Source organism: Malurus melanocephalus, unplaced genomic scaffold (assembly GCF_030028575.1).
Source record: "Malurus melanocephalus ecotype Western Australia unplaced genomic scaffold, MMel_1.1 scaffold_71, whole genome shotgun sequence".
NCBI classification, from domain to species: domain Eukaryota; kingdom Metazoa; phylum Chordata; class Aves; order Passeriformes; family Maluridae; genus Malurus; species Malurus melanocephalus.
This window is the reverse complement of record NW_026623303.1, coordinates 2311444-2383532: the sequence shown is the minus strand read 5'-3', so window position 1 is coordinate 2383532 and position 72089 is coordinate 2311444. Positions and strand designations below refer to the sequence as shown.

Genomic DNA, 72089 nt, shown 5'->3' with positions numbered 1-72089 from the left:
GAGGTATGGGCCATTAAGTAAATCTAAGCAGCTTATATTACCTTTCATTATTTAGGCATGGTTGGGATTAGCTTCAGGCTGAATTAAGGAGTCTACAGAGAAGGAGGCAATGGGGGATAGTGTGGAGTAGAGGAGGAGGTGCTGCAGATGTAGTCGTGCTGCAGGAGAGCTGAGCAACACGTTGCTGTGGCAAAAGGCTTGTACATTAATAATCTGCACTGTTGTGTGGAAACCTGGAGGTGGGGCCTCTAGGGTTTGGGAAYTGGAGATGAGAGGCTCTTCCATGCGGCACAGAGACACCCAGGCTCACCTAGTGCATGAGCCAGCTGTGCCTTGGGGAGCAATCTGGGATTCCTTGATATTCCCTAAACAGTGTGAGTGCTAGGGCCAGCAAAACAGCCTGTGAAGGCAGCAAAAAGCTGGAGAATTGGTGGCCTGTAGCTGCCCCACTTTAAAATAACTCACAGGCAGTGTATCCCTAAAAAAACAGATGTAGAGGTGTTACTCAGATTTCTTCTATGTAACTGGCTCCCAAGGCTTTCCTTGGAAGACCATCCTCCCACAGTGTAGGCATTTTCATAGGGCCRTGTTTTTGCCCAATAACCATCTCTAGTTGTTATCATGGAAATCAGATACCCTGAAACAAAGAGCACACGACTGCTCTTGTGGAGTTACAGCTTTTGTTACAACTCAGGAAAGAGCCTTCTCTGCATCCAGAGAGGCAGCTCCACTGCAGTATGAGGGCAAGGTTTGATTAAGGTATGTCATTCAGCCTGTTCAGAAGCAGCTTCCTACCTTTCTCATCTGCAGAGCCTGAGCAGGAATAGCCTCACTTCTGCTGGACCAAACTGGGAATCACCCGGGAAATTTGGGTGGAGTGCATTGCCAATCAAGCCAAATAAAATTACTGAGGAGAGAAAAAAGCAAGAAACTTTGTTTCTGAGCTGACGAGAAAGAAAGGCTGGCTTTGAATGGAGATTTTAAATGAAATTTTACAAGTACTTCCTGGAAAATCCTTACAGTGGGTTCATTCTTGAAAACACTGTCATGTTGTTTAAATAAAACTGTTTCATCTCAGCACTATTCAAAATGCTCAGACTGAAGTACTGGAAGCAAGGTGCCGTGGTTTTCTTTTTACAGAGTTGTAAATTCATTTTGTCCTTTAGGAAATATAGTTGAAACATGTCAGACTTGAGAAATATGACTGGCATCTGAGCTGTAGCACATTTTCTGGGAGCTCTGTTGGTCACCTGTGAGCCAGAGCACGTGAGCAGAGGGCAACTGTCAGCAGTTTCAGAAAGGAGATCTTTGGAAGGGCCCAAAGATAACCTTTCCTCTTGCGATTTCTTCARGTTCTTCTTTCTGCAGGCTGGCCTTTGTTAGGGAAGTTAAAGGGAGGTAATATTGGCTTGGAAGCTTTTGTTCTATCTGGAAATCCAGAGGCATTTTYGTTTTGGGTGCCACACCATGGTGCATTTCTGAGGAGCTTCAAAACCTTGTCCTCCTGCCCAGCACTTTTGGAGCAGTGGGTTTCTGATGCTGATCCTGGTAAATCTTCAGGTGGAAATTCAGATCCCTTAACAAGCCAAGCATGCCCAATAGAGTGTGTTCCTTTGCCAGCTCATCTTGCAAGTATTTTACCAATACGCAGCAGTTCACAGATGCAAACAAGACCCTCTGCTACAGAAAAACCTCCTCGACACAGAAACGCCAATGGTTCTGGCCATGCTCATCTGTATGCGAGCACTCACCGCCATTCACCGTCCACGCTGAGAAATGCTTTCTTCWCGAGGAAATGGAACACCAAATAGGGACACTTGCAGGGCAAGGTGGGTTTCAGGGAGTAATCTGTTTCCCAAACACTAGATGGAGCTGGATAATTGAGGTTCATTTCCAGCCTCCCGGCTGGCAGTGCCTTCTGGAGGCGGTGGGGTTGGCAGTCATTCACCCCGCCACCTTCTAGAAGCTGATTCCCGGGCTCCGTAATRGGGTTTGTTTTTTTTTAAACGTGCCACAATAGCCTTATAGAGGAAGACCAGCCTCATCCTGACATTACATGAAATAGGTCAGTATTTGGACAGACAGATTTATTGTGCAGTTTGCGTTTAGGCTTAACAGTTAAAATAAATAGTTCTTTTCTTCCCTTAGGAGCTGATGAGCCAGACTCACTTCCAAACAACTGAAGACTTCTGTACTTTTTGACAAACACAGTTCTCCAATTAAGAACTGTAAATAGGATTATACAGTCTGAAAAGGCTCTTTATTGCYGGAAAGTTTGTATGTGGGAAGTGGGGGTCTCTTTAGCATTCATTGTAATTCTTTTAAAATACTAATGATTTTGTCAGATCCAGAATTCAGGGCTTTCAAATGGAAAAGCTGCTTAAAGGCAGCCAGCCTTTTGATGGAAGAGATCTGCATCCATATGATTAATTCTGAATAATATATGCAGAATTAATATATATATTTTTAATCAAAGTGTCTAAGATGCAATCTTTGCTTTAAGCCGCGTGAARAAATAAGACATATTTATTTTCCCTTCAGGAGGGATTTTTATTATGTGAGGTTGATATATATATACACATATTTGCCTTTAATTCAAAGTGGAATAAATGACCTAAAGGTCAGAAAAGGCCAAAGAGTTTAGCACATCAGGAACCCAGTGTGACAGCTCTTGCCAGTTGCTTTAAGTATAATGCAAGCAGATAGGAARTAACCTGTTAGTAAGAGAAGTTTGATCCCAAACTCCATCAATGAGTACCTGGGCAATATTGTACAACACCAGGGCTCCCATCCTATATCACATGGCTGCAGATGTTCATATTATGTATACAATCATCTAATCTCTCTTGACTCTAGAACATCTGTGACATAGATTAATTATGCATTGTGTAAAGACAAAGAGTGGTGATTTAATTAGTTTTCTGATTACTGATTTCCAGTTCCATTGGCTCCCTCTCTTGTCCTTGTAATATGAAACAGGATTTACCAGTTTATTTTCCCTTTTTTTTTTTTTTTTTTTCCTTCCTCTACAATCCATGTCTCTCACCAGGGCGGTTTTCCCTTTACTCTTCTCTCTTTTTTTTTCACTTTCCTATATCCCTTCCATTTCTGCTGTTTCTTGGAGATTAAGTGTCTAGAAATGTAAATATTAATCTAGGTGGAGGGAATGCCATCTGTTTCCAGTTTGGTATCCTTGGGTTTTTGCATTCCAGATGCAGAATGATGAAATGAACTGCAATATGCAGAGAATACAGTTATGATGATATTGTAAGCCAGGCAAGTGATGCCCTGGACTTGCTACAGTGTAATTTATAATGATGTAGATTACATTTATGTCCTTTCTATTGGTATCAGATACATCCTTTTTTCTCTTTTTGTTTCCTTAGACACTCCTTAAAAGCTCAAGTAGTAGATGCAATTTTGTCACTTAGCCAAAATTTTGCAAGATTTCTTTTGTCCTCGAGTTCTGTTTTTCTCCAGGGACAGGTACACCTCTTAGAACCTGTTAGTAGCTGATTTTGCAGCCTCCCACACTTCTAATTTACAGGCAAATTTGAACTGCTTTCTTCTGCTTGTGATGTGCCTCAGGTCTGCTGGGCATTGAGATGGCACAGTAATTCCTATCTTTTCCTTACAGCTTGATGCTGAGCTGGCTCATCTGCCCTCCTGCTCCCAATTTCTCCTCTCAAATGATTTTGGGAACTGTCACACCAGTCAAATGATGAGAAATAAAAAGTGAAAAATAGCGTTTAAAATAAAAAAAATTAAATCACATCACTGTTTAATTTTTGGTKTCTATGTGCTGCTCTCTGCCTTCTCTGCACTTTTGCACAAACAGGGAGGGATCTGATGAAGGTTGCTCGGGTCCAAGCAATTTCATAGCCCATTTCATGTGTGGGAATGTGTAGATTAAAAGCACCAAAGAAACAATTTGCACATGCTTTAAAGGARGTTGTCTTTTCATTACTGCAATTCCCCAACTAGCTTGCACTTGAAACATGCCCTCTTTCTTAGATAAAGCGGAAGCCAACCAGCCAGGCTCGGAGAGTGGAGCTCACAGTGAGGCACACTGCAGCTGCAGTTGTTGGAAATAGTCTTTTAACGTCCTGGCTTGATGCCCCTGCTTTCTTGGTGCCCAAGGCAGTTTCACACATTCCCTAGCAATCCATCTGTGAACGACAGAAATGCAGCAACAATGATCAATGCAAAAGCATCGCARAGACAGAGGAAGAGCCTTTGCTCTCAGTGGCTGAGCCCAGTAAGACACTGAGAAATTCATTCAGTKCAGTTGACACATGCTGCAGAGCAAAAGGGTGTTTAGGGAAAAAAATCTTTACAACACACTACAAAACACACATCTGCAAGTGACTGTAATTCCTAAGGTACCTCTTCACCAACACACATGTACAGAATATTAAGATTTTGTCTTCAGGACAGGTTTTTATTAATAGGTAACTATTGGGATTATAAAATTACAAAATTGCATTCTGACACCATGAAAAGCCACTGATACTCTTTTGCAAGGTGAATTTTCAATAAAATGTCCTCGGTGACTTTCAATTAGAGTATTTCAATGTTATCTGACGTCTGTGTGGTAAATGATAAAATATTATCATTCTCAGGAGCACAGGATCTTGCTATTTAAAATAAATAAAAAATATAGCCTTTTTGTTTAGCATTCAATACTATACATATCCTTTGCATCTCTAATTAATTCCTTTAATGCCTTTCATTTTTGAGAGGCGTTTTCTGTAGACCTGGATGTTTAGTTAAGCAGGGTGATTTTCATGGAAGCAAGAGTTAGACTTTAAAATGGTTTGAAACTACATGTGTAGGCTGTCTATATATGATGGCCAGCCTTTGYTTTTTTTCTGTATAAGTTTGGCCTTCTCAAGCTCTGCCTCAAAAGCCACTTGAGGCTCTGCAAGGACCTGGTGTGTTTCCTACACAGGGCGCAGGAGGGAGGCTGTGATTGAGCAGTGGGGCAGCTCTCTGCAGAGATGTGGGCACTGCCAGCCCTTCTTGGGTCACACTGACCACACCGAGTTAACAGAACCTGCTTTGGAAAGAGCAGAGAAGGCAGAGAAGCAGCCCAGCAACCTCTGAGTGTGTTTGCCAAGGAGTAACAGGAGTGTTTGCTATAAATCACATTGCTAGTTTCTGAAACTAAAAAACAAACAAACAAACAAACAAACAAACAAACAAAAAACCAAACTACAACAAAAAAAATTTTTTTTTTTAAATGCAAAACAAAACACCTTTTTTGGCTGAAATAAGCCTGCTGCAATATACTTCTAGGCTAAATGAACACAAAGTGCTCCAAGGGTGAGCTCTCACCCTTGCTACTTTTTCAAATCTGAGCAATGTGATCAAATAGGTGTATCAGAGGACTGGCATTGTCAGGACAAGCATTTAAAATTCACAAATGCTTCATTTGCTTTAATTAACCCAAAAGCTGATTCTGTAAAGAACWCATTCTAACAAGCCAGAAGCTTTGTGCTGAAAGAGTGCAGCAGTTCAGCCATTGTGGACAAAGGCTCTTATTGCAGTGTCCAGTGTGAAAAACGTGACCGAGACTTGGGATCRTAAGTGAGAGGTGGTATTATTATTATTATTGGTGCATAGAATGCATTTTAATGTTGCTTCACATCAAAGGGCCTTGGTTAGAAATTTGCTACTTGACCATGAAGATTCAGGAATGAGCAGAGCATTCAAGATTATTAACTCCAGTGAACCCTGAAATTAGAAGATATTACCTAGTTTACGATCTCTCTCAGAGATGGTAGCATGGCTTTGCCTTACAACACTTTCCTTTTGAATTGCCTTTTCTTTTTCCTTTGTGTCCCCTCATTTTAGTAATATCATTGTGCCAGTAATAAACACTGTACTTGACAAAGGTATTTCCTTATCAATGTGGCATTATTGATTTTAAATCTGTCTGYGTTTATAGTTTTATACTTGCTATGATAGGATGCTTTGGAGCAGAAATGATAAAGCCATTCACATTAACACCTGGACTTCCTGAAATATCTCTTTGTCTCCCAGTTCAAAAACCTTCTGTCTTCTGGGGAGGCGAAAAAAAGGGAGGAACTTTTTTTCTCATTTGTGTTTTTAATGGACTAGAAAACCCAATGGATTTATTGTAATTACAGTGCATTTAATTTTGCAGAATTAATGCTAATTCTGCAAAGGATAAAGTTGATTTAAATTAGAGCTGTATGACTGGGCTTTTTATATATTTCAGACCAGGAGTGTATGCAGGTACAGAGCCCCACCAGAACTGCTAAAACACTTTAAATTCTAAGTTAATTTGACTGTGAGGAGAAATATTGGACTAAGATATATTGTACAGATTCCCTGAGCCTGTCTATGTGTACCTGAGTGTGTTGGTGGATATCTTTACCAAAAGATTTGACAAAGAATTCAGAGAAGGATGCCAAACTGGCAGCTAACACTGTGATTAACTTGTGCATTTGCTGTGATTTCTTCATTGACAAACATGTTTGTTAGAGCACAGATCAGGCAGCGTCATCCAAGGAAGGAAGCAAGAACAAGGAAATTCAGACAGTTTGCTTGACATGCAAATTATCATCTCAACTTTAACCAGATTGTGAAAAAGATACACTTTACAAGAATGACACACACTAGAGAATACACATCAGCCTCATTTTATTTTCAGGAAACTGCTGTTCCATTTTTTCAYGGTATTTAAGGTAAACCCCATCCTTTCCAAAGTATATTATTCTGGATTCTCTTTAAAGAGAGAAGCGTTTCACTCCGGCTGCAAGTTTCCATCTTATTCACCTTTCTTCTYTCAGGCTGTAATTGAATCTGTAAGGCATGGGATTTATGGTTCCGTAATCTGGTGTCATGGAAACTTTGGAGTCAGCCAAAAAGAAAGTGATTCAGAGGCTGGCAATCATTAAATAGTGCAAAGGATTTTTCTTAAAAGAAAGGCTTCAAAATTTTAGGCTTTCATGAAGATATAGAAAAAAGTCTCTATTGAGGAACACCCAGCACATACACAAGCTCATATCCTGACATCTTTCCTTGGAGTATTGCAATGATGGAGATCTGGACCAAAGCTACCAGCACTGCTAAAAAGGTTCTCATCAACTGAATTTTTCTAATAGCTAACAATTAAGCAACTGAAGAACTATTYAGGCCTAACTAGAATGGTCTGAAAAAATATTTGTTTGGGGCTAAAATCTTCTTTACTAAAAAATAAAAATTAAAAATAAAAACAAAACCAAAACCAAACATAAACAAAAGAAGCCTTAACTGCATTTCTAAGGTAAATCTACACCTTTTATGAACTGGCACTGTAATAAAAACACTGTGCACACACATAAAAGCTATTGTTTCACAAAGAAAACGATTTGATTTGCATTAATGCAATAGATGAGACTACGGCAGAAGAAAAGAGTCACAAATCAATGGCTRTGCTTCTCAACAAATTGAATCTTCCATAGCAGCACTTTTCATACATACATATTAGGTACAGAGACTTCAAGAAGTGAAACTGAACACAGAGAGGGAAAAATCCTACACCTTTGTCCTAAAATCTTAGTATTACATTGCTACTACTGAACTGCACAAAAAAAAGCAGCAAACTCGTCCCTTCAAGRGTAAGAATAAACAAACCAATTGCAAGTATGATATTATTACAAAAGAAATGTATTTTGTCATGAAAAATGGACACTGACAGTTAGGATGTCAAAGATGGACTGATCCACAGTGAATAAAATGTCTATTAAAAGCCTCTTCCAGCTATCAAAAAGCATTCCCAGTTATCTTTTCTGGAGACAGCTGGACCCAACAGCACAGTTCAGAAATACATCTTAATGCAACATTTCAGCGGCTGGACCTAGAGCAGGTTAGTGAAAAGCCTTTCACCAATCTCACAATGAGGTAGCTACGTATGAWGAATTCAGATTTACTCTGGAAATGGCCTTATCTTCACCTATTTCCAGCATGCTGGACCTCTGAAATGGCACCATAGCCTAATAGCTGAGGAACAAAGGGGCAAAAGCAAATTTTTGTTTTTCTCACTTTCCCTTAARCAAAGATTTTGCATTTAATAACTAGAAGGACAATGCAAAGCGATGGGAAGCAAATATGAATCATTTGATAGTGCTAATACAGACTACTGGAAAGCCAGTACATCTACTCTCGTGGCTGTTTTTTTTTTTTTAAAGCCTCATTTTGTTTGTGAGTAAAATGAAAAGGCCAGTTATTCAAACTGGACCATGAGTCTGCAACACATGAAAATAGGGCTAACCCAGCAGATGAGCAAAAGCTTCCCTGATAATCAGAGCCAGCCCTTCTGAACAAGGGCAACATTCCCAGCAGGGAGTGAGGGGCACTTTGAGGATTTGGASAGCATCCCTAGATCTAAGAGCTCAYTCTTCACAGCATTCGAATTACCATCACTACCTATGGCCACATTTTTTGGATCTGATCCTTCCCTCAGTGATCTCGGTGTGAGTGTGAGTTTTAACCACATCAGAGAGGAAGTGTCAGGCTTTATGTGATGTTTTTGGCAGTAGACACCACTTTAAAACTCCAGCTCACATTTGAGTTTTTGCATTTATAGTGTTTACTCTTCTTGGTATTGATTTGACCCAAGTCCACTACAAGCAAAAAATACTGGCTTGTTTCTTGATGGGGTTTTTCTCACTTGTGATTCTTTGAAAGAAATTAGGCATGCTGTTTGGGCTGTCCTGATGTTTTGTTTTTTATTTTGATGATCTGTTTTGCTTTTGGGATTTTAAGCACTGAGGTATAATTTTCACAGCCAGTTTTTATGACCAGGTGTGATTGATATAAGTAACCATCAATCATCTTGTGGTACCCACGTATCAAGCACTGAAGGATCTAAATGGAATTAACTCCCCTAATGCTTAATTGTGGACATAGCATTTTTGGCTGCAACTTGTTTACCTGCAAATTCAGGTAAAACAAGATATACAGGAGGTATATCCTAGGAGCTAAAGATCTGTCATTCAAGTTTTTGTCTTTTTTTTTTTTTTTTTTTTTTTTTTTTTTTTTAATTCTCTCAGCTTGGATTTTTGCCTTTTCCTGTTCAAGTTCAGGAGTGTTTTCATAAGAGCAAAACTGACTTTTCAATCTTGGCTCAAGTTAGTAATTTGCATGCAATGTCCCATTTATTTATTTATTACTCACAGTGGAACACCTTGCTGGTTTGGACTCCTTTTCAACAGAAGAGCAGGTACCGGACAGCAATAATCTATTTCCAGCACATGGCAAACACCAAACACTGTCAGGAAGAATGTGTTTACTTTGGAATATGAAAAACAACTAAATGAAATGAATAGGCATGAGGCATCCATGAGACAACAGCAGATRAATGTTGTTTTCTTCTCCCCTCTTTCAAAACAAAAATACAATGTCCAGGAGAAACAAAATCATGATGCCAAAGGGTGTCTCAGGAAGTTGTACTTGCATGATGCTGTGATCAGYACAAAGGATGATTTGCTATAGCGATGGCCTGTTTCTCCCACTGATGGTTTATTATAAGCAGTCAGATAAAAAAAGAAAAATACCTGTAGCAAGTTTTTTTTTTTTTGTAAAATAAGGGTTTCTGTCTCTTATTTACATTATTCAACTATGTTTTTCTATGAAAGACACACTACCATGCTTTATATTTTTGACATGTATAAAATATAAATATTTTAACCAAATTGACACAGCTGCATGGCAGAGATATGCTTGGTGTGGTTGCCTTGCTTGTCAGTGGATTCACAGCTTCTTTTTAATTTGTTTTCTGTTGTGGCACCATGCACATCCTCTCTCATTTCCCTGGCAAGCAAAACAGAGCCTTAGGGCTCTCAGGATGGTCCCAGCTCCATGGAACCTGGGCTGACTGTCTTGTCCGTGTGTGCTGGCTGAAAGTTGTTCTGATAACACGKCTGTGGAGAGTTTCTGACAGACCAATGTCACCCTATCTCTGCATTGAAAGTAATTACATCTGCCAAGGGAAGCCTCTGCAACATGCAAGCTAAAGCATACTTTATTTAATATATTTTCTTTAATTACTCTGCATGGTCAAAACTGAGTTACACTTGCTGAAAAGTCTTGGTTCATGCCTTCACTCTGTCCACAAACAAAACTATTGTTCACTGRTGAGGATGGAATTATTCAGTGCAAATAAATTTAGTGTGTGCAGCAAATTCCCGYCTAAATGAATTAATAGCTTGCAAGCTGATTCCCTGCTTTTCTTGAAGACATCCTGCCACATAAGGGTTTGCTRGGCACAGCATCTTGGCAGACCCCTTCCAACAGCCACCAGCTCTGCCAAGCCACCAGCACCTCAGCTCCTGGTGCCTGSAGTGTGAGAGTTTCAAGTGGCAAACTGCACTCATAACCATGAACCTTCAGCACTTGCCAGTGCAAAGCATTTGGGGCTACAGGCATGTCCCATGCCCAAGGTCAAACTGAAGGCACTGTCCTCTGTACAGCTCACTCTCCCARTTTTCACCTCTGCCTATGGAAAATATTCACAAATTGCCTCATCTTCTACTTGATTAGCTGATCTCCTTTGCCTGTGCATGTGTGGGGAGGCAGAGAGGGAAGAGATGGCAGGCAGAGCACTAAGGAGGTGAAATTACTGAAAGCAAATTTGTCCCTGTAACGCGCTTGCAGCCCATAGCCATGTACTGCAGGCCACTGACCAGCCCAGCACTAATCTGTCTTCTAGGTAATTAGAAACACTCACTGTCCTCTTTTTGATTAAGTTGTCRGTCCTCAGTATAACACTAAAAGAAGCAGCTTTCTACTGCTTTAAGAAGAGAGATTTTTTTCACTGCTGAATAAGGAATCTCTGACACATTGGTATTTGCTTTTAAACCAGTAACTCATCCCAAAGGATGAGTAGCTGCCTACTTTCCTTGGACTTCTTCTTGTCGGTGGCAATTCTGTATGCTACAGGACAATGACTTCAGGTTGATTGTGTTGGAGGAAGAGGTGTTGCTGGGGACACTGGTGCCCCCAGAATGTTTGTGTTTTGAGTATGCTTGGAGCATACACAGAAATGAAAAATTTTTGTAAAATTTTTCACAAAAAAATAAGTGAAAAATAAGTGATGAGTAACAAACCATCTACTCAAGCCAGCCTCTCTAGACATACATAACTAACTTTTAAAAGTGCAATGTGGAAAAAARGTTAAACACCAAATACAGTTTCCAAGTGAGTGTCTCTGGTATATCTGGCTTTTTGCATACAATAAATCATTTGGGGTTTGTTAGGCAGTATTATTTTTACTAAAATGATACTTTGCATTCCACAGCTTCCCATTTCCTGTRAAGGAAAACAGTCTTAAAATACATGGCTAAACCTCAGGAAGACAGGAACAARCTAATGCATAGATTGGCTACACCTGTATGCCAGAACTTTTTTAAAAAAGCAAAAATAAAAAAAAAAAAACAAACCAGCAAAGAAATGAAAAGTTACACAGGTGAAGTTAAAGCAGACAGGCTTCCTTCTTAAACTCTGCGATTGTATTCAGTTCCAAGTATCGAGAAGGACTGTAGGCTGTGCAGGCTTTCGAGCTCACACCTTACTAGAGGTAGCCTTTTATTCCTTCCACACGCTTCCTGACTCTGAAATAACCTCTCCTGGAYGAGTGGTGTCTCTCACAAGGGTGCAGGACTGAAGGAAACTGCAAATTGCAGTTTACCAGGCAGCTGCTCCAGGGAAGCCACATGCAGGGAGGTAGAGCKGGCCTGRTCTGGGCAGCTTTGAATAAACACTRCAAGTSGCCTTGCTTCACCYCAKYTTTCACAAYGAGGTGCCTTTACCTCTTCCCCTGCTGACACACATTTGTTAGCTCCTCCATGCATCACAGACTTTGTGTGGGCACGAGCAGATAAGAAGGCAGAGAAAAACCTTTCCCAAGAGTCTGTAGTCACGAGATGAGGGACAACAGTTTTAAACTAAAAGAGGGTACATTTTGATAGGGTGTAAGAAATAAAATTTTACAATGAGGGTGGTGAGATGCTGGAGTGAATTACCCAGAGAAATTGTGGATGCCCGATCCCTGTAAGTGTTCAAGGCCAGGCTGAATGGGGTTTTGAACAACCTGGCCTTGTGAAAGGGGTTCCTGTCCATTGCAGGGAGCTGGACTAGACGATTTAAGGTCCCTTCCAAACTAAACTATTCYATGATTCTGTGTAGGATGAAGGACAGAGGCCACCCCAACAATGAAACCAGTGCAGATGGCTCTCAATATTTTGGCTGTGCTTGGGGGCTCCTACTTCCCAGATGGGTAGATACTCAGTGCAAAAGAGTTAAGAATCCTGCCTAAAATTAAAGAAAATACTGCCGTTGCAATGCAATCTCTAATTCCCTGAAAAAAAACTCTGGACAAGGCCACACCAACACATGGAGRGACTAGGCTAGTGAAGAGGCAGTGCCTTGAAGCTCCCTCATCCCTGGGAGCCAAACTGTGCTCCAACACACTTGGCAGAATCTGGAGGATGTGCATCAGGTGATGCGGGCTGCTCCGAGCCTTTCCCTGCTGTGCTGGGAGCAGCCTTGCAGTGACAGTGTCACACTTGTCACCTTGGCTGCTGCACATATCCAGTTACTGCTGCACATGAACGGCATCTGAGAAAATGCTTCTGACTTCTGCTGCTGCTTGGCTTGATTAGTCTTGAATTGAAAGTCCTTCCAAGGCTGGAGCTGGAGTGTGTCAGACATCTCCTTCCCATCTGTGACACCTGCRCTCGTCAATGCCGTGACACACACCAGTCACCAGGAGAATGGTATTTGCAGTGCTAGAGGGTAGGGAAGGAGAAATCCTAGTAGGGAACCTGAGAGGMTAGAAGAAAAAAAATAAAAACTCAGGAACTGGCAAATCCCAGAGCACAGGGGTCTGGTTTTGTCTCGTGCCTTCACCTTTTCTGTGTCTTTTGCCTTCGTTGATTATGGAATCGGCCTCCTGATTTTTCTGACATTTAGTTGTTACTTTCCTTGTTTGAGGCATCTTACACATAGTTTCCAGTTCTGAATTTGTCAAGCAAAGCATCTCAAAAATCTTTTTTAATGTCAGCTGCAATTCCTTCCTTGTTGACCATTCTCTTCCAGGTTTCCTTACTCACTGCTTTTGCCTGTGCCCCAGGATGACAAGAATCTGCACTATTCCCATTTCCCTTCTCTCAGATATTCATTTATGACGGATCTATCTAGTTGGTAACATATTTCTCATAAAAGCAAAATAAAAATGTAGCATTATGTTTTCAGAAAGCAGTGAATGCAACAAAAAGGCTTCCATTTCAATTGAACATCCAAATCAGTGGATTTTGTGAGGTCTCCAAGCCTTTGACTGTGAGGGCAGTTTCCTCTGCAACTGCTGTGTGGGCACTGCAGSTTGTGGGGAGGGGTGAGGACAACGACTGGAATCCCCAGAAACACAAAACCCAGAAAGTGAGCGGCCCTACAACTCTGTCTAACCCAGTGTCCTCCAAAGCCGATGCGGAATATGAAAMATCAGCTGGATTTGGATGAAGCCCCTGGTGCCTTCCTGTCGGTTTGCAAGAAACAAGGAGGGCCAAGTGACAACATGAAACYCATCATGCCTGGTGGGGATCTACCCACAAGAAGCAGAGCTGCACACAGGTATGTGTGTGTGWGAGACTGTGTTTGAAAGTACCGTTCTGCCATGGGAAGTTAGCTTGAACTGTTGGGATTTTTTAACAGAATTAAAACCAGAAGGTTTTTTAAACTTCAAATATTTACATGAACAGGAGTACTGTGCTGTATCAATCAAACTTTTGTGGACTGAAGACACACTGAAACCTATGTACCTGCTCTCTCAGAGACCGCTGTGAGCTGCTTRGAACTAGTTTATGTTAAAAAAAAGAAATCCCTAGCCCAAATGACAATACCAGAGCTTGTTAGTTCTCTGTTTACACTGTGTGAACTTAAGTTACCAGCACGACAGGAGAGGATGTATATTTTAGATAACACAATCTGGTTTCTATCTTTTGTATTTTTAGGTTTTAATCCTATCAGTCTCTTAGCTAAGCAACTGAATATCAGATTTAACTATTGTTGTACAGAGGGAAAAATCCCAGCTTATCTTAAAAAAACAATAGGTTTGAATATATATATTTTAAAAAGTTAAATCTAATAATTCCCCTTGGAAACTGAGTCAAATTGCTCAGACTTCTCTTCTAGTTCATGAACTTMGCAGTGATAAAACAAAAGGAAATGGATTTGCAGAATTTTTGATTCTGGTGCACGCCTTCCATGAACAGAAATAGACTCTGAGAACTGCCTTCTGCAGGCATTATTTCTTGACGATTTCCATAACATTTCAAGTAAAACATCCATTTTTCCTCTGCCTGCCTTGTAAACAGCAATCTGAGAGTCAAGCCAGATACTCTGCTCTTTCCATGCGGTTGCAGAGTCCAACCCCACGCCCAGAGCAGTTCCAGGAGCCACTGAACCTYCTGGGAGCTCTGTGCTGCATGAACGGGCCACCTTCATTTTCTACCTCAGTTACTACTGCCTCACCTCACCTCTCCTGCTCTCTGAAATAACATTTCAAGCTAATAAGTCTACTTCTGCTCTYGTAGACTTATTTGGGCCTTAGAAGATTTCATTAGCACCAGAAAAGGTAGCTGGACAATGCTGCTGGAGTTGAGGGGGAATATTTTGCAAAGACCTGACTGCTGTCCCAGAAGAATGGACTTCATGATGACCTTACCCAGCTGTGCCTGAGGTTCAGGAACAGGCTSTGTCCAGGTGGTTTGTCTAAGCCCTCCCTCACTGTTGTGATCATATCTCTTGTGATAACCATTGCCTGCACAGGATGAGCACAGATACATTGGTCAAAGAAGGTTAGTGTCAAGCTGTGTGTGTAGGTCAGGACATCATGCAAGTTGATTTCTGCTAAAGCAAGAAAAGCCAGGACATGACAGGAGCCAAAGGCTTGGTTAAAGTAAAAGAGAGTTTTGCCTGAGTACGGTTTTATAGCTCAGGCCTTTAATTCAAACCAAGTCAAGAAAAATATGYTTGACTCAGCACTAGGCTAGCTGTTTTAAAAGCTTTGAACAACACCTCTGATGTGAGTGACCTTGAAGAAATTTTGAATTCCTACCGAGGCTTTGCWGGGTGGTTTCCTAGGAAATTTATAGCAGTGGCAGTGAAAACAGCAAAAGCAATTCAGATAAGCAAATAAGTAGATACAGACCTGCATTTTTCAGAGGGACTAAAGTGTAGAGCCAGAGAAAGAAGAATTCTGTTTTATCTGAATTATAGTACTTATTAATAGATAAGGCATCATTAACACATTATTAATTCCTGAGGAACAACAGATAGTTCATAACTGTAGTGTATAACAACCATAGCAGCTTTTATGGATGGGCTTCAACTTGTCAGGAGGACACACGGGGTAATCAGCTGCTGTGTATTCTCTGCCTCTGTCAGCACATTCTTGTGGGCTTTCTCCCCTCCCTGCAGTGATGCAGGCTGCTGCCCTCCCTCATGGCCACTGCAGCYACCCACTGTCCCCAGCAGCCACACCACCCCTGCCACTGCAGGGCTCGGGCTTCTCTGCTCACTGCTCACCTCTCAGCTTGGTTAATAAAGTCCCCAATATATCACCTTGCAGCCACTTCATAACCTTTTCAAAATGGGGTCATAAACATACCTTTGTACAAAGAAGAGCAAAGAACTATTCAGGGTTGGTTCCACATCCAAAGAAATTTTGGAAAAAGTATCTGCAAACACTGGCAATGCCCCCTTCATGGGTTTCCTTATGGACTCATTGCCATCAATGTATTTGTTCCAGTTACTCCTGCATGAGTGTGTCAAATTTTGGTAATGCCTTAGAAACTACAGGTATATTTCTGAAGGTTTGCTTTGCCCCTGTCTTCATTCTCTTCCTCCTGCAGCCACCCCAGGCATCCTGGGAACCCGGGCACCTGTGGCCCCAGTGCCTGATGGACTGATAGGGAGCGCATGAAGCCCTAAGGGAGGCTGAGTTCATTCTGATTCTGGGGCTTCTGGGCACCTGAGATAACCTCACCACAAGCTTGACTTTTGCTTTGCTGGTGGTGGTGCTCAGCAGTCCCCATTGCTCAGCTGTTTGCTTGATTTGCAGGGTGATTTACCCCCTTTGTTCTATTCAGYATGAGGAGCACAACTGATAAAAGGACACGGCTAAGGGTCTTTTAAAGGGACAGATKATTATAGCCCTATGACAAAAGTCGGAAGACTTTTAAGACCCTGAGKTATCAGATGTCATCCTAGGAACATATTGACCCACTCATTTCAAGATATGCTGTCAAAGCAAATGAACTACCTAATGCTTTTCCTTGTCCAGCTCTGTACATATTTCATATTTTCATATATATGTGGTCATTTCCAGTGACCACATATAGTTATACTTCCTTAGCGATAAAAACTGGCACTTGTATCCACAGATATAGGGCCTCAAATCTTTATCCAAGGTGGATATTTCGATTGATCTTCAAAATCCTCTACGTACATGATGTGTCTGTGGCATCCTTTAGTTTAATACAACAAATGTGAGGTAAGAGGCAAAGGCACTGACTGGAAGCTAGAAACACAAATAATCTGGGTGTCCCAATTCCCTTTTTAAAGAGGTTTCAACATCTTTTGTTTTCTGCAGAGGTTTAGGGATGGCATCAGCTCTCTGCAAAAGCTGAATGTGGCAGCATGCCACATGGTGTAGGGGATGGTGGGCCATCWTCTGGGGGAGCTCAGCTTGTCCCCTACAGCAGGGGACCAAAGGGGCTCCTCTTCAGTGTCCTTAACATTTTTATGCTTTCACTGCACCCCAAGGGTGCCATGGCGTCTCCCCTCACTGCAGCAGGGCCTGAGAGCCAGCACATCCCTGACACCATGCTCAGGACAGTGACCAAATCAGCCTGGACATCTCTGAGTGCAGGTATGCCCAAAACATGGGATGGAGAAAGCCAGGAGAAATGTCTGAGACACAGATAGATTGAAATTCAGAGAGGGGTTTAGAAGAGGAGGAAASCAAGGCAGATGAATTGTTAAATGAACAGCAGCACACTGGCTCTTTTTTCATACCCCACTTACAAAACAATGTGATTTTCTGATGAGAGATCATGGGACAGACCAGAGGCAAGCCAACAAATGACTTTCATAATAAGTTTACATTAAAGGATGAGATGCCAAAACACCCTGTAGCAAGGATACTAGAGAACAGTTTTAGTAACGTATTCCAAACTTCCTGAGGTTGTTTATACCTCACTTCAGACTGATGAAATACTTTTTTTTTGGATGTGGACTGGTGTGAAACACCTTTCAACTACTGCTAAAAGATCTGGTGTAGAACACAGCACWTACTTTCTCATCTAAGGACAAAAAACTGCTTATGTACCTCAAGAAAAAAACCCAGTCACTTAATTACAAGATTCAGGGTATATTCGAAAGCATTTCCTTTTATAAATTAGCATCTCAACCAGGAGATTAACTGTTATTTTCAGAGTAATTTTATGGCATATTTGTTCTTCTGCAACTTTTTCTTTCTCAGACATTAGAAGTGCTCTGGGGATCAATGAGGAGCTGTGAAAAGTCATATGAAAATAATTAGTCTGACCAGAAAGGGGGATGGATCCCATTCTGTACCCGGATGTTTGCTCACACAAACCCCACTGACAGTGGCACAAAGTTCAAGASGTACAACCAACAATCAGACCCAAAGTCATTACAAATTGAAACTACGTGCTAATGAATTACTTGTTTGGTGAGCCATATGAAAAAAAGATGGTGTTTTCAGTACAGATCMTAGAAGACAGATGTCCACATTTCAGAAATTACTTCCAAACTGGTGCTACTTGGCACTCTCAGAAAGGAGAAAAAAAGATTTGAAAGAACACTCTTCATCTAAAAACATATTTGTGTCTGAACTATATTTACCTACTATGGCCTGTGAAATTTTGAAGGAAAGAATCAGTTTTCRGCAGTTATGTTGTTGATTGGGGCAATCTTTAGACCTCAGAAATACTTGAATGCATCTCATCTGAACTGATAAAAGCCAAGAGAGAATGCAGCTACTCTTAATTTTAATTCATCTACAGAGCATTGCAGCCCTTTACCCAGGCATCTCTCCACTTGTTTCCAGCTCTTCTAATTTACTGAATTTCCCCAAAGCTGCCAGGTGAGGATTCYAGTACAAAGTATTTAAAATAAAGTATTAAAGGCCCTGCAGGCTCAGGCTTCCTCAGCACTTTTCATGGTCCTTTGCACAGCTCTGAGATTGAGGAAGTTTCCAAAGGGGAAACACCCAAAGGGGAACTCCACAGAGCCTCGGRCTTGGCACATGCTCAGAGTGGAGGAAACCCCAGATGTGCCCTGCTTTCCTCTGTTCAGGAGATTCATAACTGCATCCCTTCCCCAGGAGACTGCCTTAGCTTTGCAAACTGTTCTGCAGCATTGCAAGGCTTCAGCAGCCTCTCCCCTCGGTGCGTCTCACTTTGCACGTTCCTCTGAACATGAATTGTTCCAAAGGGAGCATTGTACTGCCGCGATTGGGGCACCCCTGTGGGAGCTGGAACACAGAGGACCATCAGCACTAATAAATATTTAATCTTTGCASGCAAAGTGTAACAGCTTCATTGAGAGACACCCTGCACCTGCCAGCTCTGTTCAGCCCAGAGCCTGCTCAGCAGGGCTGCAGGAAGATGAGGCTTGGAGCAGATGGTGGAGTTGAACTTGGATCACCCAAACCACCAGCATGTGTTTTAGTCAATCTGTATGTTCAGCCCAATTAGTGAGTGGTGCCAGATCCGCCAAAGCCACGTTTTTCTCACGCTAAACGATTGATCAAAACAAAAGAAAACATCTCAGCCAGGCTCACCAGTCAGTCTTGCTGCTGATCTCGGCCCCACAGGCAGTGCCAGTGTTTCACAACAGTCRCTTTCTTCAGCTGTCAGCGTGCATCCTTTAGACACCAGCAGGAAATAAAGCACAAAGCTGGAGACAGGAAATTGTTCAATGATAGAAATTGGCAAAGACAGGTGTAATCCTCAAGCTACTTTGAGCTCATTTTAGGAAATACGCAGGTATCATTTTGACAGCATGCTTTTAACAAAAAAAAAGGTAGAGATTTCCATGGTAAGATATGTTCTTAGAGAACCCAGCCCTCATTCTGTTGGTAAATTGAGTGCCAGTCATAGCTGGGATGTGAGTTTTTGTGAAATCAGTCCAGTAAAGGACATTTTAAATTCAGCATTCAGTGCCTTTTAATGCTCTTGTTGAATGACAGCTATGGTGTGATACAAATTGAGGGAAGACTATTAGTACCTGCCCTTGATTTCCCAGCCTCTGTACAAACACCACCTTTGCCTCTGATATTGGCCTTTCCTAATCTGCAGCTGCTCCTTTGCTGCAGACTTTGAGCCAAGTTTGACTCTGGTTCATTTAATCTCTAGCACCTTCTCTAACTGTGGACTTGTTCTGCTCTTTTCCTGCCTCTTCTCATTAGCCCAAGACACTCAGCTTTTCTTTTCAGTTCCCCATTTCTCATTAATTTATTTTCCAAGAAGCAGAAATTGAAAATAATTATACATTGAAAACCCCAGGAAGTACCAAATTAAAACCAGGGAGCTGATTTGTGTCCTGAGAAGACTCCAAGGTCACARTCCTCTGCCGCTCCTCGTTGCTACCAAGAAGCCTCCTTGACAGCTTCAATGCACACAGACAGAGCAGCTGTAGGAAAAAAAGAGGACAAACATCACCCCTCTCCAGCTGTGCCTTCTCATACACAGACAAATCCTGCTAGGAAATTACAAGGAGCAGCTAAAGGAAATGGACTTCAGAGATACAAAACGCTCATCGCTGCGTCACTTGGAATGGATGAGATGAAAGAGGAAGTGTCAAATCCACGCCAGACCCTGCACGTACACCTGTGACTGTGTACACACAGCCATCTGAACCTGCATAAGATGGAAAGCAGACAAACAACTCAATTTGATAAGGAAATATAGGTATTTATGTTATTGTGTGCTAATGACTGCACRTAGGACAGAGTATAAACCTGACTTTGTGAAAATGGGGGAGATAAACAGAAGTTAATCATGGCTTTCTTACATTTGTGCTTGATATGTATATATATATCTGAGACTGGAGGCAGTGCCTGAATCTCCTATCCAGTATAGCTCCTGAATTTTCTTTCAGTTTTATTTAGATTGCTGCTAATTATTAAAGCTCAACAGACAAATTCTTGAACTATTTAGCAACATTGGGGTTCTCATTTTTAAAAAGTTCCCACCAAATTTAAAAAGATAAGACAAAGGATTTTATTTTTCCTTGACAAACCATGTAACTGAGTGTACCACTCTACTTGATCAGCTGAATGCTGGCSGTTTTCCTACAGAGTAAATTTCTGGAGAAGCCCTGTAATCTGTGAATTCCTGTGGATTTCTGGCAGGAGAGTTGTACTGGTGATGTGTTGTATCACATTCCTTTGCCATGTCTTTGTGATGGATGGTGAAATCTCAGCTACTGGGATCACAGCTGGTTCACTTTCATTTGTGCATTGCTAACTCCCATTGTTGTAGACAAACAGCACCATATGAAGCAAGCACAAACTTGAAAGTTCATCAAGTGGAACTGAAAGAACCCAGCATGTTTTGTCAGCTTACAACTCCTTATTATTTGGTACAGCAATGTTTCAGGATTTTTCTTGAGCACCATAATAATTTTGCCTCCTATACATCAATCAGGGTTAATAAGGTCAGCAAGGGAGGAGCAGATTGCCCACTGTGTAATCAGGACAGACTTTGAGTCAAAATCTTTCTGTGCCAGTGGGAATATTTCCAGACTTCTACAAGAAGATGAATGGGATGAAGTGAGGATTTTTTTAATAACCCTTTGACAATGTTTTGGAAGCAGAGATGAAAATGGGCCTTTTTTTATAAAGGATTGAAGAGTCATGAATTGAGGGACTGGACATGATATTGGGACACTGGTGAACAGTGTCCATTTACTGTTTTGATAATACTGTTTCTCTGCTTTTTCTGTCTCTTCTCCAATTGGCAGCTCTTGCATCAAAATGCCTCTTTTWAAAGAGACAATCCCATTGAATTCCTGCACAGTTGCTGTCATGTATGGCCCATCGAAATCTGTAGGTTTTAAACCCTAGGCCAATCTGTGATTCAAAGTGTTGCAGTGAGTATGGAGCAAAGTACCTCAGTGAGGACTGAGCAAAGCATKCGTGTCCTCCAGAGCAATGCTCAGGCAAATGACTCACAGCACCTGCAGGGAGGGAAGAAGGAGTCAAAATGATTTTCCAAAGTACTGACCACTGACATATCATGGGGCTGATGTGGCCTTAAGGGAGAGGAAGGACAAGAAAGGACAATAGTGTTGTTAGTTTGTGACTTCCACAATTATGTGTTTGCAGAATTAGGAGGGAGAAGCAGGAAAGACAAGTATTTATCAGTTGCCACTTTCTGCTTGTTGCAYGCTAAGGAATCTTTCTGCCAATTTCTTTACAAAAAGAGCTGAGAAACCTAAGATGGGGGAATTATACTGGGACAGGACATGGGCAAGCCCAGCACTGCCCAGGTAGCCCCAGCTCCTCCAGCTCTCCAAGGACCTTCTCATTCCCAAACATCCTTTGCTTTCATGACTCCACCCAAAACAATAACTCCATTTTCATGCAAAGTGTTTGCTGAGAAACTGTGGCCCTTTTGAGCAGACATATAGCTGTACATTCAAGTGTTTAACAGAATTTATTATGCAGAATTGTTGACAACTTCTGCAAGAAATGAACATTCACTTTTGTTTTGAAGTATTAGTACATGTGTCTGGACTTTGAGCACTTCCAAACACAGAGCTACTAAAGTCAGAAGAATTCAGGTGGCTAGCAAAATAGTACCTCTTCAAGAATTGCCCACTAAAAAGATGTACTAAAAAGGTTTTATCTCAGCTTAGGCTGTGGGTGTCATGTAAGTTAGATAATAATTGATTTTTCATTGCTATTTTTAAATGGTTTATATTATTTTAATTAGTTTTTAATATCTTCTTTTTTCAGATTCATTAAAATATTAGAAACTTGCAAACATCCCCAATATTTTGAGTGCTTGACTATTCAAAGAGAGAGAAGGAACAGTTACATATATAAAATATAAGACAATCCAATCTCATGACATCACATCAAGATCAACAATATGATATAAAAATAATAATCTGACAGTATTTTAGCAGCTGTTTAGCTATTTGGTGTCAAATTCAAGGTAAAATGAAGAATGGGTGATTTGGGGAGTTGACAGGAGATTGGCTGTCAGCTGTTCAAATGTAGCCCGGGGTACCGACAGCAGTAGGGGCAGTAATGGAGCTTCCACTGCCATTTCCTTCTGGCCCCTGTTTGCCTGGGGTAAAATGACACAGTGGACTACTCCCAGCTTTATAGGTTGCCCATCCCTCCATTTTCTAGACAGTGCCAAAAAAACTCTCACATCACTCYCTGCAAGAGAGGTGTCAATGCACAAAACTCAGCAAGAGTGTCTTGAGTGATAGTAAGCACATCTAGAAGTAAGAAACTTCAAGACAGAATCACAATATCATCTGAGCCCTAAAAGAATCCCTTCAATGCAGTGGCTTCTTATAAAGTTTTGTGAAGATTTCCTGGTGATATCCTCAAGGCTAAATCTTTAATTGTCCCTTTTGCTGAGCCGAGAGTGTCACACTTTCGGACTTACTGGTCTTGACCAATGCTCCTGTGTCAAAAAGAACAAAGGTGCTTTGTCCTGGACTTGGTGACAGGGTTTGATCCCTGCTAGGACTCCAGGGATGTGTCATATTTTGATGTTTATCGTGTCTAGTGCTTACATAGTACCATTCCCTCTCCTACCACCTACAGCCCTACAGTAATCCTTCTACCTCCCTCACCAGCAGCAGATCCTATTACTGGAGAAGTCTCCTGGAACAGAGCCACTGTTCCCCACGCATCATGAGTCAGAGAGGTCTCAGCAGTATGGCCAGCACTATGTGTSTGGCTGAGGCACCTCATCAGGAGCCTGGGGCAGCAAGAGCAGCAAGATCGACCGTCTGCTGGGATCTGAAAGGTAGTATGGAGAGAGGAGAGAGAGAGGCAGGTTTGCCATGAGCTACATCACCACTGCTCAGCAGACACATAAGAAAATTCTTCTTTCCTGCTGACTTAGTAYTCCCATGAGCCTCCTGCTCACTCTTTGGTGCAGGAGAAGAAGATAACCTGAGCAGTGTTGTGAGTGCTGGCACACTGAGAGAGCTCCCCTGGCTGAGATGGTCTCAGGATAAATATGTGGCAGGCTGGCAACGTCTTTATGAGCCACAGGGCTGGCAAAACTCAGGCAGCACTGGCAGCGTCTCTGACCAGCATGAAGTTGTAAGGCTGTGGTGGGGCTCAGAGCCCTCCTTCACATCTCTCCTCATAAAGGTGACGTCCCCATGGGCTGGCAGCAGCCGGCAGGCAGGCGAGCCCATGTAGAGGCGCCGCTGTGTTCTGTTCACGCGTGTGAGCCCTTGTGGGACCGACCCTCTGGGGAAAGGAGGCTCTCGCTGGCTCCCAGAGCTCACTGCCACAGGGCAGAGCAGGGGAACAAACATGCCAGGGCATCCTTTATGCACAGCCTRAGCGGCATCCCAGCAGAGGCAGCTGTAGTGCCCCTGTCCTCTCCCAGCATTTATTTGGAACCTCAGGAGGGAGGAGGTACAAGTGGATTTCAGCCAGGTCAGAAAAACCCAGTAGTTTGCTTTTTACTCCATAGCAAAAATGGATTTTTCAGGAGAAAACTTGAGTACCAAAATATTCAAGCCAAAAAATAAAGTTTTTTTTAATTTTTGGCAATGCAGGACAGGTTTAGGCTGCTCAGTTTTTGAAAGTAAAGCAACATATATTCGCACCATTTTTTTCATCTTCTCTGACAGTATGCTGACATTTTCAAATGCATTTTCTCTGGAAATGCAGTTTCTCTTGAACATTCTCAACAACGCTTTTTCACGGTATTTAATTCTCAGGGTTTCTCACTGCCAGGGGAACAGCCAAGGATCCAGGGAGGAGCTGTGGWAATGCATTAGCTATGCCGGCTCTCAGGAGCAGCCTGAAGTGGCACTGGACCCCCTCGATCCTGGCCCCTGGCACTGGCTGGCGTTGTCCAAGTTTGAAGTGGGGTCTGCTGAGCTCCCAGCCCACTTCTCCAAGGGGCACTGAGGGAAAGAGCCAAGTCAAATGTACCTTCAATCAAATTGTGCCGTTTTAGCAAGACAGAAGAAAAAGCAGACTGTGTCACTCCCCAGCATTGTGTCACTACTTGTGCCAAGCCTTGCAGTCAAAAGAGAGCATTCCCTGACCAGCCCACAGCTGTGAGAGCGTGGACAGTCCCCTGTACTTGCAGCCAGTGTCACAAGCCTCTGGTTCTGCATTGCATTTGAATTGGAAATGCTATGGACGGTCCTCTACACATTCCTGATTTTGCATAAAAACCAAGTGCCAGCAGCTCTGGCCCAGCCCAGGAGAGGGTGGCAGTGGCACCCCTCCTGCTCTTCACAGCGCAATCCCTCTGGGCCATCCAACAGGGACACACAGCTCAAARAGGCATGAGTGGAAAAACACATTTAAGTAAATTCACCTGCATTTTTTTTACTGAATAGAAATATTATGCCTTTTTCTCATTCAGGCCAATCCACCTCCACTAAATTCTAGCCAGAGGAGTTCCTGCCTCATATGCAGAGCATCAGAGTGTCGCATACACACAACCAGAACTGCCACAGGGAGACACCAGGAGCTACACTACTACTACTACTACTACTACTACTACTACTACTACTACTTAATACACTAAAAACGATTAAAATATGCTGATGAAATCCCCCTTCCCTGCTCATCCAGCCCATCAGACTAGAAATGATGGGCATTCTGAGTTCCTCTGAGCAAACAGTGTGAAAATATAAGTCTTGGTTTGGTGCATGCCCAGAGTGTTGAACTAATAACACTTGTCTCATATGTAAGCAGCTGCAAAACCTGATATTTACACAAGGATTCACAGAGATGAGATGAGATGAGAAAAGACTGTCTTTTTTTTTTCCTAGATGACAGGCTCTGGTTCAAATGAGAATTAATTTGGGAAAACCCTCTGGTTTGTGTCATACAGCATGCCAGGTTAAATGACGACAGTATATTTTTTGTATAATTGAAGATTACCTTTAGAGCATTGACATCGTTCCCACATCCGTATAGAAGCATTTTTACCTACCAAAGTACCCATCATTTTGCATGTCAAATAGATTGTGAACAAAGTAGAATTCTACCTTTAAAAGCACTCAGTCAGTGAGATCACAAATGCACTTGGTATAAACACAATTACACCTAAATACGCTTGCTGGTGTGAGCCACTTTTTTTCAGAGCTGTTCTCTGGGAGCCCTCACATACTTGGCTTACCTTGGACAGGGTGGTTCCAATTTCAAAGCTTGGAGCTGCCTTTAAATAGGCTTTTCTAAGGCTCTGGTGTCASCTGGCACATGCTTCTGCTGGCAACACAAGAGCTTGTTGTCTCAGCCACCCAGAAGTAATATGCAAAAGATAGCTTTTATGAGGCAAATTAGTAGAGCTGGAAAACACARCCCAGATTTTAGCTACCCAAGCCCTACCTCAAGACGTGACGTGAGTTTCTTCTCATTTTTTTTCAGATGTATCAGGTGGTCTGATAAATTCCATTGCTCCTCTTATAAAGCTTGCATCACTTTTATGGAAATGATGAAGTAGGGGATGCTCCTGCTGGCAGAGAGCAGCAAAGCTAATGGCAGGGTGGATCAGAAATGTCTGATCCATCAGATTGATGCAGAGAGCAGCCTGCAAATTCAACCTAACCTCAAACCCACAGGCCTTCTGGGGATTATAGTTTGGGGGTCTTGCTACATACATTAGGCTGGTCCCAACTATATTTTTGAGTCTCACAAAGGCACATGAATCTGGCCCTGAGCTCAACAGTGCTTCTGGCTCCTCATCCAGCACCAGCACAACACTAAAGTGGCAAAAGAATGAACACACATAAACAGGCATGGTCTCAGGTGAGATTAGGATGCAGAAGGTCTCACTCCCTACCATATTTTAAAATCATCTTTTATTTTAAATCCCTCCCTCTCTCTCCACAAGAGGTAAGTTTTTCAAAGCAAAAGGCAGAGTGGCCTTCAGTGCTACCAGGGACAGCAAGACAGTTGCCATTCTCAYCCTGAGAAAAACTGTGGTTATCACAGTAGGTTCAAAGTTCTTCCCAAAAAACAGCTGGAGCTGATGGACACTGTCTGTTCTTCCTATTGCTTCAAGAGCTCCAGCTGCCCTGCCTCTGCAGTGGCAGTACATCTGTGTTGCTGTGCAAGCAAAAAACAGAAAAAAGGGGAGGAAAAGAACAATGTCACGTATTTTTGTCTGATGCTTCCATCTTGTGGCCAACTTGGAAAAGAAAAATTTGRGTCTTTACTTCAGTAAAATTATTGTTAACAAATTAAAGGAAATGCTGGAATTTTTAGAGGTGATTCTAATCCTTACCTCCTGTTGTTTGGATAGGAATGAATTGGGGTTGGAAATCAGGATGCCAGCAGAGGAAGGGGCTGGTGTCTCCTCTGCCACCCACTCTGTGTCGGTCTCACAGGAGCCAGCTGTGCCCTGGGGTGCAGGACAGAGATGGGGTCAGGAGGACAGGCCCACGAGTGCTGAGCACAACCCCTTACCTTGCTGCAGGCAGCGGCGATGGGTTTGGACTCTGCCCACAGAGTATGGACTCTGCTTCAGCTGCTGGCTTCACGGGTTAGCCCAGCTCCAGGAGGTAGGTGACTTGCTTTCTTCTTTGTTTTTGAGCCTACTGTTTGTTTGGCCTCTGTTTCTTTCCCTTTCATTTTTCCTGGGGTTATGTCAGCACACAGCTCCCATAYCACACAACCTCTAACAATGGGGATAAGCTGATAGCACACAGCATTCTCACTGATATAGYTGTAAAGGCAGCATACCTCACATTTCCAGAGCCACTGGGAGCATCTCTTCTATCTGTCACTGGCTGGATAACTTCTTTCTGGCTGGTGAACCTGCTGCTTCCTTCTTGCACCACTCATAGCAGTACAAAAGCTTAGCCAAAAGTCTTTTTACCTGCGCACCGCAAAGTCTCCTGCCAAGGCCCATGTGGAAAGCCATTCCCTTCCTATCCACCTGGCCAGAAGCTTGCCCTCCTCTGCAACTCCAGGCACAGTCCTGCCCTCCCCCAGCTCCTCTTTCCTGGGCACACTGCCTCTGCTGTGTGCCAGTGCACTCCCTCAGCACATTTACAGCCAAATACTCACTGAGGCCTCAAGACAGGGAGGAAAATGATGTGTGGAACTCATGTCGGGCCCCCAGTGTGGTGGAGAGAGGGGCTAGACTTTTACCCAGAGTGGAAGAAGGTGAGAAACTCACCATGCATGCTCCCCAGCATGGACAGATGTGCTCACAGGCACGCACAGCCATCCCCCTCACCCAGAGAATGCTCTGCACCCAGGCTCTCACACTGAGAGATGCCCGTGCCCCCACCCTTTACCCTGCACAGCAGAAATGAGTCCATCACCCCCCGTGTCTCACAGCTGCTGGGCTCTCAGGAGAGCAGGTGCACAGTGGAGAGGATGTGAGGGCACAAGCACAGCCAGGGCTCTTTCCTGTGGCCCTGTGCTGACAGGAAATGTTGTGTGTCCGTGCAGTGTTACAGATAAAGGCTCCTTTCAGCAAGGAGATACAAAGGATAACCTACTGTAACTCAGATTTATCTAAGGCGAGGGCCCAGAGTACTGCGCCCCGTTTGGATGAGGAGGAGTTGTCAGATGGAGAGTTCATCTCCCAGCAAGTTCCCAGCAGGAGCAGTGACCATCCCAAGGACTGAATGTTGCTAACCTGCCCATTCACAGGGCATTCCCACTGCCAGCCTTGCCTGGCTCCCACTGGAAAATCAAGACAGGCTTTTGTGCAGGAAGTGAAAGTTGTCAAGATGATTTTAGGTTGAAATCTTGCAAATCTTCTCAAATGCACATTCAGTTACATGTGTAAAATTGATTACTGTGAGAGCACAGAACTATAGAAAAAAATCAGTTTTGATTCACAAAGGAGGCAAGTTCAGCATAGTTTCAAACATCCCTGGAGCCAGAGGCCYTTCCCGAGTGTGTGCAGAGCAGCAGGCACCAACCCCCCGAGCACACACAGTGCCAAGGGCAGGGCTTTCCCCTTGTGCAAGGAGCCCTCAGCTCCCACCCTCCCCATGCTGGGGTGCCACAGCTGCTGTGTTCTGGGGGACAATATGACTCCCCACAGACATCACTTGCTATCCAGGGGGATTTGCTGCCAGCACTTCCTTGCTGTGCCCGCTGGAAGGGCTCAGAGACGTGCTTGTCAYTACTGCCTGATGGCTCTGCAGAGAACTCAATTAACCAAAACCCCTTGAGAAAAAAAAATCCCTAAGCAAGGCTGACTCTTTATAACTATCTTTCAATAAGTGAGTATAGACCCCTCACGTAAACTTAAATTATATATCATTTATTGAAATATAGAGATCTTAATTTACAAGATTTTTTCAAAGACAAAATATCAACAGGGGCATTTTTGAAATACATTTTGTGCCTACCATCACTCAGGCCAGTTTGCCCTTCTTCAAACATTTCACAACAACCATCATTTTGGAAACACTTCCTTTTTTATTATTCTAAAATATAACTTTTGGACATTCAAAGTGCAACAGTTAACGTGCCTGTGGAATATATCGTAGTAAAAAAAATATAAACAAAGGCAGTGATATAGCTGTCATAAATGTTTTGGCAGTATTCTAGAAGTCTATATAAAAATACTTAYATACATATTGATGTATAACATCATCATATCTCACGTCCTTCATCATGTAATAGGACCATTTTGTACAAGTTGCAGGCCACGCTGTAAGGAATTGGTTGGCCATTCCAAATCAAAAGCTGCATTTCATAGGCTAACACTGATTGTCATTATATAATTACTGTAGCAAAAGGTCTGGGAGTATCTCTTCCAGTGGCTTCTCAAAAAGTAAGCCATAAAAAAAAAGTCTGTAATACTGATAATATTGTGAAACTAAATTTATCCTCTCACACTTCTCCCTCTCTAGTAAATCCTCTCTCTTCTCATTCCAGTTTCCAGGCCAGCTTATCTGATTCCAAGCCTGCAGTGAGCTGGGTTTGGCTAGACCCCTGCCACAGATGCAATTCACCTGCACAAGACTCATGACAAGAATTAACATTACTATGGACCAGAAAGTGAGCCAGCTCTGGTTCACCCTTTGAGTCTAGCCTGAGATGTACTGTGAAATACAGAATGAAGCTGGTGAGGGGAAGGCAAATCTGCAAGAAAATGTCCTTAGATTCCAGTAACAGATACAATAAAACATGTTTGGGCTGATTTTCAAACCCTGAAGAACACTAGGCCATGTGCAAAAATGCAGGTGAAATCGCTTGCCTAACTTGGATGTGCAGTTGTAAAGACTACACAAGCAAATCAAGGCACATATGGTCTCAAGTGGCCATTCAGATATCTGGGATAGCCGTAGACAATTTGTGTTTCCTCAATTCAGASTTCATAACTGGAGGGAGATTTCACATGGTCTCATCTGTCCTGGCTATATCAAGTCTGTGTTTCACAGTTGTCCCCATACAGAGCTCAGTGACGCGTTTGGCTAAAGCGTGGTCCCAGGAAGACACTTGGTCTTGATCTGTCGAATGCAAGAAGTAGAGATGAGCCATCATTTGCTGTTCCTTCTGATTGTCAGCTTCCATCAGGGTTGAAAATGTGGGGGCTCACTTCAAGTCCTGATTTCACATTTGCTGTAATCTTGTGCATGGCCTCAGCCAGGTGACAGTTTGAAACCCAAACCCAGAATGATTTGCCTGTGTGGCATCCCACCCTGTAACACTGCCAACATTTCATTTGCTTTTATTTGATCCATAGCTGTCCACAACAAGTGAAATCAAGGGGTCTTATGGAGCTTTTTGAAGTTAAACTGTAGTTTAACATGTCAGCATGTTCTGTCAGTCACTGCTGGTCCATCTTTCACGCTTCCAAGGAAAATTCTGCAACACAGGAATGAGCTTGCACCGTATTTGCATTGGTTATGTCGTAACAGAGGCTGGGCACATCCTACAAAGTGCTCAATGCACTGAATTAAGGCAAAGTTTGAAAGTTGAGTACCAGAAAGGATGGGGCCCTTGGCAGTGATGTGCTTTTTTCACATGTAAGTATTCCAAAGCATCATATCTCAATAACACATTGTGCAGTGGTAGCAGTAATCATTATACTTTGTTCATATAAGTGGTGTCAAAAACCAACAATTGCAGGCTGAGAGCAGGTTCATTTTCACGCACCTTCTTCCAAAAAACACTCCTAGAAGCATTTACCTTTTGCAGTTACAGTCTGCAAAGATAATAGAGCTTTCTGCTCCTGTTTAAACTGGAAAACAAAGACAATATTTGCTGCAGAATTATTTCTGCTTATTTGAACTTGCATTTCAGGCTAGGAGAAATTCCTTGAACAGTTTAAAATATCAAATCAATTCTTCACAGCTAACCCCAGGAGAAGATTTCTTTTGAGTACCCATGAAACAATGTGAAGTTGCTGGTGGTTTATCATAATGTTCCATTCTCCAGCATCTTGGAAATCTGGCATTTGTTTTTAAAATTTAATTTCTTTTAAATTTAAATTTTTAGAACTTCACTTACTTAGATGAAAACTAATTGCTTCTAGTATATCTGATTAGAAAATCTACTCAGCTCAGGAGAGAGAAAAGATCATAAATTTTTTTGCCATGTTAACCAGAACAATTACCATACTCTGTAGAGAAATTTTTTTTTTAAATTGTTTCATAAAATTTTTTTGGGGCAGAATTTTCTCCCCTGCACTTAGAAAAGTTTTTTGATACTGTGCTTTTACTGAAGGACGATGAATTGTAAAATATACATTTAGTGTTACTGAAAACAGTAGTAGTATTATTTTGAAAACAGCTACCTTCTATAGTTAATAAAGACTTGCTAGGTTTCTAACACCTATCATAGACTGACTTTTAATTACCATTATTATTATCATCATTATTATTATTCCCCTTTACTTGCATTAATGGTAAAAAATAACATGTTTTATAGTACCGGTCAGTCCCTTGTGGTTTTAGACCTTTTTGGTCCAAAAGTGGTTTTTGCATGTTCTTCAATTCACATGATAGTTCAACAGCAGCTGACACTGAGATCGAGGGAGGAAGTACACAAAATTCATGAGTGACCTCTTCTAAAATCCATGGCATGTGTTCAATGTGCACCTCAAAAGATCCTTGAGTAGACAGTTATTTACATAATTACAATGATGAAGTATTGCTGCAGTGGAAAATTGATCCATCAAAGTCATATGAATGCCCTTGAAACACAAAACCAGTCTGTTTGTGGCCTTTCCCTTCATCTTCCTACCAGTTGGAATGGCAAACAACACTGAGATGCTACAGAAGTACTGCAAGAAGCAACACTCAAAAAAATCCATCTTCAACAAGTCTCTTTCATTTACACTCAGGCTGATTCCTCTGCCCATTGCTGGGAGTTCCTCTCTACAAATCCACCTCCTCTTCACATCCTTGCTGTTGCRATAAAGTGGTTTTCTCTGTGGAGCAGAAGTCTGTGGACAGCACGGGGAGCTTCCCCGTGAGTGGAGCTGGAAGGTGTCTGCGTTACAGGAAGCTGTCCTCCACCAGGTCTGAGGAGTCGATCCCAATGTCATCCATCATGTCAATATCCTCGATGGTCTCATCCTCTCTCTTGATGAAGGTAGAGCTACTGGAACCAGTTTCAATGGCACTTTCTTCAGATGTCTGTGAACTGGAAAAGACAAATATCCCAGAGAAAAGGTGGTGAATGTGGCTGGGTAAATACTCCAGTCTCTAGCAGAACTGAATGCTACCTCCCCAGATGCTTTCTGACCCACAGTGTGATCTAAGGKGACTATGACCACCAGTTTCTTAGGACATGGCATATCTTGCATATCAAAAGTAGTGAACTACCTGAGAATTCAAAGGAGCAGTGTTCATAGGTTCCTCCAAGCACTTTCAGCTGGAGAAACAGTTTTATGACTCTACTGTGACAATAGATCACTTAGGTAAATCTGGGGAGGTCAGGTAAAAATAAGAGAGCAATAAGAGATAGCAAGATAGGAGTAACAAAGAGGTAATATGTCTTAATTTGGATAGAACTTTTTAAGGACTTCTTTCTTCTCTGCACAAAAATATACCATATATATATATATATATATATATTTCTAGGTTGATGATTCTATATACTATGAATTAAGTGCTGAATTAAATCTCCACCATTCACAACTAGGGTCACACAGTGTTGTGTTGTGTTGTAGTGGAATTGGTCATGCAAACTGACAAGAGAGAAGTAAAGTTCTCAAATTCCCTGTTTTCATAGAAAACTCTACCGTAGAAAATATTATAAACAACTTCTCCCAAATCTTTGAATTTGTGTCATACAGAAAAAATTAATCCTTTGAGATCTCATAAGAAGCTCTAAGTTGTTGAACTGTGGAAGCAAGACATGTTGCAAAATGTGCTCACAGAACCACCAGACTTGACCAAGCTGTTAAGGGAAACACACAGAAATACACAGAAACACCCTACCAGCAATCCCCTTCCCCTGGAAACCACAAAACAGGCAAAATTAGTTTTTTCCCATTGAAAACACTATGGCCAGTCATACTATCATACTGCTATTTATCTGTGACTCCCCCAATAAGTAGTTTCAACAGAGCTAAGGAAACCCTTTGCAGAGTATGATGCTGGAAAGTGTAAATGGACATTGCCAGACATGACCCCAAAGGGTGATTATGGGTTATGGGATCTGTCAACTGCACCTACCTGTGTCTGTTTCTTTTGCCAAGCTCATCTTCAGAAACAGGGTCGATGTCAGGCAGGGGGATGATGTATCCACTGTCAGCACTCAGCCTCTGCTCATCAAATCCGCTCTCCCTGTCCTTTAGCTTGTCTTCATTCTTGTAGGTTACACCAATGTAAGCATTGTCACAGTCCCCTCTCATGCGTGTGACAGCTGGGTGATCACTCTTCAGGAAGTCCAGATGAATCTTCTCATAGCTCTGAAAACATTCATTTCAACCCTCGTTAGATGCTATTGACTAAGGCTGCCTTTCTTCAGACAGGCAGCTCTGGTTCATCAGCCTAGCAAATGTGCTGCCCTATGAGCCAGCAGAACTGCATAGCGAAGGCCAGAATCCTCAATTGCTTTGAAGGGGAAGGGACCCAACAGCTTAAGGTGGTGTGGGAGCAAATGTGGCAGCATAAAGCAGACAAATAGATGTGAAAGAAGGGTAGGGAGAGARAGGTGGGAGTTAAGATAGGTGGGAAAAATGCAACACTGAATTATGGAGCAGGCAAAACTTTTCCACAGCTATCAGAAGTATGAGGGGAAAACTTGCTGGTGTCAGAGTCAAAAGAAGGAGACAGGGAGATGTGGGCCAAGAAGTCCCTTTTTTAGAATTATTACACTACCCACAAAATCCCATGAAAATATGTAGAACTAATTCTCCAGTGGAAAAATTAGATTGGTAGGATTTAATTAGATATGAAGAGTTCTGCTTTCCAGTTAATACTGCAGAACTGCTTCTCTCAGTAAGCTTGAATGAAGAAACTGAACATGCAATGTCCCCATATTAATCACAGAATTCACATATGTTAGGATGTGCCAGTTCAGTGCTCATGGCTCTCATGGCTGGAACAAAGCTTATAATTCCTCCTGATGCAGTGTACAGAAAACACTGAGAAAATTACAAAAAGCAAACCTTTTTGTATTCTCCAGGCAACAAGCTCTCCACAATTTCACTCAAATGGTAGAAAGAAGGTCTTTTCTCTGGTTCACTGTTCCAGCACTTCACCATAATCTCATACCTGCAGATAAGATGGAAACCAATTTAACCAGTTGGGAGAGGAATGTGACTAACCAAATGGAAACTAAAGCCAAAATTCTGTGGAGACAGGCCAGGTGGAAAAATCAAATGCACACATACACTTCATTGGTAGCATGATCAGGTTTGGCCATTCGGTATCCACTCTTGATCTTATTGTAGAAAGTAGAATCGACCATCATGCCAGGATATGGTGTGCCCCCTGCAGATAAAAGACAAACAGAAGTCCTATTCTGTACTTGACTATCCATGCAGAGTTCCCAAGCCCTGTTTTTCCATTTGTGTCATGAAGTATTAATGTTGTAACTTAGCATGACATCAGAATGATTCTTTCCTTGCCAGTGTTTCACATCAGAGCTGTTGTCTTGATGACATTAACCCCTAATGTGAAATGCTGGGTAGCAAAGATTGAAGTAGGTACTAGTTAGGAAAAAAAAACAAAACAAACTGCACAGTGTATATAAAATGTATTGGGGACAGAGATTGGATGATTCCTGGATCAGGTCATCAGCCTGCATCTGGCCCTGCCACTGCCTTTCTGTGAGAGCTTAGCCTAGACTTGCTGTGTCTGGTATTATTGTCCTTGGCCCCTGTAGGACAGCTGAGAGTGACACAGCCTGGGTCACACACCTCAGAGTGACACAGCCTGAGTAACACACCTCAGAGTGACATAGCCTGAGTCACACACCTCATCCTGGCTGCAAGGGCAAAGCCTTGGTGTAAGGCCCCCAGTACCCCATCACCCCAGCTGGGCAGCTGGCTTCAGACAACTGCAATGTCAGGTGCACAGGTTGTCAGAAAGTTTGGACTTGGCTCAAGCTGACACAGTTAACTGATAATTTGGGTTTGCAGCACAGAGACATCTTTGCACTTGTGCTCAGTTGTTGCTGATATGTGAAAGGGTCATTCAAGCTCAAGCCAGCACAGCAGCAAGATGTTAAAACCGACCTTCTTAATAAACACTGCTGAGGATGTTTTGCTTTCCAAGAAAGAACAACTTTCTCAGATGGAGGAGGCATACTATAATATTACTTCAGAAACCTCAGCCCTTTGAAACGCAGGATTTTCACCTAAAAACTGAGCTTCAGAACCTTCTTTACAGGTAGGGCAGTGAAGTATAGTGCTTCACATCCTGAGCTATCTGACAGCACTCCCATGCCTCCAAGGGCTGTCRGGGAATGGATATTTACAGGATCCTATGATGCCCAGAGATTACAGTAATCAATACCATAAATAGTGGCGCAACTGTTGTTTTCTGAGAAGCAGTTATGTGACAACTTATTCTAGAAAATAACATTAGGCTTGGGGTTGCTGTGGGGCAGCAGTAGATACCACACAGGCATGACTAATTCTGCTGGCAGTAAATCTGGGCAATGCTCGCTCGCTGAAGCGGGCCATCCACCCGTCCAGGAGGTTAATTAATGAGGCTGAGGAAAAAGCCAGGCTGTTCCCAGCTAGGAACTCTACATCGTCTCTAACTGCTATATATTGTCACAACCACTTTATGCTGCCATAAACCAACTGTGCGAACAGTGTTGACCTGGAAATGAGAAATAGCTATCCCAGAAGATTGACATTTATTTTTATTCTCTAATGGGACTGAGACAGGCTCTTTTGAAACGTATATGAAGAAACTGTTTCAAAACAGCGGCTGAGCTGGGCTGSAGCCCCAGGCACACCATTGCAAGGGAGAAACATTTTCCTTCTCATATTAGACAGAAAATCAATCCTGTCATGGCACACCGATACTTTTCCACAAAAGATTTTCGCACAGTTCTTTTAGTTTTCTAAAAGAAAAAAAAAGTATCTTGCAAAACCAAAACTAAACAAATAAAAACCACCAAGCAAACAAAAAAAACCCCAAATAAACAAAAAAAAAATCCCCACCAAAACTAAAGAGACCTTTGGAAGAATACAGACATTTCACAGACATTTTACTCCACACCTAACACTGGAATCTGAAACCTCATGTAGAACAACTAACAGCGGATTTCATACWTTTTTTTTTATATGTAGAATTTAAAATACTTCGTGTACAGCAGTTTGAACTCAATCACTACATAGAGGAAAATATTCACAGTACATACCAAGAGAAAATATTTCCCACAGCAGAATACCGTAAGACCACACATCACTTAATGTTGTGTACAGGTTGTCAAAAATACTTTCAGGTGCCATCCATTTTACTGGGAGGAAAGTCTGTAATAAAAAGTAAGTCCAAATAGAGAGATTAGTCATTAAAGAAATGCTTACCATTGTAATTATTGTTTGACAGTCAGGAATAACCTCTGTCTATAAGAAAAGTTGTGTTAACCTTGCTAGTRTCTATTTTTAATTCTATTTAATACTGGGATTATAAGCAATGCTACTCTTTGCTCCCCACAAAAACRAGTTAAGCCACACTTGTATTAATTTTATTACTAGCAAATGACCCGGCTGATTGAAGGTATGATGCAAAATTTGGCACTGCTGAATTAGGTCTGGTATGCCATTGTATGACAGTTYCTTAATAATTTATCCAGTAAAAAACTTGCCAGTTAAAAATGTGAGACTTTGAAGTGCTAAATGTGTACTTTTTCATTGAAAACTGATTTAGAAACATTACAAGAATTAACGAACTGAGGAAGAATTGTTCTGAGGAGCATTCATCCCAATGGTCAATTAGTGTAACCAATACTAAATGTCAAGAACATGAAATAGCCTATAAAACCAACACTTTTAATTTCAGCTAAGGCAGAGCTCAGGAGATTGAGTACATACACTGCCCTTGGAGACATAGTTGGAATCATGCATGATGTCTCTAGCCAGCCCAAAGTCACAGATCTTCACAATTTTTCCTTGAGCCAGGAGGACATTGCGAGCCGCCAAGTCACGGTGCACACACTGTAGGGAGAAAAATTAAGTTATTCAAGGACATGCTTGTTCCATGAGCACCATTGCCCTCACAAAAGGGTTGACTTTCTGGCTACAATCCTCATAAGACCTTCTACTGAGCAGGCACCTGCTACCAGGGGCAGGGAGGCACCAGTCCTCAGGACCAGTGAGATCTCACATGGACAAGTTGTAGGGAGGAGGAGGCAAAAATGAGATCACCCTTTCCCATTGTACCCATCATGTGTTAATGATATGCCTGTGCTTCTGGCCATGCTGGTGTGTGACTGTACAGACCCTTCACCCAGACCCTGCTTTGATCCTCCACCATCTCTGGCACCCTGACTCCAGCAATGTCACAGGATGCAGCAGGACACAACTGACTGCTGCTTTGATTGTTTCCTATCATAGCTATCTCCATTTCCAGCTAAGTGAAAGCTGTCTGCATCTCCAAAAAGAATATTATATTGTGTCATATGTTCAGAATCTAAATTTAAAACCCATAGCTGCAAAAGACATTTTTACACCTTATTCCATTTTGCTTCCTTTTTTTATTTACTTACATTTTTAGAAGCCAAGAATTCCATTCCTCGTGCAACCTGGTAGGTGAAGCTCAGCAAATCCAGTAGGCTGAGGCCCTCTGAACTGTCATCTGAAAGAAGGTTTTTGACTTCTGATTCTATTGAAAAAAGAAGAAAAATGTGGTTTTGCTGTGGAGCGTGAAAGTAGCATGTGTCTTCCCCTACCTATCGTGATTCTGAGCTGATGCTTTTAGCAGAGKTCCATGACCAAAACAGTCTTTTCATAGTAACTATTACCACTTTTAATGTCTGCATCAGCCACARACACATGCTGCACTCTTAAAAATATCCAGTATTAAGTAAAGGGTTTGGGCTTTCTCCTGTCTGTAATTTTTTACAGACATTCCTGGGAATGGTAGGAAAAAGTAAAGTTAAAAAGGCTTACTGGAATGTCACACGGGTATTTTACTCAGTGTGGGGAACAAAAATATTTATTTAGAGGTGATGCCTTCATTAGGATTTTGTGCATGCATGTAYATTCTTATCCATTTACTTTTGCTGAACACTGGTTTTTTTTTCCCTGGAAGTATTCACTGGGGCTAGTCCAATACCAGCAAAAAGGGTCAAGAATTCTATGGCAACAGTTCTTATTTCTTTTATGAAAAATGTCAGAAAAAAACCAGTCAAAATTCAGTGATTCATTTTCTCCAACAGTTCTAGAGCACACCATGAGTACAAAAGTCTGCCATGTAAATCTGGGGCTGGATATGGTTCAGTTTCTGAGGCTTGGAGGAGAAGTGATGGTGTCTGCTTTTAAACAAAAGCATATTTGGTTTCTGAGAACAGGGACAGGGAATAGGATGCATTCATTCTCTTCATTACATAATTCAGGAAAGTATTTGGGAGTGTTCTGCATTTGGTGTCACTTAATGTGAAATGTAAGTGGAAACAGAACAATATAAACTGCTGGTATTATTGGTCATTGCTATTGCTCAAAATCCTTCAAACTGCAAGACTGATAAAATTGCTGCCTCCCCAGAGCCTACAGCCCCACTGCAGAGCACAGCCACCAGCGCTTCAGCACAGAAACAAACACACAACTGGAGCCCTTCTGCTCCAGCAACATGCACTSCTGCCCCCAGAGCATCATGGAAGGACACAACCACAAGATTTTAACTTACAGTTTATGCTCAGACTCTTGCTGAACAGAGCTAAGCAGTTTGTGTGCATTTCGAGGACAAAAATAAGATATGTGTTTACACAAGAGTTATTTGTATTAATGATATGTGCAGAAGTTGTGCATTACCTGACATGGATTTCTTCTTGTATGAAGCAGGCCGGTCATACACAGATCTCTGGATATCAGAGTATTTAGAGCCCTCCTTCCTTTCCAGCATTGGCACATACTGAGTAGTGTCAGCTTGTTTCATRTCCATATACTCTCCAGTGTTTTCAAATGATAATATCACATAACTGCAATTGGAAAAAGGTATCAGCTAGTGACTTCCCTGTCACAGCACGGGCATATCTGACAGTTCACTGAAGCTAGACCATTGTATTGCTGTGAAATACAACAGCTGGGTTCTGGATAGGGGATATATATATGTATATATAAATAAAGATCATTACCATATATCACATATATAACATAACCATCTCTTATTAGTACATGTTATTGTGTATTACTGTAATCAAACACAAGCACTTCAGACTTGGGCTTTTGCCAACGGTCAGGTGTGTAACCATGCCTTGTTTCCCAAAATCCCACTGAACTGCCTAGTATCACTGCCTAGGGCTTTTAGCTCAAGGAATTCCAAATGRCAGATGTAATTTATTCACCCAGAGAGTTTTCATCAAATCCAGTCCTGCTGAGCAAACCCATGCCCAGATGAACAGCCCTGGCTTTACTCAGCCACCAACTCAGTTGATCTATTTGTCTGAGTGATTTTTTTAATTAATCTCTGTTCACCTTTTAAATCCTGTCTAATTTTATGGCATTACATTACTGCTGAATGTTTGATGACAAATCTCCTCAACCATCATCTGGAAAAAGCTATGGGATGAACACTAATCATTAGGAAACTATTGAGACTGGCTAAGGGATTGGTAGATAAAGGGGAGTACTTGAGCTTGGATAACAAGCTCTGCCAGGCTCTTTGAAGCAAAGGAATTTTAGACAGAGGAAATTCCCCAAGCATGGAAACAAGGAAACAGGTAGATGCACTTTACTTTTAAAAGTTTGATGTGTCGAGACAAAAGGATGGTTTTTTTAGAGGGGGAAAAAAAAAACCCAGCAAAACCCTACTGGGCTATGATTTATTAATAAAAGTCTTCTTTGGGACATCAGGATGTTTATGGGGTGATCACTTGGTCCTTGGACTATGGGCATCTCTATAGGCAGGAAACACAAATCAAGGACATGTGTCAGGGACACTCAACCAAAGCTTTTGAAACCTTCCCAAACGCATGAAACCAGGCAAATAAAAGTCTAATGAGAAAAATTAGGGAAGGCTTTAAACCAATGAATGACACTAATGAAATAAGGGTTAAAAATTACTTAAATCCTTAATCATAGGTTATGTATTTTTTTTTTCTTTTTCTTTTTTTCCCACCTTCTTGTGCTTTCATCAGCAGGATTCATCCCAAAGATATCCAAATCTTTTTTTGGTTTTTCTGGGTGTCTGTTCAGGAAATTGTCCCTGTTCTTATGTAAATAGTTCACCAAATCACCATAGAAGCAGTATTCAGTAATGATGTAAATAGGACCTGTTAAAATAAAGCAAAATTATGCATTGATGAGTGGGTCTTTGAAAAACTAAAACAAATATCAAAAAAAAAACCCAACAAAAACAAACACAAAAAGGCTCCACAATTAGTAGAAAATAGAAAAAATATATTGTGAGTTAATTTGTGAGAAATTAAAAAAATCTAATTGTGTGAGAAAATAAAAAAAATATATTGTGAGTTAATATATTTCTATCTACTAAGTTGTGACTGCAATTATTACCAAATATCAAGGAGGTTTCTGAAACCTATATTTATTTATATTTATTGTTAAATCCCTTGCTTGAAATCTGTGTGCTTGTTAAATACTGAATGAGGACCCCACAGCAAACCTTTATTTTGTCAGCCAAACCCACCTGATTTTGTACAAGCTCCAAGCAGATTCACAATATTCAGGTGGGGGCCAAGATGTGTCATTATYTTCAGTTCAGACATGAGTGCCTGTTTTTCACTGGATCTAGCTGTAGCTGTAGAAAAAAATAAACACATGAACCATTCAGTGGGAGCAGTTGCCTTTTCCCAGCAACAAGCAATTTCTCTTTGGAGAATGGAGAATTCTCAGTGGAGCATTGCTGCCGTGGTTTCCTGAAGAAAGCAGCATCCTTTACTTGGTAAGTGTCTTTCTTAAGGCTTGCAGAGAAGTCACAAATGATTATGAGGGACTCACTTGATGCAGCTCAGTAGYTGACCCAGTCTGTTTGTGCAGTGGATTGCCAGCAGAAGCACTCAACAAGCTGTTCATTCAACACAGCAAGCTCCCCATGGTTCCTGCAGAACCTCAGGAACCTGGAAATCYTCTGTGAACTTAAGATTCTTGCACAAGATCTGCTTATTTCCCCTTGTCTAGGTCTCGTGTGTTCTCAGATGTTCATGGTTACTTTATCTTTCTCATTATTTGTTGAGTTATTGTGGTTGCTCAGCTAAACCTAAACTTCGGGTGTTTTCAAAAGCCTGGGAACTTTCAGACTTGAAATGCCATAAAGCAATCTAACATACAATATCAAAATCCAGTCATTCCACCTTCATTTTCAACTTTAGAGAAAATGAGAATGGAGAATTAATTTATAACAAGCAATGTTTGGATAACYCTGTGGGAACCTGCCCTACCTAGCTTGGGAAATGGAACCATGGCCACTTACGTTTCAGCATTTTCACAGCTACTTTCATCACTGGTTGAGAGCGACTCAGTCCATATGCAGTCCCTTCAACTACTTTTCCAAAGGCACCAGAACCAAGGATCCGACCTGAACACAAGGGAGAGRATTATTAATTTCAGAAAGCAACAGCAATTCAGCTCCTTTCCGGTTTCCATTCCTCTACAAGTTGATTATTGTGTGGAAGGGGCATATTCCCTTAGCCATACCTCTAGTATTATTGCTATTACTGCTGTTTCTAAACAGAAAAAGAAGATGTGAAATGGTGTCATTAAATATAATTCTTAAAAATAGGCAAACGAACATCAATAGCACATCTGCACCTAGAAGGTTAGCTCATTCAAATTCATCTCTTCCTGTGTCCTGACATCTTCACTTTATCTTCTCTAATCATGGATTGTCCTAGGCTTGAGCTGACCTCTTTGTTTCAGTCAGCACCTGACAACAATACAGTWGTGTACTGTGAATTACAAGTCTGAATTGAATCCCCCAGCTGTAGTTTCAGTCTATTTTATAATGCTGGATACACCTAGCAATAAAACTGACTAAAGCACATCAACAGCACATTCAGATATAGACAGGCAGGACTATTTTGGATCTACAAGAAGCTGAAATGCATGTTGATCACATATGAGGGGAAACTTCTCTGAAGTTTAATGTACAAGTGTGTTTCATCTGCTGGAATAAATTGTATTGCAAATTTCCAAGTACTGTAAAGAAACAGTGTTTATAGACCCTTTTCCCACAAATCAATTTAGACAAAAATTTTGGATTAATATATCCTTTTTTCTAATATGGATACAGTCTCCAGAAGAATTGTGCATTTAGTTTTTAGAGAACTATGAACTGCAGAAATAAACTCCAAAATGCTGTATCTCATAACTTCTGCATTGAACACCAAGTTCATCAAGACAACATTTAGTGAACAAATCTGTATATGAGGTCCAGATGCCAGAATATAATCATATGCCTGACAAGCTGTCTCTTTGATTTTATGTTACTTTTTAACTTTCAGCACAGAAAGAATCAGTAGTGACTTTTACTCGGGAGATATACAGCATTTTGTCTTTAATGTTCATTTGCAATTTGAACTTGTCACCTTTTACTCTTCTGAAGGTGTTATCTGGCATGCAGTGCCATATGTTTCTGTTATTCTCTAGCTACTACCCCCACTTTTATTGTATACATGCTTTTGGAAGAAAATTTCCAGCCAAACGATATCATTAACAAGTACAAGAAACAGTTAAACAGTGCTTAGCTGAGTTAACACTGATGAACCTCTCCAAGATTATGACAGSATAGTTTGTCATGCCCACAAAAACTATGTAATTTCTTTTCAAGACTCCTGTGCTCCAAAGGTTATTCTTCCCAATCAGGATGTGAGAAAGCTTCACACTAAATTTCAGACTAATTCAAACAACCTGAGTTTGAAATTTGGCCCCTGAAACTTTTCAGACTGAAGGTCTGGGAGCCATATGGCAGGATGCAGCCCTTCAGAATGTGATGGCGTTTGCTGATGCTCCTTGATCTTCTTGTCTTCACAAGCCAATTCCTCCCCAAAACCATATTGTCAGCTGAGCACGAGGCACACATCTCCCTCTCCATCACCTCTGCTGGGCTGGGGTGCACGTGGAGACAGTGAGAGCACTTCCGGACTGGCGGGGAGCCACCGCTGCTATTTCCCCCTTTCAACTCTCTCTGCAGATGTAGGCCAAGCCCCACATTTTTACATTGGAAATTTGGAGCCAGGTGGGAGCTGACTGCTCAAGAACTGGAGGCATCTGTAATGCCAACATATTCTTGATGAGTGTTTCATTGAAGCTCAAAATGATCATGTGCATTCACTTTTCAGTGTAAAGGCACTGCTGTGATCTGCTGGCAGCAGGAGCAGCGCTGCTTCACCACCATAGAGGGACTGTGCAGAGACAGCAGCAGCTCAAGATCCCTCAAAYTGGTGGAGGAGCAGCAGCTAATCCAGCCTCAGTACCCATCCATAGAGCTTATCTGCTGCGCCTGCCAGAGAGGGGCTGCCTTTCTGCTCAGGGGCACAAAGGTGAAGCCTGTGAATTTGTTACAGATGAAGCCATCTCAGCTGGATGCTTCGTGTGCTAAAATTGACCTGAGATAACCAACCCACCCCAAATTAAATCGTAAGTCTCTTGGTCTATATTAAAAGCCAGACAAGTACCAAGCTTTATCATCCACATCCAGTTTCCAGACTCTTGAAATTAGATACCACACCTCTGAGTGCAGTGTGACTTGAATCTTGCCTTTTGCAAATAGGCAYGGGTCTGATTCTGTGTCAGACCAGCATTTCTTCTTATTAAGGTCACCAGAACAAATGAATGGCTTACTGGGAAGCGATGAGAGCAATYTTGCTGTCATTATAGCCACGCTAGGATCCTGAGCAGCAGTGTTCAGACCCCATTCCTCAAACGGTGCTGCTCTCAGCTCTATCAGCCAGACAAGGAGGTCCAGGTCCTGCTGGGACCTCAGCACTTCCCAGCAGTGCCAGGAGAAGGCAGTGGTGTTCAAAGARCTCATGGTATTATTGCATTGTTCATTCTGGTACGAGTCTCCTGGATTGGCACTGGCTCCTTAGCCCTTTAAACAGCAGCACACTGCATACACCGGGCAGCAGCGACTGCAAAGGGAAATTTGCATGTAACCCAAATTTATCAATTGAAGCTCCATCCAGCCAATGTTCAGAGCTGGCGTTTAACACAGCACTGCTCTCCAGGCACTGCTGGCTAGTGAAAACAAATAAATGCCAGCTGGCTTACACAGCTAGGATGGGAAACACTCATCTGGCTGAGCCAAAATGGGTTTGTAACCTGCTTCAGAGCCTCCCTGACCTAAGGTGTAATTGCTTTGCTGTCATCTCCCACTTAGATAAGAGAAAATCCACACAAGCCACAACTCTCAGCCTCAGAAACAAAAGAGGGTGCCCCCTCATTAGCAAGCATTTAATATGGCAAAAGTGCCAGCAGGTAAGTGTGYCAAGAAAAGGGCTTGTGCAATCCAGATTGCTAAAAGGATATGGAGCATTGGGTTTTAAAGGTTTGACTGACTGTTCTGAATACATTTGTAAACAAGAAGCGCTGGAACAGGCTGGTGCTCAGAAGTCAGAGGGAGACAAARTCACTGTGGTGGTCTTTAACAACTCAGATCTGACAAATCCTATTTAGGCATATAATTAAAGTCTGGGTTGTAATAAAATAATTCCATAAAACATCCACCCTCCTCTAGTCTTCAATTAGCAACATGAATTTAATTAAAGGATATTGTTCCTGAACCAGAAATTTTTGTCTTGCTCCTTTCAAGAATTAATATTAACTCTTCCTCTGTGATGGTGAAGAACTGCACCAGRGGAATATGTTTCTTGAAATATATCAAACAAAAGACATATTTCATCTTCTTCTCGTGTATTTTATGATACAATTTTGTGCACAGATATCTCCAAGAGAGGGAAGCCTTGTATGTTTAAAGCATTATCTGAATAGAACATTAAAATTTTCTATTGTCATTTCAATTGATACAAATGACGGATTGGGCCAGCCTTGAGGAAGTAATTACGACTGAATTCTGTATGAATTCCTGTGAGGAATAACAAAGCAGGAAAGCAGAAGGGGAAGGAAGAAGGACAGTAGCCACAAAAACATGCAGTTATTCAGCACTGATATGCATATGACATGGATTAATAATTTTAAAAATATTTTTAATATCACTACATAACTACTTGCAGATTTTCTTGTCCTCTGCACATAAGCGTRTAAGTATCTTGCAGATAAAAAATACCAATGTCCTTCTTGTGGATGCTTTAGCAAGAGTGTTGGAAAGAACATTTAACACTGAGAGAGTCCCCTAAGCCACTGGGGGTGGATAATGCACACAGGGCGTGTGGAAGAGAGCTGAAACAGAGGCATAGGAGACACTAACATAAGGACCTCAGGGMTGATGCCACAGAAGAAATAGAGGATGAGGAAGGGGAACTCAGGAGAACAGGCAGACCCAGAGACACTCTGGACTTCGTGGACACAACTTCCATTGCAAATCCTGCAGAGACCTCAGAATGGTCATTCAATGTCTTTTGCCCCAAAGAAGGGTGAGGTTAGTCCCTTACAGAAAACTTACCAAGCACTAACCCATCTCGAGGAAACTCCCATCTGGAGTCATAGGGCAGTTGCATTGGGTCCACATAAATGTACTCGTGGCCATCAGGGCTGATAGACTCAATGACTCTCCATCTAATCTCATACCTCGGCTTCTGCAGAGYACATTGAATGCAAAACCAACCATTAGTCCTGTGCCTGACTTAATAGCGATCAAAACAGGGCTCAGCACCCAAACGAAAATACTTTCCTACATTACCTGTTTCCATATGATGACCAGGACAATCAGTGAAATTATCACAATCACTAACAGCACTAAGACGGCAGCAGCCACTGTTAGCTCTGATCTCAGGGCTGTGGAGTAAAAAGATAGACTGTATTTTCCTCCTGAGCCATGAGGAGCATGACACACCCTTAGGACACCCACCTCCCCATCATAGCAGTTCCCATGTCCTGCAGAAGCAGCAGGAGCTGTCCCTGAGGCTGGTGACAGGAAAGTCTTTCCAAGCCYAGAGCTGCTCCGCTGTTTTGTTTCAAAACCAAGTGCAGATTGTCTAGAAGAATGCCCAATAGCTAGGGCTAATAAAATGGYAAAATTAATTACAGAACCACATAATAAGCAATAAGCAGATCCACCATAAAGACCTTTAGAATGCCTCGTCCTCAGAAGTCCCAGGGTGGGAAAAAATCCACTTTAATTTATTATCTACAACAATTAGTATTTTTGTCCATTAGGACTAAACTGGGGTGTGTTAGAACAGGGTCAAACTGGCTCTGTAACTGCATAGAAGGGCAAAGCAAACTCACTGGGAGCCACAAGCTTCAGTTCTCGAGTAACGGCACCGAGGTCGTTCCTGGCCACACATCGCACAGCCAGGGTTTCCTCTACCTTCTGGAAGGTCACCTGGCTTTCCACCATGTTTTTCTCATCCAAGTGGGCTTCCATGTGTATATCAGAGATATTGTTAGTCAGAAGGGTCCAAGAGGTGTCATTGCTGCACCTGCAGAGAATAATGAGGGAAATGGGTGTTTGGTGTAAGCATGGATTAAAAAGAGCAAACAAAACAAGAGTTATCTTTCCCTGCAAATTTCTTTTGATGACAATCTTTTTAAGGACCAGAAGGGTCTTTAGATTGCCTTTGTGAAAAACCTGCACCTTTCTTCCCTCAAAACAATTTGCTTTCTGATCCTCCTTAGGGCTGTTGATTAGAGGGCCCAACAACGCAGCCCAGTATATCCCGTGGAGTTATGGTACTGGGTAGATCTCTATTTCTCCTGGAATCTTTAGCACTGGACAAGGCTCTGGGGGCAGGGCTAGGAGGACAACCATCCCACCAGGCAGTAAGTGGTTTTAGCACAAAGAGAGCAGAACAGAGCCTCTTAGCCTTCTTCCATGCATGGTCTTTTCTCCGTGCTGGATAATATCCTAGATAAAAACCAGCTTTCCTCTAACACAGTAAGATCCGGTCTGCAACTAGCAAAAATGGGACCAATTACTCCACATATCTAAAATACTTTGAAGGTGAAAATTATAATTAGCGAGGAATAATTACCAGTGAAAATTTAGAAACACACAGGAGTAGTAATGAAGCAGACTGAATTACTCAGGAAATTGAAAATACTCCCTGAATGGAGGGACAGTTACTTCTCAAAATCCTTACTCAAACAGAGACTGAAATCCTCAGATCTAACTCACTGAACAGAAAGGTTTTATGATAGAAACCTGAATTGTTGAATTGTTTTGTGTCCTATACAATGTAAAAGGAAGAGCACTCAAAATCTCTCTTGAAATAAAAGCAACATGCCTCTAAAAAGAAATAAAAATTATCTAAAACTTACTGGTTTTTGATGAGGAAAACATGGTACAGTAACTAATCACATTAAGCTAATTGAGAATACAAGTCATATTTCAGATCAGAAACCACTGACTACTCTTACTTTTTAATGTCCTTGCAAACCAGCCATTCCACATCGGGAAGTGGGGTCCCCTCTGCCAAGCATCTCACTGTCTGCCCACCTGCAGAGCCATGGTGATCATCCACGAGGGCTGAGATCAGAGCTGGAACTGGGAAGGAGTCAGGAGTTAGTTAAAACTATTTGTTAAAACTACCAAAAAAAAAAAAAAAAAAACCTTCATATTTAAAAGCAGGACAGGTGTTGTTTGGCCAACATCTTGGCAAGAGCTACAGACCCAGACTCATCCAGGAGCTGCTTATCTCCTGTAGGACAGAGTAGATTCTAGGCTATAGCAGTGAGAAGGAAGTGCTGCAGTTGTGCCACGTCTTCATGTCATGCTAAATGAGCTATCATCCTTCTGTCAGCTGGAGTAACTTAGCTGAGAGGATAAAGTTTCTTTTTGGCTCAAGGCCAGTGCAGAAGTGAAAGCCAGGATCAGGAAAAGCTCCAGACACTAAAACACATGCACTCCTCTGCGCACCCTGGTTCATGCCTTTTGTATATCCATACTCCAGGCAATCCAGTGTGTAAGTGGATCAAGTCTTTGCTGTGTGCCATGAGTTCTGGCAGGACAGGCTTTGGGGCTCCTTACCTTGTATCAGCAAGGAGAAGGTGTATCTTTTAATCTCATCCTCATTTTCAGCAACCAAAGTGTAGTATCCACTGTCTTCTTCCTTGGCCCGTATCAATTTTAAAACACTCTGAAACCTGCGGAAATGCAAGGGTTTGTTTGTATTTTTAAAGCAGGTGTAAAAAAATAATATTGGTGCAACACAAAATCTGGGTATGTTGTGACTATAACATAGTGACTATTAGCACATGTAGCATGCCTTTAACTAAAGTCATTATAATCAACAGACAACTGAGAAAGCATTGGACTTAATTGTTTTCTTCAAGGACCTGACAAAGCCCTGATATTACTGGAAATAGCTGGTGTGGAGACATTGAAGGGAGTGAAGAGATTTGGTGCCCAGGAAGCTTGGAAAAGTTGATGCTATGAAGGGAGTAAGGTGTTCTTTAAAATATAAAACAAATAAACTATTTCTAAATGCCAGTGAAGAAGAAGCCACAAACTGAGGTGTAAAGAGTGAGCAGGAGCAGTGCCCATGTTTCTGGGGGAGAAACTCAAGTCAGTATGGCAAAGTAAGGATCAGAAGATTTCTTACCTCGTTTCCTGGACTCTGTTGGAACTAGTAACAATCTCCGTAAGATTTTCAATCAGAGTCACATTATCCTTCAACCAGTACATTTTTGGTGCTGGGTAAGCCTGCACATCAACAACAAAGTTTTTGACTTCATGAAGGTTGACTGCTTCCAGAGGGCTAAACTGAGGCTCCAGGTGAACAAAGCCTTTGTCTGTAAATGAAAAAGCCTTGGGTAAGCAACACCACAGAACATTTTTCAAGAATGGCATTTTCCAATGTGTTAATWATTTTGGACACTAAAATCAGACTATACCATGAACTGTAATGACTACTTTCTTATTTTCCTTAACCTCCTTGGTGGCATGCCGGGCAGTACATTCATAATCCCCTGTGTCTTTCACTGATGCCTCAGGAATGGTCAAGGTGTAAACCAGCTTCTGCGATGGGACTTTGATATCATCAAGTTTTATCAGACCTTTTTCTTTCTGTAGTTTGGAGAAGGAAAGAAAACCTTGCTTAAGTAACTGAGCTGGAAGCACATCATAGAGGATCTTTGATACCCCTGAAGTGAGAGCCACCATCTAAATCCTGTAGGGCAGACTTATTTACTCAGTTATGGATGCCTTTTTCAGCTACAAGCAGAAAAGCCTGAAAAATGCACTCTTTTGGGTGCAGGCATGGAAGATTGATGGGGCAGAGAGCTCACATTTTGTTCACACTAAAGAAATACCTTTGAAAATTTGGGTAAGTGACTTGAAAAATTGATTCACTGTTTATGCACTACCTTTTCCTCAGGTATTAAAGACAYTTGACTTCCCTTTGTTCAGTGTCCCAGTTGTAAGAAGAATTTTTTATCCCTTTCACCAGACAAAAAGTAACCTGTTACTAGATGCTATGTTCTGCCTCCTCTCAAAACAAAAATAATTTATGGACAAGGAGAAAACTCTTGAGAGTAGAGGGATGGTGAGAATGACAGACTGTGCTATCCTGAGAGGCTGGAACAAAAATATGCTGGGGCTGGTTTTGAAAGGTGGTATATAGCAGAGACTATGCTGATGGAAAAGATGGTGCAAGATGGAAAACAAAACAAGATTTTCTCAAATAWTTTTTCTTCTTGGGCTTTTAACTTACTTAAATAAAAGGCAGGATTTGGAGTAACACCTAGTACTAGTTTCAATTATGCCATTCCCTCAGCAACCAGACTTTTTATGTGGGATGCTTTGCAATTGCCTGGGACTAGCCCTAGCCAAGTTTCACTGAATAAGTTTTCACTGCAAAAGGATGCAAAACCAGTTTGAAAATTTTCAGGGCTCTGCAGAAGTTTTAAATTTTTCTTACTGGATGTTTCTCCTGAGTAATTACAGTGACTATAAGAATAATTTTTTATGCCTGCATAATGAAGAACAATTAAGATTATAGACTTGATTCTTCATTTTTCTTTTTCATCCCCAGGAACCAGGAATTAAGAGAGCCATTTTAGAGGTTCAAACTTTCAGCAGCAGAGCTCTACTCAGATGTCCACTAGATCTTTCTGTTTTCACCACATTTCTTTTTTGCAGCAGCAGCAGCACAAGACCTGAGAGGCAGCACTCCTTCTTCAGCCATACCTCACCTTCTTCTCATACTTTTCATAGTTACTAACAGTAAACTTTAACTTTTGGGACTGACTTTCTTTCATGGTAACCTAAAATTAAAAGAACTTACTTGGTTTTCTCTCCTCACTTGTCCTCATTCAGACAAGAAAAGAATATTTTACGGCCTCACTTGTTTGCCTAATAAGTAACTACAAACATTGAGAAAAAAAAAAAAAAAAAAGGGGGATATTTACCACTTTCCCAGGATAATTCCACTGTAAATTAACCACCTCATTGTCAAAGACCACACAAGTTACTACGATGGTCTCGCCTGTTTTGTAGACCGTTTTAAGAGCTTCAATTTCAACAGGCAGCTGTGAAGTAGCTAAGAGAAGAGAAAGAGAGACATCACATTTAGTTTTTAAAATAATGCAATTTCAGAGGAAGATTTCCATTTCACTTCCTGTAGYGAGGAATCAACTTGAAAATTCAGTAAAAATACTGCTGATCTATACTAATATCAACAATTTGTATTTAAACCACTAAGTGTACAGGCATTGAGTTCAATCCCACAAAGAAATGACCCACAAATTTAATTTCAGTTAGAAGTTCCTATCTGAAAGTCCTCTGTAAAAAGGTATAGGGTATAAAAGCAATTTTCCTTTTTGTTAATCAGYCATCCCTTGATGGCCGGGAAAAATGTTTTCAAAATAATTAAATCATTTTTCAGGCTACCCGAAATTCTACAGTTCAAAGCCACTGGGAAACATGAGCCTTTTAAGCCGTATCTCAGCAAATAGGATGAAAATACATGGACTACAGARTTGTCTTGCAATAATTAGGGAGAGAAGATAAAGTTAAGGACACATTATTCTCATCAAAATAGTAAGTAAACTCTCCACTAACTGGCAATACTGCCAGAGGAGCAAGGAGCTCATCACTGGAGAAATATCTGATATAACCCTGTGATGCAGGCACTAACATGGCTCTTACGGTGCAAAGAAAGAATACAATTAAATTACTTTTTCTTTTTTTTTTTTTTTTTTTAATCAACAGAAATAAATACCTCTTATAATATAGATGAGGAACTCCTCAGACTTGAACTCCACACCTCTAACCATCGTTTTGCATGTGTATGAGCCCGCAGGAAAATTCCCTATGAAGCCTTGTTTGGTGTCATATAAAGCATTCACAGGCTTGTCTAAACTGTTAACTAAAGTCACTTGAGCATCTGGGTCACTTGTCCGACAAGGGATAACTGTGGGATCACCTTCCTCTACCAGGATGAACTGGTCTTCTGGTATGGAAGGAACAAAAGGCATGTCTGGGTCTGTAAAAAACAAGAATTAATATTACACTGTTGGTTTGTAGCACATCTATGTGAAAGAATTGGGTTTCAATGAACACTTAGAGGTCACAACTGAAACCTGTGCAGTTCATTATCCCACTTTGTCAGATACTGCAGGTAAGGTTTGCCAATTTCATGCGGTATCTCATTTTAGCTATTTGATGTGGCATGCAGTGAGACATTTCTCCTAAGCACACAGAAGGAAAGGGCTTGGGTTCCTTTGTGACAAATCAGGGTAAGAYTGAAAATGACAAAAGATCCTCCCCCCAAAATGTGAAGTGTTATTATTCACAACTCACATTATTTTAAGTTAGCTTTTCCCCACTTTTTAATTAGTAGCTGTCTCCTAACCAATATTTTAGCAGGGGGGGGAATAAAAATAAAATAAAAAATCCAAACACTTGCCAAGTGAAAAAAAAAAAGCAGAAGTCAGTTTCATGTTGTTTATGTTGAACACCACTAAAGCCACATTTCATCAAAAATAGTCCAAGGTACTTATCTTCATGTATTTCTAACATGTCCAACATTATAGTTATGAGACATAGTTAATTATGGTCACAGCATGTGGTTTTCAAAATATGGTATTCTACTAGGAAAAAAAGCAAACAAGGACCTGGTAGTTTTATTTCTTTTAAAGTCAACAAAATACATGCCAGCTTTCCTACCCAGCCAATCTGCAGTCTGAGTTTAAAACGTAATTGCATAACATTATGCATAAAAAGCATAGCCCTGAAATCGTCTCCATTTGGCCATTCAGAATAAACAAATAATCCCTGCTAGCCTGAAGCTTCTGTGCACAGCTTTATAATAAAATTTAATAAATAGCAATCCAAATCCCTCCAACAATAGACTTTCTGCTGCACTGGCAGGCTCTTTGTATCAATATTCCAAACACAGCGCTCCATTCCAAAAACGCTGCCAGCTCCATGTATTCATTTTCCCACTGTAATTTGAAACAGAAACAGGATTCACCTAGTTTGATTTTCTATGTGCTGTTAGTGAAAATAGGATATTGTGTGAAGTCTCAACGTAATCCTCCCTGCCTRAAGTGGGTTGCTGCCACCCATTGCCCTCCTAATTCATTGCAGGAAAAACAATTGTAAAGACAAAGTTTATAGTGGAAACAAGACATTCTCTATAATTTGGAGAAAAGGATATGTTTCTGCATTTATGACATCTTGATGGTTAGCAAGTGGAAAAAATTACAGGGTGTTCCTGCCCTGCAAATCTGGTAGGCTGATGTCTAGAGGCTTTCAAAAACCAAACCAAAAAGCCTTCTTGAAGAAATCTTCCATCTTTTGCCTTTATATTCCTTCACTGGATGAGTTACAAGGCTGCTTAACATAAACAACATCTTCTGGTAATTTGGTTAGAGCTGCTTGGATACTGAAATATATGTGCCAAAGCTGGCAGCTTCTGCTGAAACATCTTGCTTCAAGAATGAATGCAAACATTTTACATTTGTTGTGGAAAATGGAGAGAGAGTCTTGGAACAATCACTGTCCTGGAATCACACACTGGCAACAGCAAAAACTTAATGCCACTGCAAAATAGCCTTTAAAACAAGTCCTGATATTGCTTCCTGACTTTTTGCCTTTCCAGAATCTTCCCCGTTGTTGCAGACATCACCTCCTTCAGAACTTACTGCAGTTTTGCAGGATGATTTGCAAACTCTTCTTCTCTCTTTTGTTTCCTGTTCAAAGTATTTTTGAACTGCATATCCAGTGACTTGATCTCTTCTGGCCCTGCAGCAGTGACCCTCACACCCTGAAGCCCAGCCAGTGCCAAGAAAACATCCAGACAGGGCTTTATGAAAGCAGTCAGTCATGGCGTAGCCTTTGGAGTCCACCTCAGCTATGACAACAAAGATTTTCATCCCATGGACATGGTGGAAAGCCTTTAAGCAGATTTCCAGTCAGGACAAGGTGGTGGGAGGGCAAAGCTGGAAATGGGCGCTTTCAAAAAGAAGGGATGTAATTTCTTCTGAGTCCAGCAGTTTTCCACCACTGAAGAGAAATGCAACACAGGGCCTGGGAAGGCTGTGTTTGCTTTGAAAATTACAGGGCACTGCACAGTAGCACCATGTGTTTAATCTTGCATCAGATTGGCTGGCAAGAACACTTCTTTCCCCTCCTGACAGCCACCCCCAGCACATCTCCATTGCTTTATGCTTCCCAGGCCCTGTGCACACATGAGCTTTTTCCAGTTCTTAGTTCGAGCCTAAATCAGGTTAAGAACAAGATAGGGCCTTCCTCTGGCAACAGCTTTAATATCACATACAGCACCAGTTTGCTCAGTGCACATCCTCAAATATCCACCCAATTCCCCCTKAAAAGACTGCCATTTCTGTTAATCCCCATCTGGGAGCCAGGCAAACCTGAAGGCTGGACAGACTCCCACAGATGAGCTGTGTGACCACTAAGGTCGACTCTCCAGTCCCCAGTGGTCAGAAAACCTCAGCTCTAAAATTGTGAGTTCATCGCTCTACTTGACAACTAAAACTCTTAGCAAAATGCAAAAAACAATGGAAAGAAAGAAGAATGTATCCACAGATTCACAGAGGCTGGCCTTGATTTACACATTAGGAAATGGCCCTGGGGTTATTTCTCTTCCTCTGACAGCAAATAGCCACCAGCAGCACACCTCTTCTGAACATCCATGGTTCACCCCTCCCACCCAAACCTCCAGGGGCAGCTGTGGCACCCCCACTCACCAGGCACATAGATGTAGATGTCCTTCCCTTCCACCTCCCCATCCTCCACTTGGGTGTGGTTGTAGTAGCAAACATACAAGCCCGTGTGAGCAGCCGAGGCATTTCCTACTTCGAGCACCGTCACGAAGAGGCCACTGTTGTTTTCTTCCTGTCTGATGTCTATCCTGTGGTTTCCCTCGGTCACTGGGTACTGCCAGCTCACTTCACTGTCTCCAGAGCATTTGAGTGTGAAATTGGAATTGAGCTGTACCACCATTTCATTCCTATTGGGAACAATAGTTGGCAGAGGAAGCTGGCAAAATGTTAGGAGTGGTCCTGCAAAAAGACACAAATAAATAGTATGTGAATACACAAAACAACCTCGGCACAAGGATGTGAATGGAAGCAGAGAAGATCCAGAGCAGCTTTTTTTTCTGACTATTTCAGACCTGCTGATGTCCTGGGAAATTTGCCCTTGTTAAAAGCCAGAGCTTTGCCCAAGGGATAGCAAATGGCTTTCCTTTGAAATGTTAAGTGTTTGTTTGCTGACTTCTGTTTGTCAAATCAAGAGGTGGAAGACAGGGGTGAAGTTAGAGATAGCTCCCATACCACAGCTTTCCAGCCCCAAAGGTGTACACAGCTCTTCTGCAGGCCAGTGATTTCCACACYCTGGCTGCTGGGTCACAGGCATCTCACACCTCCTTAGCTATGGTCAAGAAACCAGCAGTTCTGTCAGCCTTAAAGCAAGCTCACAGCCAAAATTTGGAAACCACTTACCAYGACATCTGAATTTTACATCTGATTTCAATTTCTGCAAAAGGCCGGAGCAGGAGCTTGTACATCAGGTCTACCTCTAGCCAAAATGCACAGAAGGCTTAYAGCCAAATAAAACTGCAATTCCCTGAACTAGATGTTGTAGATGGCACTAGTTTGCAGATGCAATCTCCAGTTACAGTCTCAGATTTGCAAGTCTAGGCGATTTGCAGGTGGGCTGGCGCAGGTCCAGCTCTCAGAAGGAAAATTAAAGGATCCAAACCCTAAAAAATTAGGAACTCACCAAGGAAATACGTTTGTGGTTTCAGTCTACCAAATGACCGGTACAATAAACAAGCACCTAGACCCATTGTGTGAAATTGGCACTCTCTGCAATAAACCGGTGCCAGGAATTCAGACTCACTTTGAAACCATTTTCCACTCCTGCCCGGAGTTACCTCTCTCTACAGGCCCTTTCTATTTTTGGCACCCTGTGGCAAGGCCTGCCCTGCCCTGGTTCGGCAGATGTTTGGGAGGCTGGGCCGGCAGCCGCGGGCAGCGGTGCGGGTTGGGAGGATGCGGGGAGCCCACACAGGGAGCCTCGCCCGCACCGCRCTGCCGGACAAACCCCGGCGGGGCAGGGGGGACAGCCAGGGGTGGGCAGGGTCACTGTCCCTGCACAGTCAGACAGCTCGGGCAGGAGGCTAAAGCAGCACAGGAGCGCCAAAGTGGCCGGCGGGAGCCAACAAAAGTATTGCYTTCTCAGTAGGTCTTGTCAGAGCCTACTGGAGGGAAAAGCAGAAAAGCCAGGTCTGTAGCCAGCTGGCAGCTATGTGGCATTTGTTATTGTGGGCAGAACGAAAGCGAGTTTAAATATGGGTGATGAAGAATTAGAGGTGGAGAGGCTTAGAGGACTGAGAAACATTACCTGTGAGAAAACATCCCAAGATCAGGAGCGTCCGTGGGGAAGTAGCCATAGCTACCAACGACTGAAACAGAAAGGAAAAGGCAAGAGAGAGACAGTTAATGGACTGACAACTGTATAAGATGTAGCAGTACCCCTCTTCTGCAGCCTCCCGTCACTCTACATGGTGCCACAAAGAGGAATGGTCCAGGGACCCAGTTTCACAGCCACAGCCCACTGAGACTCCTGCCACCTCCTCCCATGAGGTGCGAGTGGCCCCAGAGCGATCACAGGCACCATAACCCGTTTCTCACCACTGGCAGGCTAAGGAACMAAGTCCTGGTGTAAGGAATCAAGTCCTGGGCACCCCATTTCCAACAGCCTGCAGGCAGCTCTGCCCCCACTGTAGCYTTTGGGGCTGAGCCCACAGAAACACTCCTGCCCCTCACAGGCATCAATGAAGATGTAACWTCTTCATAAGGTAAGTTCTGACCTTTCAGCTGCAAGCAGTGCTTATGGAAGAAAAAGCACATTTTAAAGCTGCTCTTATTAGAAATAGTACAACCGCGAGTGATATTTTTGTTTTGCCATTGTACATGTGTGTATATATAGCTTACAGAATACAATGCAATACAATAGTGCTTATTGTTTATTTAACAAGAATTCCCTTGATCGAGAGACATGCTATTTAAAACAGATGCTGAAATTTTCTAATGAAACAAATCCATGACAGACTGTAGGCCAGCACTGCCATTCACAGAGCATCTCTTCTCCCCAATGGTGCAGCGAATCATAGGTCACAGGCAATTATTTCAACTTTCAGACACATAATCCTAAGGCATCTGTTTTATAGAGACAACAATGGCAATCAGCTTCTATGTAATTTTTGTGCCATGTAATGACATTTCTACACAAAATCCTCAAGCAGCCTGCTAGGTAATTTTGAAAGGAGAAGATACTACAATCCCTGTTCCCRTTGAACCCAACAGATGTTTTGTTGGTGACTTCTAATAGCAACTGGATTTGGCCCAAACCCAATATAGATTAAAAAAACTGTGTGGAAGAGCCCCTAATCTAAAACACAGACCAAGCAGTAAAATAAAGGATGATGTACCAAGACAGGCACTACTTTTCAAAGGTTCTGAAGAGTTTCTATTCATCCTCTGGTATCCAGTTCCTGATGCTGAGATAGGAAAGCATGTAGGTGCTTCTAGTTATTGGAGCTGTGGCAGWGCCATATGGGAGCTAAATGCTTACAACATGCCAAGCAGTGTTTCTGAACCAGTCCTGCTTTCTTCCTGCAACATGTGGAGCAGACAGCACCCCTTTGCAAAGCTAAAGAATTTGATAGTCAAATCAAACGTAAAGGTCTCAGAAGCAGGACTAGAAGACTACCTGCCTCAAAAACATGTATGAACACCTTCAGAAATTCAGCTAACAGTGTTCCAGCAGAGGCAGGGCATCTTGCCTGATTCTTCAATTAGAAATAATTGCCATGTGTTTATGTATCTTCTCTCATTGATAACAGACTCTTGGATATCAAATAACTCCCTGTTTCAGCCTCCTTACTCGTTTTTATCAAATTTCTATCCTGCATTTTTTTCCAATAAAGTAACCCACCGTAACTCTTTAAAGATTTAGCATGGTCTGCTTATTGATCTGACTCCTAATTTCCCAAGATCCACAAGAAAATGTTAGCCCGCTTCTGCCAGGTTCCATCCCTTTTCTCACTGAGAAGGCGACTCTCTCACCCGTTTATGTTATTTTACCAGACTATTCAACGCAAGTGATGCAGTACAGGAGGAGAAAAAGCAAGGCTATGTCATCTCTCCAACACCAGAAGCTCTGCTGAAGCGGACTGGCGCTACTGAAGAGCTGCATAAGAGATGACTGAAGCCAAACGATGTAAACACGGGTGATGGCATTTCCGAAGTGCTACTTTGAACTTGCTGTCTTGACACTGAAATCAATGAGTGTCTCAATGTAGCACTGCAGTTTAAAAACACAAGGATTTAACTAAATTTGCTTTCTCCATCTGGCTCTTCTTTCACAACCCAGAGCTTTGATCTTTCCTCAATGACCCGTTAATCTCATCAAGACCCAGAGCAACACCTCTTCACTGTGAAAGACAGAATAATGTACTAAGGATTCTCCATCATCTCTAYTCAAAACCTATTTGAACTGAATTTAGTTACATCAGGTGTCGAACTTAAGAATGCTGGTACCATCAGCAGCACATCCTCACACATCCGTGCTGGACTCAAAGTTTAACACAGGCACAATTTTGCACGTATGGGCAGGAGAGAGTTTGCTCATTCCCACAACACCGACACCTACCCTGGCTGTCTTTATTTACATTCACGGACACCTTTGCATGCACGGACACCTTCCGCATGGCAGAACAATTCTTTGTTCCCAACTATCCAAATCTCAGCCCTGGATAAATACATCAGGTTCAGCTCCTAACACTGGTCTATCAGTCCATAACTTGGTGTAGCCTTGCTGCAGTCAGTAGGTTCATGCAAACTGAAACCCAGTATTAACAGGGCACGTACAACATGAGTTTGAGCCAGCCTTAATTCCTKGCATACTTAGAACATTGTTAGCTAAAATACAAACACGGGTGTGTATAGTAAAAGTTAGGTAATTCTCTAAGGGGTTTGCCAAACTCTTTGCGGGGATTTGCCCAGGATTGAACAGTCACTGAATTTACATGGGTTTTGAAAGGCTCTGACTGAAATCCTGGTATCTCTCCCGTGTGCTTTAGTGATTAAAAAAAGAAGAAAAATCAGAAAACTAAYTCTAAAGATCTGTTATCAGTCAGGAGTCAATTTTCCAAACACAAAGTGCCAAGCACTGGCTTTCTACAAAGAAAGGYTTCATTGACTGCACCACAGAAGTCAAGGTAAAATCAATGTTTAAAAACTCAATGGAAATATATGTTTAGAAAATTTAGAAATTTTATTCCTAGGTGAGTGCTCTACCCGACCTAAAGAGGAAGAGCGGAGGGGGACCAAGAAAAGCCAGGGATATATATTATTTTCATACAGCTCTGAATCAACCGAAGACCTCTCAAGAAAGAAAACCAGCCCATCTACCGGAACACCGGAGGCGGCTGGGAGGCTTTCCTGCCAGCCACCCGRTCACTGCAGTTCATGCTCGTAGTCACACGATGGCAATGTTGATCCATGTTATAGAGCCTCCCAACATTTCCTGTCCAGCACAAGGCAACGCTAGACTCCAACGTAGCAGACACAGCCTAAACTGAGTCTCCTGGGTCAACTTAAAATTCAAAAATCCCTGCATTTTTAATTTCATGTGATTTAAAAAAAAAAAAAANAAAAAAAAAACAACCAAAAAAATCCATCCAAACTCCAATCCTGGTCCGATTTGCTCTGTATTTACATAAGTGATAGGACAGTATTTGGATTGTAAATCTTGGCACGTAATGATATGATTACCATTGTTATGAGAGGGCTGGGTAATTTCAGTCGTGATTTTGTCAGAGTGGCAGTCTGTCCTTCTGGGAAAGCTGATCTTTTCCAGGAAGAGCTAAGGCCAGCCCAAGAAAAGACATTTCTTTTTTGAGGTATATGTCACCAGCTCGATGTAAATGCTCAGACAGGATCTCCTGAAACATTTCTTAGTCCTCAATTCCTGGACTGCAAACTCGACTCTCCACAAGAGCAACGCTGCCCTGAAGCGCTAACATGTGGGTCTSATGGTTTTGCTGCAGAAAGGCTCAAACAACAGAAGAGGTCTTCAATGAAAAAGAGTGGCATAAATATTCTCCAAAAATGAGGCTTGTTTCATCCCTTTACAAATATTTGAATTCGGCATAGGCTGTTCCTAGAAACACTATGCATCAAGAAAAGCCCAAGGAATAATCATGCATCAAGAATAGCCCAGTACTGGGCTCCTGATGATTGCTTTGGGCTCTGCAGGACACGCAGTGTTGGCTGCCTCCCGATGAGCCTTCAAGTCAGTCCCAATTCTTCAGCCTAACCCTCCAGGATAGAATCTCTCAGTCTAGGAGCTAAAGGAGGTGGAGAAATTGCAAAGTCTAAATTTTCCCACTTGATCCAAGGAGGGTTTTCCAGGCTGAAAACAAAAAAAGGGGTGGGGGAGGGGGGAACCCCACAAAACAAAACAAAAAAAACAAACAAAAAAAAACAAAAAAAAAATCAAAACACCAAAACTGGCACTTCCAAGTTAAATATCTTCTTTAGGTTCTCAGAATCAAATCAAAGAACACCTCAGAACCCAACTCAAGTGCTCGGAAACATTGTGTAGGAAAAAATATCCATCTCTGTTGACCACAAGAACTAGGAAGCCTAGCTATTGCATACTTTTCCCTTGTGTACCCGTGCAAAACTTCATAGGCTTGCAAGAGATGAGTCAAGCAGGAGAGCAAGGCAAGAGGGAGAGAAAGGATCTCTTGCTTTCTTGCTTGTTTTTTTGAAATGTATCAGCAATCCTCACCACCACTAGGAAAAATCACCTCTCAGAAGTCAATCCTTTGTCTTTAGGTCTTTAAAAGAAGAAAATTTCAGAGTTCATGGGCAAAAGTAGGTACCATTGCCGTCRTGATTAAATAAGGAAGAAAGCAAGCCAAGGATTATATAAAGTTATAAATTTCAGCCTCATTTTTAGACCAACTGGTATAACTGGAAATAATCTGCAATGTCTGGGCTATGCCCAGATATACTATATATACTATCTATATATGCTGTAGTTGAATCCTAGCCCAATGCTGTAGTGCAGAAGAGAGGTATTTTATTAAAATATTTATTGCTTCCTGCTTTCTTGAAACCTAATACCTATGTATTACCCTCAGAGCCACATGAAGATTTCCCATACATCAACAAACTAATAACAGCAAAGATGGCCCCAGTGCTCGACGGCAGCTGGACTGATACACCTCCTTCTCTYGGTGCCTGGAGAGGAGTACCAGAACAAGGGATCCCATTAAAAGCAGCGGGAGAGTGCCTGCAGGCTGGAGAGCTGGTTTGCTTATGGACTCCTAAATCCCAGTGTTTTGTGAGGTCTCATTTTTCTTCAAACTTCTTTTCCCCAAAAAGACTTTGAGGTTGGCTAAAACCGCTGTTTAGCTGAGGGCCATTCAAAATACTCATTGTTCACCAGAAGCTAAACCCGAAGTCCCTTGCTGGGAGATCTTCTCCTAGCGTTTCTACACCCAGAGTTAAAAGTCGGGTCTCTAAGCCCGGATTTTGATGAGACGATGACAGAGGAATGCCTGTCTCCTTGCTTTGATCCTGTCTCCTGCCCCATCCAAGGACACAGAGCTTAGTCAGCCAATCTGGGGCTCCAGCTGGGCTCTGCATCGGCCCTAGGAGATGCTGAGAAAATAAGCCTTGGTGCTGCGCGTCGGGGAGAGAGCGGCCGCCTKCAGCCAGTTGGGACTGGGGTGTGGATGGTTCCGTTCACACTCTCCAGCCCCCATCAGGCTGCAGGCGCTTGACAGACCCTGGGGTGGCATCCCCGGGGAGCGGGACAGCGGCTCTGCYGCGGCTCCCCCTCGGTGCGCCCACCCTCGGCGCAGCCCGACGGCTGCAGCCGCTGCAGATCAAAGGCTGCCCGGGACACCGAGCAAACCTAGCAGAGACGGCAGCTCACAGCCACTTCACTGTTTGTCTGGGAAACAATGGGAAAGTCTTTGCCAAGCTCGAGACACTACTTTTTTYCCCTAATGCGAGGTAGCCAGGATAAAGAAAAAGCAGGGTAGGAGAGACGGAGAGGAGCAGAGCGCAGACGTGTTTCCCTACGGAGCTGGCGCTACGACCCGACGCTTCTTCTCCAGCCCCGTCCGTCAGGCTGAGCACGAACCCCGAGGGCGCGGGGTCTGGAGAGGGGAGGAAGTCCCGGCGGSGGACAGAGTTTGCGCCCCTCCTGGGAGCTGTGGGACCAAGAGGSAGCGATGTGCCCGCAGCCCCCGGACCGGGTTCATAGGACCCCATAAAGGGCCGAGGCGATGCGCTGCCCACTCCGGGAGTGCAGACTTAGGCCCCGAAGGAACGCCAGGGAGCTCGAGAGACGCGCCGAAAATGCCGTCGAGGGGCGCTGGAAACATACCCCTGCCACCGGTGGGGGCCAGAGCATCGCCCCCGCCTCAGGTCCGCAGCCGCCTCCCCGACGGGATGCGGACGAGCCCCGGGGACTGAAGGCTGTGCCCTGGGACTGCTGCAGSCTTGCTAGATCGGTCGCTGCTGGCTCCAGAAAAAGCTGTCCAAATCCTGTTCTCTGGAACGGTTCCTGAACTATGGGATCCGCGTCCAAAAATGTTGAGCAACGCCGCGGACAGCCAAAAAGCCATTTCCTACTTGCTCCTAGGACTTTTCCAGGGGACTCCAGCCGGGCAGAGTCTGGCAAGTTTGCAGCTCACTCTTGACAAAATCCAAAAGGTGGCCGCGAAGAGTTTAGCCTTCCCTGGGTCCAGCAGTCCGGCAGGGCATACGGCAGGCTGGCGTTCCCGTTGCGAGAGGGGCTGCAGGCTGGAAAGGCTCCAGGCACCAGCCCTGCCTAAATTCAGCATCTTCCCTTTCACAGAGACACGTTAAGAAAAAAGAAGGGGCGCGCAGGGTTGGAGATCGGGTCGCCTTTCGCGGGTTGTGTGCGTGTCTCCGCTCGGGATCTCGGGACATTTTAGACTACCRGGTCAGGGGGAGCGAGGTGAGAAAGGGGATCTAAAGAAGGGAAGGTGGCGAAAAACAAAGGGTGGGGGGAAGGGACGAGAGAGCAGCGGGGTGAAGGAAGCAAGGGATGCGAGAAGAGAGGGAGCCGCTTACTTGGTCGGTGAGCGTCCCCGCTTTCCCCCCCGGGGCGGGCACCGCCGCTGCCCGCGGAGCCCCGGCGGGTCGCTCCCGCCCCCGCGGCAGGAATGCGGCGCGGTGGCCCCCGCCGTCCCAATGTGTTTGTCATTAGCGCTGCCCGCGCTGCTCGCCGCCGCACCCCGACGGCCGGCACAGCGCAGCACCGCAGCCCCACTCCCCTCCGCGGGGTCGCCAGAGCCCGCCGCCTCCTCCCCGCGGGAAGAAACCCTCCGCTCCGCTTAGAGCATCGGAGGGAAAGAGAAAAAAAAGAAAATAAAAAAGAACAGAGGAAAATCCCCAACAAATAAAGAAAAACTACTAAAATAAACGAGAAAAAAAAAAACGCGGGAGAAAAGGTGTAGAAAAGAAAAAGGTGGGGAAAATGCCCCGCACCTCTTACCTTCTCCTTTACAATCCGCAGCCCCAATCCTGCAGATTGTAAAACATCCAAATTATGTCCACGTCTTTTGTGACTTTCCCCGCTCAGCAGCGCTCTTTCCCTCCCGCTCGCCCTCCCTCCCGATCCGACTGTAATGGTCTCACAAACCGCGTCCCGTAATTGATTCAATGTTATAGACCATCCTTCCAAAACTAATCATTTGCTTTAAGTAAATAGCTGTCAGGAAATGAAGCCCCCCTCAGGCYCCTTCAGAATAAGAGTATGCTGGCTCGCCCGGCGCCCCCAGCCCCGCGGCCGGAGGCGGGCGCGCCGGCGGGAGGCTCTTACGCAGGCAGGGGGGCCAGTCTCTGCCTCCAGATTTCTGCAGCCTTGCAGGGGAGGGGGAGGTTGGCCATATGGCAGGGCTGAGGGGGAGCAAAGGGGGAAGAGGGGTATTTTGCACTGCAGGGGGAGAAAATAAATAAAAAAAAAAGTCGAAAAACTTTCATGAAAACTCAGAGTGCTCCCAATTTCATGAATGAGCTTTCACTCCTCAGACCCTCCAGGACGGTGGGTCGGGCGCAGGGCTCGATGTCCACGGTCACAGTGTGAGTTTATGGATGGGGAGTTTGATTTGGAAACGAATTCGCGGCTTCCTCGTGTCCTTTGTACACCGCTGAGCTCGGGTTTGGGCTAGAAAGCTGGATGGACGGCCGTGAGCCAGCCAGGACCAGGAGGCGCAGAGAGAGAGGGGGAGAGACGAATCACTAACATTTATGAATGAAAGACACAACGAAAGGTATCCTTCGCCAGGAGCCAGATCCCCCAAACCCCGCAGTTCCGACGGGACCGAACGCTCTTCTCTTCGTCTCTGCCTTGGCTTTGCCCAGCGCAAACAGACCCCAGTAATAACCAAACCAGGGACACGGCAGGGGCCGTAGGTGCCGGCGGAGGCGCGGGCAGCGCACGTCCGAACCCGTCCTGTTTGAACACGCTCCAGACGGAGCTTTGATCCCCGCCGGGGAACCAGCACTGGGWATCTCTGCTTTGTTGGCCGTCGCTATCACTGGCGATAAGGGGTGGCCGAGGGAGCTGCCGGGGAGCTGCCCTCACCGCCCTTTTGCTGCAGGCTTCGTGCGGAGCGAAGAGAGAGGGGCCGGCGGGGCGAGGCGATGCGGCGGTCGCGGGAGAGGGGGCAGTGCAGCCCCAGGAACGGAGCGGAGCGCAGCAGAACGGGTCCCTGTCCGTCGCCTGCTCCCGGGGAGAGGGCACCGGCCCTACAGCTGCGTCCCGAGGTTTTTCCCGCTTCCTTCCTTCCTTCCCTCCCCAATCTGGCAACACCACCACCCGCACTTCTTTCTCCCATTTAGTATTAAACAAAAGTTTGTCCTCAAAGTCAAGAGCCAGGACCCAGTGGTTTTTCTCTTGCCTGAGAGAGGGAGAATTAAGCCTCTGAAACGAAGATGCCCCGAACACAATAGAGGCAGAAACGAGAACCAACTCCCATGGATGCGCACTCAGGGGAACCTGGTACCCCTGGCTGGGCTGGCAGGGTCCCCGGCGGTGCTCCCGGCCCTTTGCACGCCCTCCACTAGTGCATCCTCGGCTCGGGTGAGTGCACAACCCCRCTATTGCTTCCACATGTTCCTCCAGGAAATCATCGGAGTCAGATCTATGAGCAGCCCCTGGTCGGAATGCTAACAGGATACCGTAATGTTCGTGAGTAAACAACAGGCTCCCAGTGAGTCAAAAGCAGGGAGAAAAAATAAAAACAAACCAACAAACAAACAAAMAACACAGGACAAACAAAAAACCACACCGCACCATGGAACTCTCCATCTGAGAGGGCGAGCGCACCCAGCAGCCTGAACCCCTTAATTTGTGGAGGGAAATGCTCTATCATGACTTGGATCAAAGCTGCGGGTTCTCGGAAATTTAAACCCCGCGAAGATGAGCGTCAGTTGCCTATACGTCGGGGCGATCCTGCAGAGCTCGGGCCACGACGTACCGGCGTGAGCGTGTCTAGTTTACCGTGCGTGCGATTTCTGGCGAARTACCATCAGGATGGGATGTAATGCGAGAGATACTCTTGCGAAAAGAAAGGAGCAAAAGGAAAAGGGCGGGAGGCGCCTTCTGGTTGCAATTACCTGCCTCATTTGAATAATGCCTTTGTCGTGATCATTATCRAGAGGTCGTTAACGGCTTCCACGTGAGATCTCACAAGACCCAGCGAAAAATAAAAATTGCAAACTGTGGACTGGCAAAGCTGCCTGCTAGGCCAGACTGACGCTTCGGGCGGGGGCCCAACGGCTCCGCGGAGACAGGGATGGCGATGCACCGTCGCCCAGGGACCCTTCTGGGGAACGGTGACAGTTTCCTCGACGTGGCTTTCCSGCCCGCCACCCGAGGAGCACCCAGCCGGCGGGAGCTGGGCTCTGCCGGTCTCGTGGATGGGCCGATCCCSCTCCGCAGTGCCGGCCGTGCCTATGGATTGGTCCCACGCGGAGGAGGTGGTAGTTAAAATAAACCCTCCGGGACGGCTGCTGAGCTCTGCCTCCCGCCCCGTGTGGTGCAGGGGGGTCCCGTCCAGGGAGGCGAGGGGGACTTGGGGTTAGCGAGAGGACAGGCTGGGGGTGGGGGGATTTTTACCACTGCGGCCCCCTCTCCTCTCCCCTGTCCTCCCGCCTTCCCCTCCACTGGAGGGCTGGAGCATAAAGCATCCCGTTAGCKTGTGTTTATGTGGTAACAGATGGAAGCTGCGCGTCTCAAACAAACTGCAGTGCCCGGGCTAGAGCCGCTCTCGCCTGTTTATGCTCCTAACCTGCCCCCCGGGATGGCGGGGGTGTCTGTGTGTCCTCCTCCACGTCCCGCGGCGCCGGCAGAGTCCGGGCTGGGTTGGGTTTGGTTCTCTCCGCTCGCGGACGCTTTCAGGAGGACTGGGAGCCTTGGAGCCCCAACCCGCCCCCCGCCCGCGCTCAGCATTGTCCTCCCTGGGGAAATCACAATTTGTTTCAAGTAATAAGCCCTTTCCCGCGGCTCTCTCCCAAGGGTGAGACGGGAAGCGGTTAACGGGATAAGCCTATTGAAAGCCTAATAGATGGCTTGTGCGGCCAGCGGCGGGAYTGGGCAGGAGAGGGGGTGCTCTGGCCGGGGCTCCGCGGGAACCACCCCCCCCCCGGAGGGGCAGCAGCCTTTTGACTGAATGGGAAGGCATGTCTGGGTTTGATTCATCGTTACCCACGTTCAGCGACGCACGGAGCAGGAGTCACCCTTTTTACCTTTTAGAGCAGGAACCCCTGCATGGTGAAGAGAAGCTACAGCCTGAAGCACAGACCTCTCAAACCCTTGAAAGAGGGAAAAAGCAGAGCGGCCTCACATCTGCGTTCACAACTACCGCGGAGGGAGGAGAGCACAGCGGTGAGGGCTTCCTGAGACAGAAGGTTAGCTGGTCAGGGGAGCACCAAGGGCCCAAACTCCTCTGGCAGATGTGTTCTGCCGGCAGGAGCGTCCAGCGTTCATTTACATTCCTACCAGATTTTTAGGTTTTTATTTGTTTCCGTCTTTCCACAAGCACAGATTCCCTCATTTTGTTTGTTCAACACAATTTGGCTCTGAATAGCAGAGATTCCGTGCCACCGGGAGGACAGGCAGCCAGACAAAAGAAATTAACTTCACCCAGCCTGCCCTCCCTAACCTTTATTTTTATTCCCCACATGGTTGGTTGAGGTAGTTTTTCTTCCCTATACCCGTCGTTTTCCCACAAAGGCCGCTGCTGCCACGACGTCGAGCTGTTTTGCTTTCCTTGTTGCGTTTGGCTCTTGACATTAAAAGATGCCAAAACAGCCGTGGAAGCCTTASTCTTTGAAAAACAGACTTTTTTTCCCCTTTTCCTCCCGCCCTGACATTTTAACTGCGACAGCATAAACAGCCCGCTCTGGTCCAGAAGCAGCCTGAACCCAGTTTAGGGGCGAGATAGAGCAAGGGGAAAAGGGGTTGTTACCCGCCTGGCCCTTTGCCACCGCCTGGCTCCGCGCTCCGCTCCGGCCCCCAGCCCCCGGGCGGGGGTCCCGGCCCGGGGGTCCCTCCCGGGCCTGGCCCTTTGCCACCGCCTGGCTCCGCGCTCCGCTCCGGCCCCCAGCCCCCGGGCGGGGGTCCCGGCCCCGCCGCCGCACCGACGGGCGGGGAGGCAGCGCCGCCGGGGTGCGGGCGCCTCCGGGCTGCCTTCACCTCCGGCCGAGGGCGCCCGGGCAGTGCCACCGCCGCCCGCGACACTAGAGGGCACCGGAGCCCGCGGAGCAGCCGGCCCAGCCCGGCCGGGGCACCGCACCCCGCCAGCCGCGGCTGCCTCTGGGCTGCATCAGCGATCGAGCGGCTCTGGAGAGTATGGCGAGCAGGGGCCGTCCTCCGCCTCCCGGGAGTCTCATGGCTCCTGCCCTGTCGGTCCAGCCCCGCAGGTCCGGCCGGGGCCGGGCTCAGTAGCTCGGGGGATGTGACATGTTGCAAGTAAAGCAGAGAGATAAATTCCCCCCGTGCCACAAATGAAAAGTTTTCCCTCTGAAATGAAAGGATTCTCTGCTGATTCAGCCCAGGTTTGACTTCGGTTCGTAACTCCCGAGACCATTATCTCTGCCTTTGTTCTTTCGAGCTGCAGCAATTAATGGATTACAGCAGGACAAAACCACAGGCAGACCGAGCTGCTTTCGTTCTGCAGTTATTCACTATTAGTACCAGCTTTGCTCCCCTCGGGCTACTGTGCTTGGGAGCCCTGAGCTCTGCACGGGGGAGCTGCCTGGTGTGGAGGCCACCCTGGATGCCGTGGTCATGGTCATCCCTGACACGGTGGGCAGGGCCAGCATCTGTGTCAATGTTGGTCCCCACACATGCATTCCTACCACGGGCACAGAAGGTCCAAGATATGCTGAGCATCAAGAAGTGTCAGACGCGGGAGAGAAACCACATATCTGTTTACTAAATACCCTGAATTGCCTATGCTCCAGGCAATTTTTTCTGCTTCATCCCTTCTTTTGATGCTTAGTGATCAACACACACCTTTGGGATGACTTACTGTGGAAATACTGGAGCTATACTGCCAAGGTCTCTGAATTGTAATTAGGCTTCTAAAAGGATTTCTTTCCTCACCAGATCTTTTGTGCTCCAAAGTACCCCCATAAACAAAAAAACACTATTTCTCTATTTCTGTGGCGTGGAATGTTTTTGAGCATGGATCTTCCCCATCCTAARGATTAAGAAGATGGAAAGCCATTAATGCTTCCTAAGAGCTTGCAGAATATAGTTTTGTGTGGAGCCACCACTAGGAGTTGCAAGAATCAGCCTCSGTGTTGTCACAGTCAGCAAAAAAAGCTCCGGACCTGGAAATGAATGTGGCCATTCCTCTTAGTCATTTTACTCATTTTACTCATGTTTACCAATATTATGCTGGMGGTGTGTCAGCACGAGGCATGAATCACAATGTCATTCTTCTTGCAGTGCTGCATGCTTCCTGTAGTCAGCGTTCTATGGCCCTAATCAGCCATGGAAGAAACCAAGCAGGCACCAATCATACCTCGAACTATTCCAAGGAGTGACCAAAGCCCACGTGATCATTTTTCTTTCTTTAGTTCAGAAACAGGAGAGACTGAAACACTGAAATATCAGCGGAAACTGTTCCTCTCTTTTTCTGTTACTTCTCCAAAAAACTATTTGGCCTTTTTCTGTGAGGTCCTTTATTCTGTATCTCTCTAATTCTGTTGAGAGCACTTTCTGCCTCAGTTACATGCTCATTKGCCTGCATGTTGTTGACAATCCTTTAGAGAGCTGTTATATGCACTCCTCTTCAGCAAGGTGGTTGTGGAGAGAGAAATGAGAGAGTGAGATGAGAGGAAAATGCAGGTAAACGTTCCTGTAGCCGTGCATGCAAAGCTACAGTTCAGGCGCAGATAGGAAAGTTCTGGTGTGGCTCAAGAACAGAGCACAGAGCAGCMTGTAGTTACATTATGGTCCTTAGACTGCTGGCATTTCTAAAGATATTTTGCTTTTTAATCTAAATTATCTTTTGAGAAACAGTCTAATGTGGAAACTGGGCCAGATTCTTCTTTGTGCAAAACTGGTGTAACTCTGACTTCAAGGGAAATACTTCAGATTGAATCTGGTATAATTAAGATTAAAAATTGGCTCTGTAAGTCTTTTCTTTGGCAATAAAGTTAGAGAAGTTCTGCAAAGAAAAACAATTAAAACCAGGACTTTATTTCAGTACTCTTTTAAATAACATATGCTATATGTGCTTTGAAGGCATTTGTTTTCTATGACAGCAGCATTTTAAAACTTTCACTTTGGTTCCACTAACCAAGTTAACCCTTGACAACCAACTGTGCTTAAAATGTTATGTACAGAAACTTCTAATTTTGCAGGACRTTGTCCAAACAGAAAACAAATTCTGTTAAAATGACACGATTGCTGCTGTGGCAGTAGCAAGCTTCTGCTTGCTGGTGAAGTCACGAGTTTCAATGCTTTAGCCACAACATGACCATTGAAGTAATTCTGAATTTATACCTTAGTCAACATGTTGKTTTTTTTCATGGTGCAAACCTTGTTATCTGACTGTTAGACTCAACACACTGAGAAGGAGCAGTTGTCAAAAGGCAGTTCCTCAGTATCCCTGGGAAGCAAACTCTGAAAGGAGTTCCTAGAAGAACACTGAAATGCTGTAAATTACTACACCATTTTCTGTAAGAAATCAAGGTGCCATTTAACACTTTCTGTATCTAATATCACTTCATTTGTTAGGCACATGCCCCTCATAGAAAATATGTCACCATTWTTTGATTGCAGTTGGTGAGAAGACACTGGCCAATTTTTGCCAGGTCTGGCTTTCAGCCCCAATGAAATCACAAGGGCATTTGTCATTCTCTTGAGTGGCCCCAGATTTTCATCATGAGCTAATCAGATCTTTCTTTAGGGTGTATGGCAAAAGAAGGGGGAAGGGGAAAGTAATTTATTTTTGATTCCTTGCAGTGTATGAAGACTATGAATTTGGAAAAGGCAGTTTGCTCTTTTTAAGTGGGGTTGGCATATAGTACTCAAATAATTTTGTTATTTCAAAAGTACATGAATACCAAGCCTTGTCARCTTCATTTTTTGGTAGAGGACTCCTTGCTGAATCAGTGAACAAAGACACCATGGTGAAGCTGACTCTTTCAGAGAGTAATCTTTTAATCTCTTTGTTAAGCAGGTTTKTAGAATTAGGAAGCATTGAGACACACATCACACCACCTCTGTTGCAATGAGCTTATCTACCATTCTTCCTCTGCCCTGCGTGAGTGCCTTGGAAGGATGCAGGAAGCAAACATGGGAGGAGAACCAACTGCAGCTCCAAAAGAACCTGTACTGCAAGAGCTAGGAAGATGRGGCGCATTCTGATTTTACACATTTGAGGTTCTTTGAGAGAAAGGGAATTGAGGGGTAATCCTTCACCTTCCTGGCCTCTATTCCCATCCATGTTTTGCTTTCTTTGTCCCTCATTAACAGGCTAAGTGCCGAAGGAATAGCAGTAAGGATACAAAAAAATGCCCAATTCAGAACAGTTCTCTTTGTCCATCAGTCATGGACACCTCAAAGAAGGAACAGGCACAGGTCGCTTCATCTCTATTTTTGATTTCATAGTCAAAGGAAATAGAAGCGTGCTCTCCTTATTGTCAAGAGAGTACAGAATTTCCTTTCCCTCTCTTTGTGATGGGAGAAAACATTTGTGAAGCCAATGTAAATCCTAATAAATTCTTGCAATTCTTATCCATCATATCTATTACCAAACTTATATTTTTTTTATTCTTAGTTCTTTTTCTCCCAAYGTGTTTTATGCAAGTATAGGAAAAAGGTATTGAAATCCATGACTCTGTGAAACTTTGTTGGGAATCTCTTGCTAAGCAAGCTGCAAGCAGAGTCTCTGGTAGTCTGAATGAATCTATGAAGCCTGCTCCAATTATCCTTTTCCAAAACATTGTAGTATTTAGTAAATTTGACGAGAAGAAGAATTGAGGAAATGCCTTACCCCAGGAACATGAGCAGCTGTACAGCTGCAGGCTGATCAAAACAGTGCTCAGAAGTATAACTGTAGGCTCTGCTTCTTACAGGGATGTTGGAGGCACACAGCTCTGTTTAGGGGAGGTTAAAATATAGAGGTAGTTTGACAGCTTGGGTGGACAGAAGCCCCTGTAAATATCTGAGGAGTCTAGTGCTTTGTTTTGTGGGAGACAAATGGTCCCTCAGCCCACTTAGCACCTGCCAGTGTCTCTCTGCTGCCCTTTGCCCTGTGGGGCTGCTTGTTCTGACGGCTTCTGAAGCTCTCCTGGCTTTAAATTCCTTCTCCGTATGTTGGCCTTTTTCATTGCTGCTTATCCTAATATTGACTTAGGAAAGGAGGATAGTTAAAAACAGCTAGCTCCCCTACTGTCTGCAGACCTTCTGCCTAGCTTTGCTTTAGSCCTGTGAATCACAAACTTTGGTTTAAACCATCATTAGCATCTGAATGAAGATAAAGGGACTAGAGGAGCTAGGGTAGGCAGTCACCTTGTGTAAGTATCACTCTTCAATTATTTTGAAGAGTAGGAGAGAAGCAGGATTACAGTGGATGATGTTTGCATCCTATTTTAGCAGTGAGGATTATTTGGAATTAAGGATGTAACAAACTGTCTTTCAAAAAAGCATGTTGGATCCCTCAAAGCATCCGCTGGAGCCTGAGTAAAGACTGCTGTCATTCTTGGGTAGCTTTGTTTCCTCCCTTCTCGCTGCCATCATTGTTTCTGAGCTGCTCAGCCTGCCCAAACCCAGGGGAAGCAAGGCAGAAGCCCCAGGTCACAGGGGAGTGTAGTGTGAAGGGGGATGTGTGTGCCAGGGGGAAGGCAGTCATGTGGCAGGGGGGTACGGTTTTATGAAGGTCAGTAAACCCCAGCTCCATCAGAACACCAGAGAGAGAGGGGTTCCCAGCTGGAATCACTCAAACGTGGCCCTGCACTGAAAAACACCCTCACTCCAGACTCCAGGAATGCATCTCTGCCATGGTGAGTAAAAGTGTCCCAGAATATCTC

General features: G+C 43.6%; 1 protein-coding gene across 3 annotated transcripts; it reads right to left on the bottom strand.

Annotated features, from left to right (window-relative positions):
* Window positions 1–28542: 28542 nt before the first annotated feature.
* PDGFRA (platelet derived growth factor receptor alpha) lies at window positions 28543–65765 on the bottom strand. Of its 3 annotated transcripts, none has more exons than XM_057366797.1 (23): window positions 65157–65765; window positions 55825–55885; window positions 54165–54479; window positions 51170–51433; window positions 50358–50488; window positions 48843–49014; window positions 48551–48740; window positions 47977–48092; window positions 47367–47493; window positions 46236–46429; window positions 45688–45782; window positions 45451–45583; window positions 41302–41406; window positions 40519–40629; window positions 39991–40144; window positions 38685–38851; window positions 37421–37536; window positions 36747–36869; window positions 36074–36185; window positions 34089–34188; window positions 33864–33969; window positions 32926–33161; window positions 28543–31888 (listed from the first exon to the last, which is right to left on the bottom strand). In XM_057366797.1, exons 1-23 carry the CDS (start codon window positions 65163–65165, stop codon window positions 31741–31743), a joined length of 3285 nt encoding a protein of 1094 aa, XP_057222780.1. In that variant the 5' UTR covers window positions 65166–65765; the 3' UTR covers window positions 28543–31740. The 3 variants fall into 3 exon arrangements, with proteins under 3 accessions (XP_057222780.1, XP_057222781.1, XP_057222782.1); XM_057366798.1 differs by lacking the exon at window positions 65157–65765 and adding an exon at window positions 63031–63291; XM_057366799.1 differs by lacking the exon at window positions 65157–65765 and adding an exon at window positions 62607–62625.
* Between the last annotated feature and the right edge of the window lie 6324 nt (window positions 65766–72089).